Source organism: Nelumbo nucifera, chromosome 1 (assembly GCF_055504915.1).
Source record: "Nelumbo nucifera cultivar China Antique chromosome 1, China Antique-T2T, whole genome shotgun sequence".
NCBI classification, from domain to species: domain Eukaryota; kingdom Viridiplantae; phylum Streptophyta; class Magnoliopsida; order Proteales; family Nelumbonaceae; genus Nelumbo; species Nelumbo nucifera.
The window spans coordinates 87,238,023-87,310,111 of record NC_142649.1 but is presented as its reverse complement, the minus strand read 5'-3'; the positions used below and the strand labels follow the sequence as shown (position 1 = coordinate 87,310,111).

Sequence of the window (72,089 nt, the reverse complement as noted above, 5' to 3'; positions counted from 1 at the left end):
TTGGGACCAAAGGGGTCAAAGGGGGCTTGGAGGTTCCTCTCTGCTTATTCATTGAACAAATTTCAGCCCAAAACTTTTGCCACTTGTTTGAAAAGAATGGGCTTGAATTGGACTTGGGCCAACATAACCCATTAATCCTTGGACCTAATTATGAGTGTCAAATAGACTAGATTTGGTCCAATCCGATCCAATCTAAGGTGAGATCCATTACAAATGGACTAGGTTCAATCCAATCCAATGAATATTTTGGACCATTTTGAATCGGTCCAATTCATTGTTTGGACCATTCAATCTGTTCAAATTCATTTTAATTTAGATTGATTCCAATTTAAACCTAGTCCATTGACACCTATATTCTTATCTTATATCTGATAATTACTTTAGACCATTAAATTAGATTGATTCAATTCAATATGTCTTGTTGGTCGGTCTAATCCGTTCAAATTGACTTTGGTTTCAAAGTCCAATCCAAAATCAATCCACTGACACCGCACCTCTAGACCTAATTTCAGACAGCCCAATGGCCTCAATTCCGTACCCGTACCATCTAAAATTATGTCACAATGTCGTTACACTCACACCCAGTTCAAAGTCCTCACTCTCCACGTGATACGTGTCAGAGTTTTACAAACCCTAGAAAATAAAGGGTTTTTCTTCCTGGTTCTTGGAACCGAAAAGCAAGTTGTGTCCTAACTAACAACAAGAAAACATGAAAGCAAATGCCAAAAAAGAAAAAGAAACTTTGGAGAATAAACGTCATGCGCCACTAAGTGGCCTTGGACCAGTTTTCAACTGACCAGATGCGATTTCTACCTTATTTTATTCCCTTTTCTGCTTTGAAGTGGGAAGAATGGAGAAAAGCAGGCGTTAGGAAGCAAAACCCTATCAGTTTCAGAGCCAACTTGGGGTTTTGGGTGCTTAGCTATGCATTAATGTTCAAACACCTACTTAATTGCCTCCTTTTAATAATCCGCATGGATTTGGAAAAGATAAAAGCAGGATTAGAGACACTCACACCATCTGTTTGATAATTTTCCACAAAGATAGTCGAGAGTCCAAGATATGATAGAGATGGAAGGTCAAGAAAGTCAAGGTGAATGGAGCAACGCATACCATATGGATTATGGTGAACACAGACTAGAAAGTTCACATTCTTGGAATTTGGTGCTTCCGGTCATAAGAGACTGGTTGTTGCACCTGTCTTAACTGATTAAAAATCCATCAGTGCGACTGTGAGCGTTGTACATTTAGGTGATTTTTGACATTTTTGTTGCCTTGGAAGGTTTCACCCATCTGGTTGATAAGGTTTGTCCTGTTTTGTATCACGGGCACTGGATCCAATCCCACCTTGAAACACCCCCCTAAAAAGGCAGTGCCTTGGTGTGTAGGGCAGGTTATTCTTCAATCTTCAGGATAAGATAATCACTCTATCTGCAAATCAGTAGGTAGTATAGCTTATACTGAATTTAAAATTCCACTTAAACACTTTACGTTGAAAGGATATCAGGTTCAAAGATACTGAACAGTTTCCTTTGTTGAAGGTATTTTTTATAGTTTTTCTTTGAAATTGATTCAGAGGGATTGGTTTAAGGTCCGTCTACCTCATGAACCAGATCAAACCCTGAAACACCCCTTGTAAGAATGTATGGGAAAGCCACCGACCTATGCGGCCTGATATACATAAAAATTTTGAACCTTGAGATTATCCAAAACATTGAGTGTGGTAAAAATGAGAATCCTCCGATAAATGAGTGGTTAAATCAGAAAGGACAGAGATAGAAATGAAAGATTCAAAAGAATCAAATTTATTCTAATAGATGATAAAATGAGAAAAATAGAATACCTAATATAGCACCTATTTGGGAAAAGTACTAGTTGAATGGACTAAAAATAGTTAGAGACAGTCTGAAAGGACATGAATGAAATAATAAATGATACAAGTGCCATAAATGATACAAGTGCCCATAAATTAACGATAGATATGATTGAAGGGACCGGAATAGTGAAATAGGATTCATATACACTGTGTTTGGTTTAAAGGAAAAGGTAGGAAAAGGAAGGAAAAGGCAGGAAACCTATACAAGGTTTTTATATGTTTCCCTTCCTTTCCTTTCCTTTCCCTACATTTTCCTTCAAACCAAACATAGCCATAGGGGAACCCATTTAATTGGGACAACCAACAAGACCCACTTAAATGATGATGATTAAATTAAAATCTTCTCAACATTATTTGAGCATTGATATCCTAATCACTAATCAGGTATACCAATCATTACTAGAACAATGCTTCGCTTTCAAAAAAAAAAAAAAAAAAAAAGAAAAACATTACTAGGAGGATGTTTGGAACTGTGGCCGTTTTTCAAAAAACAGTGCCACGTCAGATCCACATAGGCGTTTCAACAAATGCCCATGTATCTCATTGTTTGGCTCAGCCGATTATTAAAAAATTGCGCATGCCTCGAAAATCGGGACCCCACCTATGTGTATCCTATGTGGTGCTTACCTGTCAGTACATACATGAAAAACAGTAATGAAAATCACCTTACCAAACAGCATAGTGTTGCTCACTGCCTACGTGACAGAAATATTTTTTTGTGAAAAACGAGTCTTGAAAGCATGAACAATTTTTCTTAAAACCCAGTCCCAAAAAACACCCATACTTCCAAACACCATATAGAACAACATTTTGCTTTCAAAATAAATAAATAAATAAATAAATATTACTAGAACAACCTTGAATAAATTTGGTGCCCCAAAATTTGCAGTAGGTTCTGATCCTTGAAAGCAGGAGGCGTGAAAAGTTTTAGGGGTCCAGTCCAAAACCCTTTAGTGGCATATATGCCCAAACCTAAGACGCTCCTCCCAATTCTTTTCAGAGGAATAGAGGATCATGATTAAGAGGAAATGGGCTTCCGCATGCATATGTAAAAACAATAATGTTGTGAATGTCAGCATAGTTTCCAATTTGGCCTACATAAAAACGTCATCCATATCACTATTACTAGCAGCTGAAACATGCCCTTATGAAATTCAGGGTCTTTCCCCAACTTTTCCAATTTCAATCTCTCTCTTAGAAACTATACAAAGTTTTAACAAAAAATAGGTAATTTACCAAAACTCCCTTAGTAATAAAACATTAGTTAGAGAGAGAGAGAGACTCATTAATAAGCACTAAACTTCAAGAAGTATCAATTATGGATTTTTTGTTCATATAAATAATATACAAGGAGTTGCCAAATAAGGGTAATATGGAGTTTTTGGGGTACTGATATTTAGATCCCCCAAATTTTCATTTTTAACAAAGACCAACCCTAAACTTTGAGATTTCAGTACTTTGCCGGTTTGCCCCCACTATTAACATCTGTAGTTAACTTCAGAAAAGATTCTCATATGGTTGTCACGTGTGTGTATAATTATAAATCCCCAAGCTGCCTTTATATCATTTTATGAGACCATTTAGCATAAAACTGATAAAATACACAAAAAAAAGAAAAATAAATAAATATAGAAAAAAAAATTTGAAAAAAAAATACAACAAAAGGAAAATTAAGAATATATAATATAAGTGGAAATTTAAAGACATATAGAAAGAGAAAAATACAAAAAACATTAAAATACAAAGGGATACAAAACTTTGAATGGGCATTTTAATAATTTTAACCTTACCAGTCATCAAGCCCATTAACAAAGTAAGGGCAAAGTGCTGAAGTTTGAAGGTTCAGGGTGGGTCTTTGTTGCAAATGAAAAGTCGATAGACGAAATGCCACTACCCCAAAAGTAAAGGGTGTCACTGTGATATCTTGTTATTATAGGGCTGAAATAGGTAACATAATTATCCCAAACTACAAGAGATGGGATATGTAAACCCTAATGGGGTCTTAATAGTTGACCAAAGGCCTAGGAAGAATATTAAGGAAATTAATATTTATTTTTTATGTCCCAACAATTGCTGAACTTTCTTTCAAAGTGGTATATATTGGGATGTGACCCATTGAGTGAACTAGTTTTGTCTAGGTTGTATCCCCCCCACCTTGTGAAAGAACAGTCGACAATAATACCATCTTGTATATTTCAACACTTGGTTTTAGACCTGGTCAAGTAATAATACAAGGATTGGATGTGGGAAATAAATGTGCACATAATCTGTCTTTATTACATTTATTCATAGGAGGTGCATTCAATGTACCACTTTAAAGTTTCTGGTACCCAACTGATCAACTCTAAGTATGTGGGGTTACTTGGTGAAGATACCAAGGGAGGATTTTGTCAAAAGAGAGTGATTAGGCACATCCAATTTTTGATAAATTAGGTACTTATCCCTAATGAAAAGACAAAGAAACCAAAGCTAGCTTGTTATCATGAAAATTTAAAAATTAATAAAGATGGTTATGCTTTTTTTTTTAACATGGCAAAATGTATGATGTAAAACCTACACTATGAAGCAAAAAAGTGAAATACTGATAAAATGAACGTTGTTACAGTCTTCAACGTGCTTGGTAAGTTCATATTGTGAAATATAAATCAATGAAAAGTAAGAATTGATGAAGAGAATGTAATGCCTTTAACGTTATTGGTTATTTTTCTGATTTATTATTGTGCAACATCTACATCGCAGCTAATTAGACTCTTAAAAAGATTATTTAGAAGAATGATTTTGTTTGTCAATAAATAAAACACAACAAGGTTACAAAGAGCTCACAAAACTAGACAACTATAAAAGTTGATCTCCTCTCCAAGCAGATAGTGAAAATAGCCTTTCACCTTCTTGGCTACAAAAATGAGCAGCCCCATTAAATTTTCTATTTTCATAGACAAACTTGACAGAACTAAACATAGCACCAATAATATTATTCTTGTCCAAAATATTCCAATAATCTCAAGATATAGCTGAACATATGGATTTATCTTGTGATAGATCTACGAAAAAGGGAATGAAAATCTTCTAAAAATTAGGCATTGGGATGGCAATTTTTCATTCAACCCATTGAATTCACCCAATCTAATCAGTATCTAACCCACCCAATCCGCCTATTTACTTGGCGGGTTGCGTGATCAACCCATCACCCAATTCATCCATTTAAATGGGTTGGGTTGAGTTGGGTTGTGGATAACCATTGGGTTAATCATTACAAACATAAGCATTAATTCCTTAGCCTTTTTTTTTTTAATTTTCTTCATTTGAATTAAATAATTTATAATTAATGCATTAATTTTCTATTAATTATTGACTAAATTTAGTTTTTTCTTGAATCAACACATTTCACCCAACATAAATTCAAATCAATTTGACTCGAGTCTGGACCAATTCAATGCGATCTGACCCAATCCAACATATATTGATCCAAAATAGACCCTGGTGGGACGGTTCGATACCACTTGCTTTGCCCGGTCTGGATGTAGCCTGACCCAACCCGATACAAGCCGATCGGGGTCAACCCAAATCAGAAACGATTCCAAACGAGATGGTTCGGTGTCCGTGTGCTTTGCTCGGTCTGGACCATCCGCTCCGACATATATCCACACAACCCAACCCGAATCCAGGACCGACCCGATATGGGCCAGCCGCTTCAGGTCAGTCATTCGGTCCCAAACCCGTGCACAAACCTGATATGGGCCAGTCCAAGTCAATCCACCATTAATTGAACCAGTCCGGTCCGATGCAACTAGACTGATCTAAATCTAAACGACTCAACCACCTTTGATGTGATTAGCTCAAAGATAATCCAATTAGATAGTTCAAGTTGCTCTGACCGGTTCGAACCTAAGTGGTTCGGTCAAACCCAAAATTTGAACATAATCAAATGGCTTCACCGCTTGTGTGAAAATAAAAATGTAACTTCAACCACCAAGCTATGACCAACTTATTTGTTAAGAGAGAATTAGTTTGTTTTTCAAGTCCATAAATATAAAATTAATGGGTTTGAGTGGGTTGGATTGGGTTAAAGTGGATTTGAGTTAAACCCAATCCATTTAATTTTATATAACTGGGTCATTAATGGGGTGGCGGGTTAGATGGATTGGATTGAAACTCAACCCAAACCAAATCCAACCCAACCTGCGCAATTGCCACCGCTAACTAGGCACCCCCCATGGTGATAAAAAAATAAACAAATGACCTATAGTTGATTAGAATCCAATAAAAGTCTAACAATACAAAAGGAAAATATGGGGAAGTGTGGGTAAAATAAACCACACCAAACAGACCATCAAGTTAAATTTTGTTGTCTCTAGAAAAAATACATTAGAAAATGTCCTATGGATCCATTGGAAGTGTGAAGCTCTAGCGCAGGACTGCAGTAGTAGATGATGGAGGATAATGGTCTAGAAGTCCAATAGTCACAAATAATAGAGAAGAAAATCAAGCTGCAGATTGGCTAAACAATATGACTCAGTTGGGAAGAGTATAAATGCAAAATTGTAGAGCGTAAAACCTTGTATTTTTGTATGTATTTATACTGTATACATTTGTATTTGTACTCCTTTCAATCAAAAAGGTGTTAATTTAAAGGAAAAAACTGAAAAAACTCGACCCAATATTGGCACTTTTTCGAATAGAATACTCTTTTAAATAATGATTAGAGCTGTGCCCCCTTGTGAAATGTATGAATGAAATCATAAAATCTGAAGCAACTCCATTAAGAGATTTCTGTGAAAAGAAATAAATTGGTTTAGAAAAAAACTTGAGGGCTGATGTTGTAAGACACAAGTTCAGATAAAACAAGGTTGTTTAGACATTCTCAACATAATGAACTAATTCCGTATTAATATATTTATTTAATTCAGGTGATTTTGAGTCGAGTAATGAACTCATGTGTGAATGCTATTGAAACCAAAATGAAATTGTTTTACATTTACAGGACTTCTGAAATCTATTAAAGGAGTGTGATAAAATGAATGGTTTTGTTCTTCAAAACAAAAACAATTTTATTCCTTTTTTTTTTAATGTGATAGTTGCTTTTGTGCTTTGAAAAACAAAAACCTTTAATATTGCTGAACACAGCCTAAGTCTGCCAATTTTGTGGCAAATATCTGTTATATAGGTAACGTTGGTAAAGTTAAGAATTTCCATTTGCAAACAACTTATATATGGTATTTATTCTATTTTTACAATTGAAAGATAAAACATTACTATAAAGTTGTCTTTGGCTGTCATTGAAATTGAAGCTTTCTTAAGATACTAGTTGATTTTCAGAAAAAAAAATTGAGTCTTTTCTACGGCTTTGATTGGTAGAAATCAACCATTCATTAATAATTGTTTTGGGTACAAGTTTGACAAATGGTTTTCATGTCCATTGAAATTTTGGTCTCATTTTGAGGTGGGAAACAGGATCACAATACTTTATGCTGAAGTGAAATTATCTTGGAAATTTTTAAAATTTACTGCAATGTAGATCAATTTGAGGTTAAACCTTATCTAAAATTAATTAAAATTAAGAATATAAAGTGTAAAATGTATTCACTTTTAAAATAGGAATTTTACAAGATGAGTACTAAAATTAGAAATTTGAAAAGGTGCACAAAGAAGTTAGTCATTAAGGGTATGTTTGGTTTGAAGGAAAAAGTAGGGAAAGAAAGAAAAAAATAAGGAAATCAATACAAAGTTTGTAGAGATTTTCCTACCTTTCCCTTCATTTTCCTACATTTTTAGGAACTCTCATCTCATTATTGAATTGATAGCTGCAATTTCATGCAATTAAATGTCTTGGTTGAGAATTTATTCATTATGGACCCATCTAACCTAATTCATCATTTTACTAAATGATCGGTCAATACCGAACTCTTTTTTTGTTTCTCAGTTGGGGTTGGAAGGTCCTACCAAATTAATTTTAGGCCTGGGCATATGGCAGTTTCAACTCAATCGAATTAGCTGATGGGAATAACCTGCCATACTAGAACATTAGCTGTGTGCGTTGGCTGTTCAGTGGGCTGTGGGACCAATGGTAAAGTTCCACGCTGATGGGAATAACCTGCCACTGAACAGCCATTATTGGTTTCAACTAAACTTTGGTCCTTTTGTGCGGGGCTAGGATAAAATTGGGTATAATAAACTTTTTAATAAAGTATTATTGAATTGTGTGTGTAAAGTAGGAAATGGGAAACCGTCAAATCATCGTTTTTAGTAATTTTACCCATCATACTAATGAGGGTATCTTATCATAAGATTAAGAAGTGATCTCTTGAAAATTGGAGGGTTTAGAAGGGATAGGGGTAACCAAAGAGGACATAGATGAAAGTAGTGAAAAATGATTTAAGCTCTAATAATTTAATTATGGTTTTTAAAACTGGATTGAACTGGATGGTCGGATTAGAAAAACTGGAAATTGGTCAGGTGATCGGTTTTGTTTTATTCTAGAGCCGTTATTTCCCTAAAAATCAAATAAACTGTTGACCCGGGCAGTCAAACTATTTGAATCGTTCAATGGTTTGGCCGGTTTTTATTTTTATTTTTTTATCAGAATGTGCCATCCATTCAGTTCGAATGGTTGGACCATTTGACCCGGGAACCAGACCCTTGACTGGTTCGTTGTGTGATTCAGTTTTAATTTAACAATGGATAGAATCAAGTTTTTAAAAGTCAGACACGGAACTGTTTTGGGGACCTGTTCCCAGGTCGAATAGTCCAATTGTCCAGTTTGAACGGACGGCTTGTTCTGGTTTAAAAAAAAAATAAAACAAATAAAAATAATAATTAAAATAAAAAAAGTCAAAAAATGTTATCCAAGTTGACAGGTCGATGATTTGATTGCTCAGGTCAGCAGATTGTTGACCGAATCAATGATTTTTTGCCTAAGAGCAATTTTAGGGTGAAATGAAAATAGTTGCGGTTCCTGAATCAACTGGTCCGATCATCTGGTCCAGTCCGATTTTCAAAACCGTGGATAGAATGATAAAACAGGATTCATGTAGCCAAGGCGAATTGCTATAAGGCTTGGATGATGATGATCTCAACTCAATAAAGCCTTGTTCTACATTAAATCTTCTTCTGCCATTTCACCCTCTTCAGTGCTACATATCCATATCTATTTCAAGACAGAACCTCCAAGGGCTTGGAGGGTAAGCCTGGCCTGACCGGGCCTAGTGTGTATACCCAATGGGCCAATGCATATTAATTGTGGTATTGGGTAGAGGACTTTTGAAGTACTCCCAGACTTACCGTGGCAGCTCCATTAAAAGGTTGAGTTTGCTGAAATCCTGCCAGACTCGTAGACCGAACAAGCCTGAAAGTCCAACTTTATGGCCACGGCCACCATTGTGGGTTGTTAGCCTATTTTAATGGCTTTTTACCCCTTCCAGATCTAGACCCTCATAGTCTTCTTTATTGTGAATTTGGCCTGACTCTTTTATTTTCAACCAATGGGACCCGCCACCCGTTCATGCTCGTTCTATAAAAAGCCAAACCTTCTTCCTTGCCTGAATCATCCCTCAGACTCAGAGCTTTCCTCTTCCCATCTTCTTGTGTTTGTTCTTGTTGTTTGTTTACTACCTCTGCGAGTAAAAGATGGCTCAGGGAAGAGACAGTGCAGCTCCTTCCGTGATCCTTGGGCTCACACTTCTCTGCCTACTGGTTCACTGTGAGATGGCCCGAGCTGCAACCTTCACAGTTGGGGATGCTGGTGGGTGGACCTTCAACACTGCTGCCTGGCCTAGAGGCAAGCGTTTCCTGGCCGGTGATTTACTCGGTAAGCATCGATCTCTGGTTCAGTAGACAATCAAAACTTAACAACCTATCTTTTTATATGCAACCACATTGACCCAAATGAAACCTGTGTCTGTGTGCCTGCCTGCTGTGTTGATTTGCAGTTTTCAAGTACAACCCAGCGATCCACAACGTGGTTGCAGTAGACAGAAATGGCTACAACAGTTGCACGGCTCCAAGAGGGGCTAGAACACTCCGATCAGGGAACGATCAGATCAAACTGGCGAGGGGTCAGAACTACTTCATCTGCACTGTTGCTGGGCACTGTCAGGCAGGAATGAAGATAGCTGTGACCGCTGCTTGATCCAACCTCTGAGGAGCCTCAAGTATAGCAGAAGACGAGAGAAAGAGAGAGGAGACAAACCATGGAAGTAATAGAAATAAATATAATATCAAATATATATTACTGCAATAGATGAGTTAGGAGTCTGTGGAGAGGTTCCAGAGTAATGGGCTTTGTCTGTGAGTCTTCAGTAGATAGTTGCTTCTAAATAAAAGAAATGTTTGTTTTGGTAAATGGGCCTAATTGTGAACTGAACTTGCTAAGTTGCTATTTGCTGAATTGCTGTTTTCTTTTATGTGGGGCTCCTTTCAGTAGCAGATGAGTAGGTGAGTAGTAAATGAGAGTGAGCACTACTGATCAGATGCTTCCATTTTGATCATTCAACATAACTTGGTGAAGAAGCCCGGAACAATAATAATAAAAGTTAAACCAGCAACCCCATATTAATCAAGTTATTCACCTAGAAAAGTCCTTATGCTTTTAATGAATCCCTGTCCTGAATCTGGATCCGATCTCTGCAAACTATCTTGGAATTGGCAAACTTACCTAGTTTTCCCAAGTTGAAGCTGAAATAGTCATCTTGATTTTGAGTCTTGAGTTTTAAACTTCCCATCCCACCCAGCTCAGAGCTCTCCTATAACTGTAAATAGGGCAACATAGAACTTTATTTTGATCTCGAACAAGGCTAAAATCTGGGTACTGCTGCTAAACCCCAACACAGAACCATAATTACATCTCTTGTTTTGTGGAGAATGACATTCCAGTAGGGCTGCAAACGGATCGGGTTTGGATTTCCGATCGTATATAGCCGGATCAAAATATGGTCCTTAATCCTTTCACATTTGAATTTGAATCGAATCTTATACGTTGGGAGTTGTGGGGTGATTTATAATTTTAAATTGGATTCAATTATAAAGATATGAAATTCGGATGCCTTGATTTCAGAAAAACCAAAGAATAGTTGTCCTAATTCACTTCAGCCTCTGTCTCTCTGGGTAGAGGGAACCTAATATTCTTCTGGATCTGCTCAGGTGCGGAAGGAATGGGATCTGCTCCTCACATGCACATCCACCTCATACGGGAGATGTTCCCAATGCATGGTATGATGTGCATGTGAGACGCGTTTGAGGTGCCTTATGTGAGGAGTAGATCCAGTCTCCACACGGAACTCACAGCCTGGGAACATTTCCTATTTATTCATGAGAAGATGTTCTCAATACATGTTGAGATGGGGCTGTAAGGTGCGAGCAAATCCTGATTCTATTTTTTAGTAAGCGGACAGGGAACCTATATCATGAGCTGAGTCTAGTAATTCACCATGTGTCCCATGTTCAGATTCCCTATATCGTGATGTTATTGTATTCTGATGAATTTGATAGAGATCTGTCAAAACTTATTAACTACAAAGATAGAGCTGAATCAGGTAAACAATAAAATAAACATAGAAAAATTCAACACGATACAGAACTAATGACCTAATAACTCTACTCACATAACGATGCATTGCAAACTTAAATTGGGAAAAAAATTAACATGCATTTCAGACCTTCTACTAAAGGTCTATATAATAAATACTTGGCTAGAAAATTGGGGAGGAATGAAAAAATAAGGTGAGAGAGAGAAGGAGAGGAAGAAGAATACGAAAGAGCAGAGAAAAAAATTGATGGTGATTTACCTCATCGTCACCATTGCCAGAGTTTCAGTTCGGATCAATACTTCCAACTTCAGCTGCCTATGGCAAAATATAAACAACATAAATTCCGAATTATATATGAAACAAGAAACAATACAGAGCAAGCATTTATTAGGGAGGCAAAGATATTTATAGCAAACTATATTGAATATAGTGATCTTTGTAGCAACACCATGCCATGCCAACAAAAGCAGTTAAGAAGCAGATTGAATGCATGTTTTAAAAGCGGAAATAAAGAGGTGAAAATCTAGTACTCCTCTTAACAGCAAGTAGGTTGTTTTTTGTAATGTGGATGAGAAATTGGTATGTGTGGACTACTCCACACCATACCCTGTGGCAGGGATCAATTCACACCACACCACAGTCCATAACTGTTCTAAAACTACGGACAAACTGTGTGGACTGGACCAATCCATACCCATAGTGGTATTCTGTAGGCGTGGCGTGGACCAGTACACACCACACTTTTTGATTCTATGTATCTCATATACATTTTATGAATGATCTACATAGTTAATCATAAATATCTAATTTTTGCATTTTATATGATAAATATATTGAAAAGTGCATCAATGAATTAATATTAACCAATAAATATTAATTTTTATAAAACAATAATAAAATAATTAAAAAATATATTTAAATATTTAAAAATATTATTTTATTGATAAAAACATTAAAAAATTAAGTAAAATAATTAATATTTTATTGACAAAAATATTAAAAACTAATATTTAAACAATTGATAAAACAATTTTTTGCAAGATAAGCATAGCATCAAACGATTTATGCTAACTAATAATCCATTGATTACCGTACTAGTTGTAAGACAAGCATAACATCAAAATATTGTTCAACTAGTTTCCTAAAATGGTGCATGAATAAACCACCATGCTTATGATTAGTACCTAAACAAAAATAAAAGAACCACCATTATAAAAGAGATAAGAAGAAGAGTGCAAAGTATGTTGCACCCACAACATGCAAGCAAATATCAACCTTGTGGAATCTTTCAAGAGCATGCAAATTGAAGAGGACGAATCACAACTTGAAAATGGAGATTCTAGTCATACGATGTGATTTGGACATTGACAAAAATGAAGGATGTGATTTATTTCACTGATACAAGCACAAGGTTTCAAAGAAGGCAATTTCACAAGCACAAATTGTACTTATATATAGTAGATCCATTCCCCAGGCTAGTTTCTCTTCTCCAATACCCATTTCTATAATAGAGTTTATGGATTAATGATGAGCCTAATAAATTAATCTTAATTTGCAGGCAGTTTGCGGTGGTGTTCATTAGCTAAACTTAGGCTTGGCTTACCTCAACCAACAAAGATGCTAAGCAACCCATCCGTTACTGAATCATAGTGAAGGAGAAAAACAAATATAACAAACCAGATGGATGGTGAAAAACCTTGGATGCACCAAGAAGACAAATATAACAGTACTATTCACACAATAGAGAAGATAGTATTGTTCGGCTATTCAGGATTTAGCATCAAGAGGGAAACATAGTACAAGGATTTTTGGGATGTAGATCTAACATTTGTCAAGAACAAGATGTGAACAGAATTGAACAAAGAGATAAAGAGAGACTTACATCAACAGGTGGCCTAGTGGAGGAGAATTGTAATGGTGGAGAGATTCAGCGGGTGGTGGAGACCTCCAATGATAAAATGTGAAGTAGACACAATATAGTTTCAGCCTTTCAGGGAGAGTGTGAAGCAAGGGATCAAAGAATAAATTATTGACGGGCTCTAACCACGGTTTTTCCACGAGATGAACACCAAACCGAACACCGCCTAGATTAGAAAAAACCAAGAACCACTAAAGGCCAAGAAATGCAATTCTATGAGGCAAATGGAACACAAGATATATGGGATGTACATATAACATTAAGCAAACCTATGTAGAATTTTCAATCCTTTTCAATTGAAATACAATTACTAACTCTAAGATTCATGTTTCCGATTTATACCATTGGTTTTTACATGTGTTTATAGATTCAAGATTGGGTTTTATATGTTGGACTAAAACCAATAGACCGAGAGAAGATAGATGACATGTTAATATCCGGGAAAAGGATGGATTCAAGATTGGGTTTTACACATTGGACTAAAACCAAAAGGTAGCAGCTAGTCATAGGCTACAATAGCCTGCATTATAACCAATAGGCAGAGAATGATGTGTTAACATATGGGAAAAGGGTGGTTAAAAAGGCAACAAATCTAGTCATAGCACCAAACCATTAGCTGGTTTTTAATGTATTTTTAGCGTCTGAATGTTTTTGCTAGTTCCTTAGCATTTAAATGTGTCATCCACATGTCATTTAAATGGTCAAAAGACTAAAATAGCCTTTTATCCACATGCAAGAAGAGTGAATCAAGTCACTATGCTCGCACGCAGTGGAATTGTGAAGGCGAAGGGAGAGGACTCATAAGATTCCATTTCGTGAATTCTCAGGGCTGCCTTCGTACACTATCACATGAATTAGTCATACCCTGTCACATTTAGCAATGCAATCAACACCAACCAAACCATCACTTCAAAGGTATTCCTGGTGTGTGGTTGTCATGCTCTCAACATGTTCGTAGGTTTCTTGCATTTAGGAAACCCTATCTTGTAATAGGGTGCATGTGAGGTCCATTAACCTCATCACAGAAAAGAATTTGATCCTACACCTCCATATTTGGAGGGATGCAAAGGGACCATCTTAGCCTAAGTCATTTGCTAAATTTGGAACATCATGGCTACCATATTGGTTAGATTTGTTGAACCTATAGTGGAACACCTGTTACAGACTAAACTAAACTAAATGCAAATGCAACACAACTGGACTCTCCCTTTTCAACATCATGTACAAACATTGTGTTCATGGAGCAATTTGTACTTACATGCTCCAAGGTGCATTCTTCTTAGTGATCTAGTAATGAATCTTGCCCATAACCATCCGGTAGATTTAGAGTGACACTATTGGCACAACTTGGTCTCATTTTCACACTTACATGTGTTGTCATTGATTTATGAAATTGAAATCATTGAAAGCAAAAACACATTTTCCTAGTGTGATTTCTATAAAGGAATTGACATCATCCCAATTCATGAAATGGAATATTCTTTCCATTCACAAATAAAATATTCATTACTTTTAGGGAAAATTCCATTTTGTAAAAATACCATTGATTTTGTATGATATGAAATGAACTATGAACCACATAACCCCTTATATTAGCATATTTGCCACTTCATCTCAACTCCAATAAAATGATGAGAGGATGGAATGTTCGCATCCTTTGAATCTGTGGGTTTATGGGAAGAGTGAACCCACCAATAAGAAGCATGCACATCGGCAACTTCAAATTGTTATTAACATTAACAGGCTTTCAATCATTAGCTGAAAGGAACCAGACACAAAAGGAAAAAAAAAAAAATCACTTAAATTGACTTCTTTCAATTATTTGGGATTTGGGATTTTATTTGAAATCCCTCCCATTTTCTCCACTCCTCCAAGCCCTGACCCAGAAGCATCCCATTGGCAATTTCACTACATAGTTGGTGCCTGTGAATGTGGAATCTATTAGTGGCAAGAAACAACTGACGATAAGCATGCTTATCCTCTTCCACCTCTTCTTCTTCTTCTTCTTCTTCTTCTTCTTCGAATCCTCATATTATTAGTGTTCTCTTCTCAACAGACCAAATGCCATTGTTCCAAAACTGGCAGTCATCAGTCATCAGTCATCAGAATGTGTATCATCTGAGCCCTACCCTATTACCATATCATTTTAAATTACTTGATTTGGTATACAAATAGGATTTCAATGAGAGGGCTTCAGCTAATACCTTGCATATCATACATTATCTTTAGTTGATGGAGAAGTAGATAGCTAGATTTGTTATTCGGTTGGAATGAACTATCTTAGCACTGATGTGGCCATTAAACCTAAACTACTGTTGTTAATAACACCCTATTGATTCGGCTTGCTTCCCTCCTTTCCCCCAACAATTTATCCGAGGAAAAAATATGCATAGTGCAATAACTACTTGGTAAAAGAAAGAATGAAAGAATCACCCATATTTTGGTTAAGTAGAGATCAACCACTAAGAGAGGTTATCCTCAAGGATAAAAGGACCTTATTTTTATTATGCCAGAAATCTAATATCAAAGTCAATGAGTAGACATATTAGTTTGAAGGATTAGGAATAAGAATGACTAAAACTATGGAACAATTGCCTTTTGGGCATGTGGTGTGATTATTTTCCAAGTATAAAGGACATATTTTGTTGCCAACACAAACTTGCATTGTCCTAGATGCACATCCCCTTGTAGTCCAACGCAAGAACCTAATATTAATAAATGGATTAAATACAGTTGATTACTAAAAGATGATACCTATTCCTTTATAGTTTTGGTGTTTAAGTTACTAATCAATGGAAACTTATTTGCCTTTTTTTTTCTTTATCTAAAAATACATGCTTAAAATTAGACAAGGGAAATGGAACGATAACAAAAAAGTATCTAAAAAGTCATACCATCCAATAATACTAAATATTCAATATATAGGCCAAATTATCATCCCATAAATACACAAAGACCCTTCAATTCAATGTTTTCAACATGCCACTCAAAACAAGAAAGGTTGTATTCTTTTTGTGACTCAATTGTCTTGTATCTTCCTTCAACAAGGACAGGAAGAGTGACTTGAAAGTGAATTGAAGGCACCTAAAACATTTTAACATAGAACTACTTGTTAACTATCAATATTTTTGTTCTTCTTTATCAACATACATATGAATGAATGAAGGGTGGCTTTCTTAATTGATCCAAATTATCCTAATATCATTTCTCATTGATGCTATAACCTTTTTAGCATTGCCCTTTGTACTGAAATGAAATTCCTTGATCTTTTAGGTTTTATAGAATTTCACACTATTGTTCTTAAATCACCCATAATGTTGAGTCACTTCTTATTGAGTCACAACTTCTTTCACATTATTTCCATAATTTTTATGATGCATTAAATGCTTGTCCCAGATTTGCTTTTGTTATTGTATGCTTATAATAATATGAAGTGAATTGCAACAGGAGGGTTATTATTATAGCAAAAAATTTTAAATGGATACTTAAGATGAAGGTTGTAGTAGGCTCCATAGTGAAGATGAAATTAAATCTTGCAAATATTGATTGCCATATTGCATGCAAATTAGTATTTGATGATGGAATTGATGATGAGATAGAGAGCACAATAGAAGAACCAGAGTTGGGAATGGTGTTTGAAAAATTGGATGATGCATGTTTTTTTACAATGAATATGTTAGAAGATTGGGGTTTATTACTTAAAAGAATAAGGAACATAAAACAAAAGTGGGGTAATAAAATATAACACATTATGCTATTTTTCCCAAGGTTTTTGTGAAGACAGACCATGGGATATTGTGAATTATCATCATAACAATACAAAAACTGGATGTCAAACACGCATGGTTATTACTTTGAAAGAAAATTGTCAATATTGCATTATTTAATTTGAAAAGAAATACAATCATGAGGTTGTAACTCAAGCAATACATACATGTTAAGGTCACATAAGAGAATGGCGACGACCCAAAATTCTTAAGTTAATCTTGTAGACAAGTCAGGGATAACATCAAAATCCATCCCATAGAATATATGGCCAATCAAGTTGGAGGGGATAAGAATCCGGGATTCACTCATGTTGATTAATGCAATTATTTACATATAAAGAGCCAAAAAATATGGAAATGTGAGCTGCAAGAGTTATTTTAAAATTTTTTGAGAAGTTGCAAATGGAGAAGTCATCCTTCCACTCCATAAAACTTAATTTTGAAGATCAAGTTATAAATGTCTTTTGGGCTGATGCAAGAGTATTAATTTTTTAGAGATGTAATATACTTTGAAACCACCTTCACAACCAATCGAGATCAATGACTATTTGCACCGTTTATTGCTACTAATCACCATAGAAAAACAATAATATTTGGGGATGCATTAATGTATGATGAGACTGTTGAATCATTTAGGTGGGTTTTTAAAGCATTATCGAATGTAATGGGTGGGAAAAAGCCAATAGCGATCTAAACAAATCAATGTCAACAATGACAAATGCCACATAATGTCTTTTCAGATGTTAATATTGTCTTTGTATTTGGAAGATTTATCAGAATGCAATTAAACACCTGTCTCATCTTTTTTGTGTTTTCAAGACATTTGATAAAGATTTTAGCAAATTGATATATGATGAATTTCTTACAGTACAAGAAGAAATGCTTTGTCATTATGAACTAAAAGGACAAACATGATTAAAATGGTTGTTTGAAATAAGAGAAGTGAGCATTGGTTTATGGGAGGAATCACTTTTCTACTAACATGAAAACCACTTAAAGGAGTGAAAGCATAAATAATTTGTTAAGGGGCTATTTGAAGTCATCGTTGAATATACCTCGATTCTTGGACCATTTTGAAAGAATTGTGAAAGATAAACACCAAAAAGAATTGGAGATAGATTTCAAGATGATCCAAAGAAAACCCCATTTGAGAATACAAGTGTTGATTCTTAAACAAGCTATAGAGATTATATTTCTACAATTTTCAAAAAATTTGAGGTGTATCATAATTTCATATTCTATATCATAGGCAGTAAATTTGAGGTTGATGAAGGGATTAAGACCAAAATAAGCATGTATGACAAAAAACATGTGTATGTTGTATTATTTTCACCAATGGATTTTTTGCTTTTTTAAAGTCTTTAATATTTTGTTTTTTATTATAAGGTAATATTATGGATACACTTCAATGGTATTTTGACACAAATTTGGATCACGAATACCAACCAACAACCTAAGATAAACAATAAGACCATGTTGGTAAGTGTAATTCTTCAATGTTTTGTTATTTGTCTAATTATAGTATCATTATATAACATCATTAATTAGTACTATTACCATTAGTGTTCAAGAATCCTTTGTTTCCTAACTAGTGTTCACAAAATTTAGGTTAAACATTTAGCATAACCACTAGAAAGAAATTTGAAATCTAAAAATATACCTAAATTTACTATGGAAATGCTGATAGCATTATGTAGTATGTATGTTTTGACTTACAATTAGACTTGCCAAGATTCATATAAAATTTCATCCTTATGTTGGAAAAACATCGCAAAAGGCATAAATTATCTATATAATAATGTGAGCTCCGAAAAGCTCATAGCCGGTTCAAAAGGAGTTGGAGTCGCCACTCATTTTCTTAGAGGAAATGAGCCCTCATTTTCGGGTTTGAAAAATGGTTTACTGGCCTTGATAGTGACTTCGTTCTCAGCCAAGGAAAGGCACTGAACCGAAAGACTCTGGGTTCAAAGGATTGAGATAGGGAAGATGTTAGACACCCCTCTCTCCATGCTGCTATAGCAACTCATTATAGGAGTAATTTAGGCTCAAATTCCAGCAAAAACACGCACTAACGAGATTGTTCAAAGCTCTTAAAATCTGGCAAAAATATTCTCAACTTCGCCCAGAATTGATTTGATGTGATGTTATCGAGTCTTAGGTACTAGTTTCCCTAAGACCCTCGCCTCTCTACCTCTTTTTCTCAATTCGGAGGAAGTTGGGAATGCAAATTTCACAAGATTTCAGAGCTTTAAGCAACCTAAAACTAAACTAAAAGCAAAGAGACAGTGGAATGAGAGGCTTACCTCTCGTGTACGAATTTGAAACAAGCTTTTTCACAACCGAAAGAACTTCAAATGAAACTTGAACAAGGCAGGAGATAGGCTAGGTGTTTCTGGTGATGAGACTGGAAAACAGAGGATGAAGCTTGATCTTAGCTACAAGGATTCTAGGATTTTAAGCAAGTTGGGTGTGTTATAGAAGTTGGAAAGCTTTCTCTCCTTCAAGCTCGAGCTGAGCCTCTATTTATAGTGAAAATGAAGGGAGATGGGTCTGAAACTCATCCAGGTACAGTGCTTGTAGCTCAGTAGAGTTTTTTCATCAAAATGGGCAAGGATTTTAAGAGAAAGGGGCTTGTAGTTGACCCTTCATTCTTTATGCAACAAGTCTTCTCGATTTTGGGTGGTTTCTCACGGGTTTCATACGTCCAATGAGGGATTGGGGCGTGCTAGACGTTGTCGTCCCGTATTTGGGGCTGATAGTGGCAAAAAATGTAAATTTGAATAACTTTTAAATGTTATTTTGTCTTTTCTTGATTTTAAATAGGGGCCTATTTGGTATTTTAGGTTTTTTAAGTTTATTAGCCTCAAAATCATTGGTCCAGGTGTTTTAATGGGATAAAGTAAGGATCTGACGTCAGTCCCCACCCACTTAAGATCCTAGGTTGGACAACTGATGTGGCAGTTCAATCGGGTGCATCAAAACGATATCTCTCTAGTTTAATGGTCAAATGGATGAATCTGGTAATGAAATTTGGTGTGTTGGGATTTTTTGGGTCTTTGAACATAGTGGTGAGGTTTGATTGGACAAATGATGTTAGGAAGATTGAGATCTGTGGTCGGATCAATAATATTTACTAAAATAGGATCTTTGTTTGATGAAGTGTCAAATGGGAGAATTTTGGAATGAAATTTAGTGGGTAGGCATTTTTAAAATCCCAAATCTGATGGAAGTGACAGTCAGAGATGTGGATTGACTGATTTAGTTCAGATCATGGTCTTAGTTTATGGTTTTTTAATCAACGAGAGGGTCCGAAATGAAATATTACTTTTTCAATGGTCAAATGGAGGTGTTTAGTCGTGAAATTTGACGTGCTGGGATTCTTTGGGTCAATGAACACGGTGGTGGGGTTTGATTGGTCAGAATAAGCTTAGACAATGGAGGTTTGTGATAGGTGATCTTTTGATCAATAAGATTCGCCAAAACAGAATCCAGACTTGATGTTAGGTCAAACGAGAAAACTTTGGGATAAAATTTGGTGGGTAGGTATGGATTGAGATCATGAGGCTGTTGGAAGGGTTTGATCGTGTTAGGTGTGTACAGATCATGAGTTTGAGGTTCAAGGAGCATCGTAATGTTATGTGCGTCAAAATAGGATTTTTGATGGAAGATTGGCTAAATCCAAGAATTTGGGGTTGAAATTTTGCATGATTGGTTGTTTGAGGATTTTGTTTCACGTGATGGATTTTGATCGGAGATCAGGTATGGTGATGTGGCATAATCAAGACCATCAAAAGTGAATTACGTAGATTTAACGGTGGATTTATGGGCATTTGGGCTAAAATTGGTTTCTTAGGGTTTAGGCATGTTTTAAAGTGATTGGTGTGGTCCGATCAGGCATCCGGAATGTAGGAGATGGGTTAAAGAAGGGAGCAAGCAAAAATTGGGTGCTAATAGCTGCCCCTCTTGGTTGAAAGTAACAGGCTGTTGAACAACAAAGAAAAAAGAAGCACCTAGAGGTTTTTGTGATGAACAAGAGGTTAGGGGGGCAGATTTTGCTGCTGGAATTTTGATCAAGGTCGAAGTTGATATAATACCCTTGCCTCGAAAGCATAGTACCATCCCAGGCCTTAGCGGGTAAATGTAACCATTAAACAAACATTAGAGTGGTGTCATCCTAGAAGAAGCCATTGATAATTTTTATCCTTGTTAACTAGATTTGAATTTGACGATTTGAATATTTGTGACTTTGGGAAACTTGGTTTTGAAATTTATCATCTAATGGATTTTTGTATTTGATGTGTCTTATTCTTGATTTTTTTTTTATATTTGATGATTTCTATTGATCATTTTAATTTGATAATTTTGAGGTTTGTTATTTAATGAATTTAATTTGATAATTTCAATCTTAATAGCTTAGGTATTTGATGAATTTATTATATGTTTGATTATTTGATTTTGATTTTTGGTATTTGGTATTTCGGTGTTTGATAATTTAATGAACTGGATAGTTTTGATATTTTTTGATTTTGATGTTTAATATTTGATATTTAATGATTTGATGACTTTAATATTTGATGATTTGATATTTTATAATTTTGATGAATTTGATATATGATTTTGATTCGATGTTTGTTGAATTTGTTACTAGATATTTGATCATTTGATATTTGATGAATTTGATAATTTGATATTTGATGTTTGATGGCTTTGATATTTGATGATTTGATTTGTTAATTTGATGATTTGATTTTTGATTTGATATTTGATATTTGACGACCTTACGATTTGATAATTTTGATATTTGAAGATTCGATTTTGATTTGATATTTGATGAATTTGATATTTGATTATTTGATGATTTGATAATTTTGATAATTGATGATTTGATTTTGATTTAATATTTGATGAATTTGATATCTGATTATTCGATGATTTGATATTTTATGAATTTGATGATTTGACTTTGATATTTGACATTCGATATTTGATGTTTGATATTTGATATTTAAGGATTTGATTATTTGATTTTGATTTGGTATTTTATGAATTTGACATTTGATATTTGATGATTTGATATTTGATATTTGATACTTGATATTTGATGATTTGATAAATTTGATATTTGATGAATTTGACAATTTGATTTTGATTTAATGTTTGATGAATTTGATATTTGATTATTTGATGATTCGATGAAATTGATTATGATATTTGATATTTGATAATTTTGATTTTTCATCATTCTGATATTTGATGAATTTGATTTTGATGATTTGATATTTTTTTTATTTGATGAATTTGATGATTTGATTTTGATATTTGATATTTGACATTTGATTTGGATTTGATGAATTTGATAATTCGATTTTGATATTTGATATTTGATCAATTTGATTATTTGATTATTTGATGGTTTAATAATTTTGATATTTGATGAATTTGATAACTTGATTTTGATGAATTTGATGACTTTGATATTTGATGAATTGATTTTGATATTTGATGAATTCGATGATTTGATGAATTTGATAATTTGATTTTGATGACTTTGATATTTGAGAAATTGATTTTGATATTTGATGAATTTGATAATTTGATGTTGATATTTGATATTTGATAAATTGATTTTGATGAATTTGATAAATTGATTTTGATATTTGATGAATTTGGTAATTTGATTTTGATGAATTTGATGATTTTGACATTTGATGAATTTGATAATTTGATTTTGATGACTTTGATATTTGATGAATTTGATACTTTGATAATTTGATGATTTGATGATTTGAAGAATTTGATAATTTGATTTTGATGAATTTGATGACTTTGATATTTGATGAATTGATTTTGATATTTGAGGAATTTGATAACTTTTAATGAATTTGATCTTTTTTATCTTTGATCATGGTATTTGATTTTTTTTTTTTTTGGATTTTATTATCATTGCTCTCTTCTTTTTCTTTTTCTTTTTTTCGGGGGGGGGGGGCAAGGTCATGGTTAACTCTGTCCAATCGTAAGCCCTTACATAATCTTGGTCTAACTTTAGTCCCGTTGTAATTCTCGGAATTAGGAGGTGTATCAAACACTAAAGTAAGGTGCTTAGAGAACTAAAGAAGGAGAAGACTTTGCACTCATACGAATAGAAGAGAGGACCTACTAGCGATAGGATTCCCCGACCTACTGATAAGTTGGACTCCTCTCTTTCTCTTTTTTCTTCTTCTTTTTACCCTTTTTTGCCCTCAGTGCCCTGATCTAGGTTTTTACTGAGCTTGGGTGTCGCCTAATTGTTGTGCACCAGAGCCATTACTGGTTTTCATCCGGGCCGATGAAATTGGGTCTTGCCACAACTTGATACTTTTACTCAGAGCACCCTTTCGAGTTTTCACTCTGCCCTTTCAAGCCGCGCAACTACTTGTTATTTCTCTCCACTCACTCCTCCCATCATTGCCACAGGGGAATGGGGATTTGCTTTCTTTGTCATCTGATTCCATGTTCCTATTTTTATCTTTGATTAGGGAAGTCTTAGTACTAGGATGAAATATGGCTAAGGCTAAAGGGTATGTAAAGCACTAACACAACTTGGCTCATGGGTTATCAGGAAACTAAAATTCTTAAAACCTTCTTGATTTTTCCCTTTTCTTCCTTCTCTTTGTTTTTTCTTTCTTTTTCCTTCAACATCTTTTCTTTTCTTCTTCCTTTTTTTTCTGCCTTTACTTCCTCCTTCCCTTTTCACTTATTTTGCGTTATTTTCAAGGAGTCCTAGTATCTGCATATTGGGACGTTTAAGGAAAAGGTCACAAAGCTCAACTATCTAACTAGTGAATTATTACAATTGTGCTAGTCAAAAGGAAAGGTAATAAACAAAAAATGGCCAAAGATGGCCTCCCTTCAATTCATTGATAAAAATTGATACATAGAATGAATTACAATTTAAGCATAGTACTTTTTTACTTGATATAAGTTTACTGGCTCTGGGAGGTCTTCATCATCCATTCTGCTGAGTATTAGTGCTCCTCCAGATAACCTCTTTTTAACAATGTAAGGGCCTTCATAGGTAGGAGTGAACCTGCCCCTTGTCTCCGACTGATTCAGAATGGTTCTTCTAAGCACTAATTCACCCGGCTGCACATCTCAAGGTCGTAACCTCTTGTTGAATGCATGTGTTATTCGCCTTTGATAGGCTTAACTATGGGCCATTAGCTCTCAGCCGTGTTTCATCTAAGAATGTCAATTGCTTATAACGTGCTTTGACCCAATTTGTCTCTAGGATCTCTGACTCTAGTATCACACGCAAAGATGGCACTAACACTTCTACTAGTAGGATTGCCTCCATGTCATACACTAAAGAATATGGTGTTGCCCCAGTTGATGTCCTAATTGACATGTAATAAGACAAGAGATCATATGGTAAGATGTCCTACTAAGACTTGTAGGTAAGAAACATCTTCTTCAATTTTTTTTTAATATTCTTGTTTGTAGCCTCTACTGCTCCATTCACTTGAGGTCGATAAGGGGATAAACGAAACCGCTTAATCTTGAAATGATCACAATGGGCAGTGACTTCCTTGCCAATGAAATTCTTTCCATTATCTAAGATGATCTCGCAAGGTGCTCCGTATCTGACAATGATGTTTCCCTTGATGAATTGAATTGTCTTGGTCATTGTTGGGTGGGCTATGGACATTGCTTCTACCCACTTTGTGAAATAATCAATGGCAACAAAGATGTTATGCCCATTCGTTGTAGGTTGCAGCAGACCAACCATGTCAATTCCCCATACTGAGAAAAGCCAAGGTGTAGTGAAGTAATATAGCTCTGAGGGAGGTGCATTTATCTTTCGATCAAAGACTTGGCAAGCATGACATCTCTACACATGTTGACAACAATCCTCATCCATTGTCATCCAATAAAATCCCATTCAGAGCAGCATTTTGGCCAACATATGCCCATTCATGTGAGGGCCACATATGCCACCATGTACCTCTTCCATCTTTCTTTGCACTTCTTCTTCATCTAAACATCTCAATCAAGGCAATCCTAGGGACTCTCGATATAAGACCCCTCTTGTTAAGATGAAATGCCCTGTTAGCCTGGCTATAGTTTTTCTCATCTTGGGATCTGCCCATTCTATAAATGCTTGGTGCTCTAAGAAATTTTTGATGTCATTGAACCACGGTTTACCATCTAATTCCTTGTCTTCTATTGTGATTTCTATTATGGTACTCACATAAGCAAGCTCACTATCCCAACTTAAATCAATTGGTTCTACTACCATGTTGGGGGGTAAACGCATGGCTGATCCCAGGGATGCCAAAGTATCCGCAAAGCGATTGTCTTCTCTAGGTAGGTAATTGAAGGAAATGCACTTAAACTTTTTGATCAACTCCTTAAGACAATTGATGCAATGCTAGTCGTTCATCCCATACTTCCCAATCACCCTTGGCTTGACTAATGACCAAGAAAGAGTCCCCATAAATTTCCATTTCATCGATGCCCCAATCTAGTGCCATTCTGACTGCTCTTAGGCATGCTTCTCATTCACATGTATTATTGGTGTTGGGAAAGTCTAGACATATATATAAAGGAAACTGAGTGCCTTGGGGGTCCACAAGGATCATTCCTACTCCCCGTCCACTTTGGTTTGACGCTCCATCAAAGTATGCCTTCCACCTATTCCCCACTTGTATTTCCAAAATGGTTTCATCTGGGAAACTTGTTGGGATTGCCTCATACTCCGAGGTGGGGTTATCAGCTAAATGGTCTGCAATGGCCTGTCCTTTGATTGCCTTTTGTGTCACACACTTGATGTCATATTCAAAAATGAGCATGATCCAACGGGAGACTCAACTAGTAACTACTAGTCTCTCGAACAAATACTTAATGGGGTTCATTCTAGAAATAAGCAACACCGAATGAGCTAATGGGTAATGGTGTAGCTTCTGACAAGCCCAAATGAGAGCTAGACATGTTTTTTCTAGCATAATGTACCTTATCTCATAGTCACAGAATTTCTGACTTAGGTAGTAAATGGCTCTATCATTTTTACATGTCTCATCATGTTGCCCCAGTATGCATTCAACAGAATCTTCTTGTACTGACAAATACATAAGTAAGGGTTTCCCAGGCCTAGAGGGAGCTAATATTGGTGGGTTGGTCAAATACTCCTTAATTTTGTCAAATGCTTCTTGACAATCTTCATTCCATTTTACTGGGGTATTCTTCCTTAGCAACCTGAAAATCGGCTCGCATATTGGTGTAAGTTGCACTATGAATCTATGGATATATTGCAATCTTCCCAAAAAACTTCTAACCTCCTTTTCTGTTTGGGGAGGAGACATATCAACAATGGCATTAATCTTAGTAGGGTCAATCTCAATCCCTTTTTTACTAACGATAAAGCCCAATAGATTTCTTGAGGATGCCCCAAATATGCATTTCTGGGGGTTTAACCTAAGGCAAAATTTCTTGAGTCTTTCAAAGAGATTCAGAAGGTCCTTTAAATGATTCTCTGCCTTCTTGGTCTTGGCAATTATGTCATCCATGTATACTTACAATTCTCTATGAATCATGTCATGAAAGAGTGCTGTCATTGCTCTCTGATAAGTTGCCCCAGCATTCTTAAGCCCAAACAACATGACCGTGTAGCAAAAGGTTCCCCATGGTATTATGAAAATCATCTTTTCTTTGCCTTCTTCTGCCATTTTGATATGGTTATACCCTAAAAATCCATCCATGAAAGAGAACATTTCATGTCCTACCGTGTCATCAACAAGAATGTCAATGTTTGGCAATGGGAAATCATCCTTGGGACTAGTGATATTTAAATCCTAGAAATCGACACACATCCTAACCTTTCCATCCTTTTTAGGAACTGGCACAAGGTTGGCTAACCATTCAAGCTAAGTTGCCACTTCTAGAAATCCTACATCGAACTGATTCTTAACCTCTTCTTGAATCTTTAGAGACCACTTGGGATGGAGCTTCATGATCTTTTGCTTTATTGGCTTTGCATTATGATATATGGGAATCTTATGTACCACCAAGTCGGTGTCCAATCCTGGCATGTCATTGTAGGACCATGTAAACACATCCCTAAATTCTTTCAACAAATCTATTATGTCAAGTTTCTACTTTGGGATTAAATGGCTCCCAATTTTTACCAATTTTGGGTCATCATCAGTTCTAAGATTAACTTCCTCTGAGTCAGTTTCTGTTCTTCTTTCCTCTTTCCATTCAATTTGATCTAGGATACTTTGAGGGATCTCCTCCTCAGGAGGTTCCTCCTCTATTCCAATGAGAGCGTAGTCTAACTCAAGGTTGAAGTCATAGGCTAGTGAGATGGGTTCGGGTTCCTGTAAGATGAAAATGAGGCATAAACATGGGAATTGGAGTTGGACCAAAAGGAGATTTTTCAAAAAAAGAAGGCCGGGCCCAAGCTGTGAACCAAGGCTGCCTACGTACCCTTTTGAGGGGGATTAGGCCATTCGTAGTTCAACAAAAGGATTTTCATTTCATTTGGATCAATGGAGTATAAAAACTACTTTCGGGATTGAGACACAGGGTAGAAAGCATTGACCCCTTGGTCTGAGAATTACAGCTTAACAAACCTCAAGAGAAAGGGCCTTTGGGTCCAAGGTAGGTGGAGAAGACATCCAGTTACGAACAGGCTCTTGCAAAGGGACAATTGACTAGGCAGGGTCTTCCATGAATTCGCCTCCTATCGTACATACATCCCCATCTAAGGATTTCCAAATGGCACGATCCTCGAACTTGTCAATTACCTCTGGTCCGATAGGGATTTCCACCTTGCCCCAATCGATGGGACAACAAGGCATGTAGATCACCTCAGTATCCTTTTCCTCCCATGCCTTTGATGATGAGTCGTTGTCCTTCCAATCTTCTTGGTCTCCAAGAAAAGTAGTGAAATGTCTAAGATGTCAAGGGAGGTTTTAGGGCTGATTTGAGGGGTTGGTGCTGGCTTAGGCATGGTTTCTGGGTTACTGGACGTGAAAAAATGGAGGGGTGTTGAAAGATGTACACCTTTCTTCTTCCCGCCTCATGGGCCTAACAGGTTATGTTCATCAGGTTTATAGCCTACTCCAAATCGAGGGAGAGATCCCTTAGCCTTAACAGGGTTCAATCTCCCTTGTTGCTTGATACCTAACCCTTTGCTAGGATCGAACTTCATATGAGCCATCATTCAGAGGGGTGGTACTATCTTTCCTTGAACTTTCTTTGCCTATTGGACCTTCTCGATGGCATTCACTTATTCAAATTGGTAAGAGAAGAAACCTAGACCTTCCTTTAGGTGTTGAACTGTGATTCTATAGCTGGTGCAATCTGACTGTCCCTAAGGATTGTAATGAGTTCATTATCATGGACCAACTTTAGTCTCTGGTAGAGGGAAGATGGCACAACTCCAGTAGAATGAAGCCAAGGTCTCCCTAGTAACAGGGTAAAAGATGCTTGAATGTCTAGAACTTGGAACTGAATCTGATAAGTAACATTTCCAATAGTCACATTAAGTGTTACATCTCCCAAATTTGGCCTAACTGAATTGTCAAAGGCCCTTACCACAATGGGTCTCTTCTTTACATTGTGTATACCCATTCTGAGTGCTTGTAGTGTTCCAAGAGTGCAAACATTTAAACCGGACCCATTATCCACCAAGACAGTAGGGACCCTCATTCCTCTGCAAGTTATTGTGATATACAATAGAAGATTGTGAGTAACACCATCTATAGGGATCTCATCATCTGAAAAGGTTATGATTCGAGGAGTCAAAATCATGCCGACCATCTATACTAGCCTTTCTGGTTCTATACTTGGGAGGATGAGGGCCCTCTTGAAAACTTCCATAACTTGGTTCCTGTGATGTTCTAAAGACAATAACAATCCAAGTACTGAAATCTATGCTGGTATTTTCGCTAGTTGATCCACTACGTTGTATCGAGACTTTTCGATGGCCTTTAGGAAATCATCTTTCTCCTTGACTTTGTTGTCTTCATCTAGCTCCTCCCTTGTTTTGGCCTTTCCTTTATCCACTGCCCCAGTCACTTGCCTTGGGGGCAGGAATCTTCCACATCTTAATAGGGCTCCACGTTCTGAGTTAGTTCGATCTACTTGTGCCACCACAAGCTCAGTGTAATAATTCCATGGGACCTTGGATGAATTTTCTCCATAGAGCTCCAAGTAGGGAATGACAAAGGGTTTTTGCAGGAGGTTGTCATTGGATACAGTGGAAGGGGTGAAAGGGTTATTGGTAGACTGTGTAGAAGGGACTAGGATGCAAAAAGGAGGTCTGATAGTGCAAATGGTGTCGAAAGGTGGTTGAATGCATGGCACTGATACTGTAGGTAGGGTCCTTGTAGGAACAATCAACACTGTGGAGTCCATGAACTGCCTATCTTCTTCAATGCAATGAATGCTATTGCTTGGTCCTACTCTGTGTGGTGGCATGGGATTTCTGGTGATCCCCATTGGTTGCTGCTTTGGTTGCTCTGCTTGAAAGGTGATGTGTCCATCATCAATCAACCTCTAAACTGCATACTTGAGTTGCCAACACTTATCGGTCACGTGCCTTAGGCCTTGGTGGTAGGCATAGTGGGTATTCTCATCGTACCCTCTTGGCTTAGGTTCTAGCGGTGCCTTCCATGTCAACAAACTCAAGCACCCTTCTTTTACCAATGCAGGCAATAACTGAGAGTGAGGGTATGGTAGGGGGTAAACTTTATCCTCTTCTCTTGCTGGATTCGAGGGTTTTGGTTAGCTACCATCGGTGGTTGCTGGGGAGTGGGTGGCTGGTATGGTCATGGACCTAGCATTGGATGAAATGGTTGGGGTGTGACAAGTGCTAGTGTTGATGGTGTAGGTAAGTAAAATGGTGGTTGGGGATTGCTAGAATAAGTGGCTACAACAAAATTAGGCCGAACTTGTTGGTGAGGGGATGGCGAAATAGCATGCACTTCATTTTCTAACTTCTTCTTGATGGGGGGTTTTCTGGCAAAGGTTTGGGACGAGCCAACTCTCCCAATTAAGGGATTAATTCTTCCTTGTGTTACGGCCTCCTCGATCTTGGTGGCCTCTTGACAACCTCATTAAAATCCTTAAGAGGATGGGCAATCAACATTGAATAATATGGCTCACCTAACGTTTTTACAAACATCCTTACCATTTCTTCCTTAGGCATCAGATACCTCAGTTTTGATGCCATTTCCCTCCACCAGTATGCATACTTAAGAAAATTTTCTCCTTCCTTCTGTGACAAGGCTTCTAAGTCGGCTCGATCGGGAACTAGTTCCATGTTAAAGGAGTAATGATCCAAAAAAGCTTCAGAAACTTGCTTCCAGGACTTCTTCACAAGGTCTAACATGGTGAACCAGGTTTGTGCATCTCCTGTCAAACTCTTTTGGAACACCTGGATAAGGAGCCTCTCATCTGATCCGTATTGAAACATATCTCCACAGAAGATCTTAAGGTGGGTTTGTAGGCATCCTTTTCCATCATACTTTTCTAGTTTAGGCAATTCAAACTTCTCTAGGAGTACTGCATCAGGGTATAAGCACAATTCTTTAAAGTCCATAGTTCCTAGGTTATGAACCCCTTTTAGCTTCTGGATTTCTTCCTTCATTTTCTCCATTTCCTCCTTTATAGGAACCCTCTTAACTGAGACTAGCTTGTTTGGGAGAATAGACTGGGAGACATGAGGGTCTTCTTCTTTAAAGTCATCAACTTGGTTGACTATTGGAGCTGTGGGTTGCTTGGTGAAGACGGTAGGTTGTGGCCTTGGGGTCGGCGATGTGGTACCTATGGTGAATACAAAAGGGGTAGGGATCCCAATAGTCGTGGGATGGCAAAGGTTTGAGTTTGGGCGATAGCTTGAGGATTGGTAGAATTTCTTTCTGAGAGTAAATCTACCCAAGCAAACAATTCTAACAACCTTTCTTGAAGACAGAGAAAAATGTTGTATGAAACAGTAGCGGTCTCCACATTAGTTGTGTCCTGCTACCCTAAGCCCTCCGAGGTCGTGCCTTTAGTTGCCATGGTGCGGGTGAAGGAATGGGTCATGATTCTATTGGTCCTCATGTTCGCTAGGAGAAGGTCAAAAATTATTCACTAGTTGCAAGAGAAAAGGTAAAGAAACTGATTCTCAACATTTGATGAGATTGATTTGATTCTTTTTTTATTCTGTATTTTTTATTTTATTTCTTTTTTGATTTTGATGATTTTTTTATTTTCATTTTGATTTTATTTTATTAACTTTATAAACTTAATTTTGGTTTTTTACGCTTTGATTTTTGATATTCGATGAATTGGCTTAAAGAATTAGTAAATTTGGTTTTGATTTTTGATGATTTGATTGGATGAGTTGATTTGACAACTTAGCTTTGGTTTTTGCTATTTGATGAGTTGATTTGCTGCTTTGATTCTGATCTTTGTTATTTGATGAGTTAATTTGCCAAATTTGATATTTGATGAGTTGATTCGATGAATTTGACGATTTTGTTAGTATTTGAGTGAGACAATAATGGCCCAAAACAAAAGATAGCTCCTTCATTAATGTTCATTACATCCACTTTTTTTTTTGTTTTTTAGAAAGAAAAGGAAAAACAACAATCCTAATCAGTTGGGAGGAATTTCAATGCCATAGTAAGTCAAGGTGCCTTTGAGTATCACCATTCAACTTGCCATCTGCATCGTGTTTGCTTCCATGCGGTTGACTAACTCTTCATATTTGATGTGGGCACTAGTAGCCTCATTCCTACCTTGATGGAGCTAGCGGCGAGTTTCCTTGGTTTCGACTTCCACCCTTTGCTTTTGTTGAAGTGCCTCTCTGATAATTTCTCCATTGTTTCAAAATGACTTGCTTGGGCTTCACTCAATTTTTTCCTTTTACATTCCAATCTCTCTTTTAATTCCATAATTTCCTTCCTTAAATCCGACTCTTCTATTTCCATTTTTCGCTTTTGCTTGATGTGCTCTCTTATTTGCTTCCTTATAGAATCATTGTGCCTTCCTATCCTTACTTCCTGCACCTCATTTATCTTGTTTTGCTCATGAAGTTCTAGTGTTGCTTTTAAGTATGGATCATCCAAAGAGCGCTTGAGAGATTCCTTTGATATGGTACCTTTGGATGGAGGCCTTGCTGGGGTGGGAAGCTCGGGCGGTGGCGCTAGGGGTGATGGGAAACATTGACTACACTCCCAATCCCTATATGTATGGTCACACATCAGCTTGGAGGTTGGCAACAGGGTAGAGAATTCCTTTTCACTGGAAGCCCAATGTTCCTTGAACTTTCTTTCCAGGTTCCCACAATACTTGATAAATTCAACCATGTCCCCTTTGATGTCATCGGCGGTTGGAATGAACTAACCATTCTCTATCTTCCTTCTACGGCTAAGCGAGGTTGATTGCACCCTTCTTGGATAGACAACCCAATGTTCCAATTAACCTTTCCTTCCACGGCTCTTTGCAATAACGCCAAGCTTTGTTTCTCTGTTAAGGTTGCTGCTTGTGGATTAGTGCTCAATATTTCTTTTACCTTGTATGTAGGCTGAGATAAAAACTTTCCGATGTGGATGACCAAATGTGGTAGATGTTGTATCAACCATAGCTGCAAGATCTGGAGGGACCCACGGAACAGCCACACTCTATGTGTCTACAACATGGTTAGACCCCTTAGAATTTCTGTTAAGATCATGGGAACCAAGGTGACTGATGATGCTTCTTTGATTTGATGCAGTACTGTGATTAGTTTTGCAAGAACCCTTTTGCAATTAAGTGGGAAGAGGAGATGTCCTACGATAGCCATGAACAAGGCATTTTTTTGTCCTTCCCCATTTTTCTCAAGCTTATTTGATTTGAAGACTTGGGTGTTGTGGTTTAGAAGAAACTGGATTGTAATGGATTCTTCATCTGCCATCTATAGTTGGGGCTTTTTGCATGCTAAGAACTGGCACAGGTTGGCTTTGTACCCCTACTTGGCAACTGAGAAGGAAATCTCATTTTCGATGGGCATTCACAGGACATAAGCTACCTCTTCTAATGTTAGACACATCTCAATTTTTCCAAAAGAGAAAACCATTATTTCTGGATCCCAACATTCAAAAGTCGCCTTAAGCATTGGCCATTCCAACTGCACCAATGATAAATTCATAACATTTTCCCAATGGGGTGCATCTCCAATGGCTCTAATATCATCTGCTTTTGCAAGAAACCAGTTTTTAAGGAATGACCAACATCCCAGATATTCGAAAAAGGCTTGATCCATTTTTTGTCAAAAACAAGAAGAGGGTTAGTAGGCCATTATTGTAACACCTTTAGTTTTTAAATAAAAGATCATGAATACCAATGAAGTATCGTTTAATACTGACTAAAGGATGACTAGTCCTTTAATCATATTTGTACTTACTAGATACCTCTAGACAAAGGTTATGCAAAATATCTTTTGGTATTGGTCAAAGGGAGGTTAGGCCCTTTACCATACACACACCTACTAGACATCATAGAATTCAAAAGTCACATGGCAAAGCCAAATTGCACCGATTGAGAGATGAAGTATCTTTTGATATTGGTCAAGAGAGGGTTAGACTCTTGCCATATGCATATCTACTAAATACTCTTTCCATATGCATACCTACTAAATACTCCAGGAAATAAGGAAGGTCAAAATGATCTTTTGATGCTACTTCTCAAGAGTTGAACTCTGAGAGTTATGCATTTACTTAGCCTTGAAATGGGCATAGGATGAATAATAGTAGAAGTTAAAATGGCCTTTTGATGCTACTCCTCAAGAGTTGAGCTCATAGAGTCATACATCTACTTAGCTTTGAGATGGGCACATGATGAAGTACATGAGAGGTCAAAATTGGCCTTTTGATGTTTCTTCCCAAGAGCTAATTTCATCAGGGAATGCATCTACTTAGCCTTGAGAACAATAACCTTGAGTGGCAAGACAGACTTTTTTTAGGTATTTCAAATGGAATCTTTAGATTTGGAGAACTTAATGGATTTTGATCTTGATTTCATATTTGATTAAGTTTTTAAACTTTGATCTTGGGTGTAACATTAACAGCTTAAGGGGTACTTTGATGCTTTTTTTTTTTTAGATTAAGCTTTTCCTTTTAAGGGATTTAAAGTTTATTTTGATCATACTTCTAAGGATGGAAACCACATAGTGCAACACTCTTAGTGTCCTAGCCCTAATTATGCTAAGGTCCTTCTATCCTAGTTCCATCTAAGGCTCCTACGTATGGGCATCGTAGGTGCAATGCATGAAGTTATTAGGGGAGTTTTAGACTTTAAGGTTCCAACAAGGTTGCTAGCCTTCAAACCTCCAACCATGGACAAATGGGCTTCTTTGGTTGGTGGCTAGTTTGAAGGTTTTGGTGGAGCCTTTAAGGACCAAAATCTAGGGGCACACACCTACTACCTTTCCTCTAACAGGTGAAATGAGATTCTAATTTTATTTACATGAGAGTGTGTGTGATCATGAGTATTCAAGCATGCAAGAAAATTGAATAGGAAAGCAACAAAAAAAAAATAATAAGAGAATGCAGCCACATGTTTAAGTTTTCAAGCAATCCGACAAGTCTCCAGGTGGCCACATTTGGGGACCTAATAGAAGCTAAGTTCTCTTGGTGCATTTTAACTAAACAAAGAGGAGAAAAGAATAGAACAAGGAACAAATACAACTTACTACTATTCACAACTAAGCTAAACACAATCAGTTATAGAGAAACAAAAACTACAAATTTTGAGAGATTGCCAAAGGGAAAGAAAAGGAAAGAAAAATCCAAGAAAAACAAAAAAAAACAAAAAAAGGAAAAAAGCATCCGGAAACTGTATGATTTTTTTGCTACGCTGAAAGCTAATTGTGGTAGACATTTAACGCGCTATGGCAAAGGGTGCAATGCGATAAACGGGCACAGGAAGGGTAGATGGGTGCAATTTAGGTGCGATGAGTGGGAAGGAGGTGCAATGAGATTGAACTGAGTTGTGATGAGGTTGATCTGAGTTGCAATGAAATCAGGTTGAGTTGCAATTTCGGGCTTTTGGGTTACAATGAGGGTGATCTGAGTTGCGATGAAGTTAGGCTGAGTTGCAACTTTGGGCTTTTGGGTTGCGATGAAGTTAGGACGGGTTGCGATTTCAGGCTTCTGGGTTGCGATGAGGGTGATCTAAGTTGCGATTTTGGGCTTCTAGGTTGCGATGAGGGTGATTTGAGTTGCAATGAAGTCAGGCTGAGTTGCGATTTCGGGCTTCTGGGTTGCGACAAGGATGATCTGAGTTGCGATGAAGTCAGGCTGAGTTACGATTTGGGCTTCTAGGTTGCGATGAGGGTGATCTGAGTTGCAATGAAGTTAAGCTAAGTTGCAATTTCAAGCTTCTGGATTGCGATGAGGGTGATCTGAGATGCGATGAAGTTAGGTTGAGTTGCGATTTTGAAGAAGTGTTTCAGGTAAGACCTTGGTTACGATTTTAGCAAAGGCATGGGAATAGCTTTAGGTGTGATTTTGGAATGGGAATGACTTTAGATGATTGCGCTAGGAAGGTCTGTCACGCCCAGCCTTACTGAGGTGTGATTTTAAATCGCCAACTAACAAAAAACAAACTAGACTTTACAATGCACAACCACTAAGCACGAATTTGAGCCAAAACATCTCCCACAAAAGGTCCTTGAAAATCTCCCCAGTGGAGTCACCAGTTGTGAGCTCTAAAAAGCTCATGGCTAGCTCAAAAGGAGTTGGAGTCGCCACCCATTTTTTTAGAGGAAATGGGCCCTCATTTTTGGGTTTGAAAAACAGTTTACTGGCCTTGATAGTGACTCCATTCCCCGCCAAGGAAAGGCACTAAACCGAAAGGCTTTGGGTTCAAAGGATTGGGAGAGGGAAGGTGTTAGACACCCTTCTTTCCAAGCTGCTATAGCAGCCCACTACGGGAGTAATTTAGGATCAATTTCCAGCAAAAACATGCACTAACAAGATTGTTTAAAGCTCCTGAAATCTAGCAAAAATATTCTCAACTTTGCCCAAAATTGATTTGAGGTGATGTTATCGGGTCTTAGGTACTAGTTTCCCTAAGACCCTCGCCTCTCTACTTCTTTTTCTGAATCCAGAGGAAGTTGGGAATGCAAATTGTCCAAGATTTTAAAGCTTTAAGCAACCTAAAACTAAACTAAAGGCAAAGAGACAATAGAATGAGAGGTTTATCTCTCGTGTACGACCTTGAAACAAGCTTTCCAACAACCAAAAGGACTTCAAATGAAACTTGAACAAGGCAAGAGCTAGGCTGGTCATTTCTGGTGTTAAGATTGAAAAACAGAGGATGAGGCTTGAGCTTGGCTACAAGGATTCCGGGATTTCGAGAAAATTGGGTGTGCTATAGAAGTTGGAAAGCTCTCTCTCCTTCAAGTTTGAGCTGAGCCTCTGTTTATAGAGAAAATGGAGGGAGATGGGTCTGAAACTCATCCAATTATAGTGTTTGTAACTCAACAGAGTTTTTTCACCGAAATGGGCAAAGATTTTGAGAGAAAGGGGCTTGTAGTTGATCATTCCTTCTTTGTGCAACAAGTCTTCTCGATTTTTGGTGGTTTCTCATGGGTTACATGCGTCTAATGAGGGATTGGGGCGTGCCAAACATTGTAGCCCCGTATTTGGGGCTGATAGTGGCAAAAAACATAAATTTAAAGAATTTTTAAATATTATTTTGTCTTTTATTGATTTTAAGTAGGGGCTTGTTTGTTATTTTGGATTTTTTAAGCCTATTAGGCTCAAAATCATTGGTCTAGGTGTTTTAATGTAGTTAAGTAAGGATCTGACATCAGTCCCCACCCACTTAAGATCCTAAGTTGGACACTTGATGTGGCGGTTCAATCGGGTGGATAAAAAATGTATATCTTTAGTTTAATGGTCAAATGGATAAATCTGGTAATGAAATTTGGTGTGTTGGGGTTTTTTGGGTTTCTGAACACAGTGGTGAGGTCTAATTGGACAAATGGGATTGGGAAGATTGAGATCTATGGCTGAAAAGTTTGGATCAATAAGATTTGCTAAAATACGATCTTTATTTGATGAAGGGTCAAATGGGGGAATTTTGGAACGAAATTTGGTGGATAGGCATTTTCAAACATCCCAAATTTGATGGAAGTGGAGGATCTTTTATTAGAGATGTGGATTGACTTATTTAATTCAGATCATGGTCTTAGCTTATGGTTTTTCATTCAACGAGAGGGTTTGAAACGAAATCTTGTTTTTTCAATGGTCAAATGGAGGTGTTTAGTCATGAAATTTGATGTGATGGGATTCTTTGGGTCAATGAACATGGTGGTGGGGTTTGATTGGTCAGAATAGGCTTGAGTGATGGAGGTTTGTGACCGGTGAGATTTTGATCAATAAGGTTCGTTAAAACAGAATTCAGACTTGATGTTAGGTCAAACGAGGGAATTTTGGGATAAAATTTGGTGGGTATGTATGGATTGAGATCATGAGGTTGTTGGAAGGGTTTGATCATGTCTGGTGTGTACAGATCATGAGTTTTAGGTTTGAGGAGTGTCACAGTGTTAAATGCGTCGAAATGGGATCTCTGATGGATGATTGGCTAAATCCAGGATTTGGGATTGAAATTTTGCATGATTGATAGTTTGAGGATTTTGTTTCACGTGATGGATTTTGATCAGGGATCAAGTATGGTGATGTGGAATAATCAAGACCATCAAAAGGGAATCAAGTAGATTTAACGGTGAATTTATGGGCATTTGGGCTAAAATTTGGTTTCTTAGGGTTTAGGCATGTTTTAAAGTGGTTGGTATGGTCCGATCGGGCATCCGGATTGTAGGAGATGGGTTAAAGAAGGGACCGAGAAAAAATTGGATGCTAACAAATAATAAAAAAGGTTTTATTTAGTTAATTAAGTATTCACCCATTTCAATCAAGGCTACGATTCTTATTGGATTAGGTTTGGATACATGATTTCCATCTTATTTGTTTGCCAACCTATTTATAGCTCTACTAATAATGCTAGGCCAACAAAAAAAAATCCTTTTTTATGAATAAAAACAAGCTGGTATGAATTCGGGTATAAATGGGGGTCTGGGAGGGGGATACTATAAACCATTAATTGTTCTAAAGATGTATTGTTTGCCCTACTCAACTATAGGGTATTAGTTCCAATATGATTGCTAATGAGTTTCCAATCCACTCATGAATATCCACCTTCTAGAAATTGCAAATATGAATCCATATACTGTTATCGTAAAGAAGTGTACAATTCAAGCATTTGAGATTTTTATGAATCCAAACAAGTTGTTTTATGTTTGCCTCGACAAAGTATTTGCATGTATAAATAAACTCATAGACTATATACTTTCTATAATACTGAAGATTATTAGATGTATTGATTTTTAGTACCTTGTAAGTAGGAATACTTGCCCAATGATGACAAAGTTTGAAGGTTTTTGAATGGGTGGAATCTAGAATTAATTCAGATGAAGCTATTGAAAAGGTGAATGATGGAGAAAATCTTGACAAATGTGTTGAAGAGTTGGAGAAATTAGTAGCTATGTAAGGTATACATATGGACTATTATAAGTCTTCCCAGTGCATTAATGGTTGCACTTTTTGTATTATGTCTTTTGTAAAATTTTTAATTAGTATTTATGTGTTTTGTTATTATGGATGATGAATATTAGGATTTATGGATGTTGATTTAATAACATAACTTTAAGTTTTTCAACCATCAATTTTTATTTTCTAAACTCAACACAAGACTTTCTGGGTGTAGCTTACTTTCTTCTATCTTCTTCTTTAAGACGATACCATCAAATGAATGCACAACTAGCTCACATGAGTATAGTGCAATACACTTGAGAAGTATAATAGTTGTTGTAAAGGTATTAGTTCTCAATGGCCTCCAAGTATATAAAAGTTATGCCACAACCATTTAATTTCGCCTAGGTATTTGGGACAAAAGGTTCAAATTCTCTTACTTTACAATAAAAAATATTGAATAATGAGAGAAGCAATTATCTTTTCAAGTTTCCATAGAAAAAGAATGCTATACTTAATTTAGAATAGCATCTAGTCATAAACATGACATTGGTAAGAGAATGAACCCAGTCTAGATTGTTAGACCATTAACCAATAACACTTCCATGTGAACCTCCTATCAAAATGGTCCAATGAGATGTTATAATTGATTAAGATTCTTAATTGGATAAAACAAATGCAAGTGCCTAAACACTAAATTTTGAAGTGATATGGATCAAATACATTTTACCCTTCTAATTAAGAAGATAGTGGTTTTAGAAAAATCCATGATTCTTTTGATTTTGCTAATGTATGAGCATAAAATTAGCTTCATTGCAATAATCTAACTAAATCACCCTTGGAAAATCCTTGCAATATTAGTTTGTTATAATTACTTGAAATAGTATATGAATGTGGTTCTTGTATACTTCTTTGATACTATAGAAAGTTGAACTTCACATTGTGCAATAGAAAGTTGAACATCGATCAACACTTCATCCCACATTTAGCAGTACCTAACCCCCATAGCTTTTCATCATCCAATGGATTCACATGCATCAGCAAACAATGGTATCAAGTTGACTATGAAAGTGCACAAAGTGCAACATTTAACAACCAAGCAATGTTAAGAAATTTAAACGTGACCTTCATCCTCTATATAGTGCTGATTCAAAGTTCAAAACTTGATTTCTTTGGTTTGAATTAGTTGGACCCATACTTGTCTTAGACGATATAAGAAATATCATGGTAGAATATAGAAGTAAGAAATATCATGTGATGCTGCGCGATCCGGTCACTCCTAGCTGACAGGGGGCTTCGCTCCTAACTGGCAGCAAACAACACATGAGAATGAGAAGAATGCGAAGGATTCCCGAGGAACTTGCCCGGTGGGAATGCGTCGATACTTAAGTTAGAACGCTTGAGAGAGAAGTAAGGAGTGCAAAGAAGGCTAAGAGTGCAGGTAGCGCTAGCTCAATGAAAGTTCAAGATTAACTCAAGATACCTCTTCCCCTTTGACCCTGTGACTCTTAAATATGGATGTTCTTGTAAAATCTGGCATAACCGCCTCTGGCCCTCTGTCGCAGCTGTTTATTGCCAGGGCTGCGCAGGTAACCGTTGCAGTGTACTACCCAATCAGATGAGAGACACGACCCGAAGAGGACAGACACGCCGCCACCTGTCGAGAGAGACGTGAGTACAGTCTGTTAGGTTGGCAGCGACTGTGTCGTCGGTCAGGAGACGTGGTGCAGCCTGATGGGTACAATTCTGTCAGATGTGAAGCTTCCTGAAACGCTTTGTCGCTTGAACGGCAAGCTGCTTCATGGCGAGCTATCCCGTAGCGAGTTGCCTTGTAGCGAGCTACCCTGTTACGAGCTGCCTCGTAGCGAACTCCTAGTGGTACTCCGAGGTGATTCTGCTTGAGGTTGCCTTTGGGACAACTCTCTAGCCTAAGTATTGGAGTGAGCTGGTTATCCTAGCTCGCGAGCTAGGATAGACTTGCCTTGGAGTATTCCCTTTCGGTACATCGGGGGTCCTTGAGCTCGCACTGTAGCGAGTTCATCCTGTGGTGAACTGTAAATTTGGTTTATTGCTTTTATGGATAGAAGGGAGGTTGCCATGATGTAATTGGGTATAGCTTGAATGACTGATTTTATTAATGTAGTTCTTCCAGCCTGTGACAGTTTCTTTGCTTGCTTGTATCTCTCCCTTGAAACCAGATTTTTTCTCCCAAGTATTTTTCTTGAACTTTCATGTGTGACATTTAGAGTAATTGTAGTAAAAAATTTCTTTTTCTTCTGTGAACTCCATTGTTGAACTGATCTCCAGATTTTTGCAGATTTATTCTCTCCCGACATTTCCTCAAAAATTTTCAAGATCTCTTTTATTTTTCTTACTTGATTAGGTCCAGCCTTTACATGATTAAACAATCATCTGCAAACAAAAGGTGGGTGATTGGGTCCCACCTTTGATTATTTTGAAACCACCCTGTGTTTCTTTTCTCTGCTCAGCTATGTTCAACAGATTGGATAGGGTCTGCATTGCAATTATGAATGGGTCACCCTGTCTAAGGCCATTTGGAAAGTCAAAGAAAAGCATAGGAAGTGTACACCTCATGTTGAGTCTCCATGCAAGTTTTAGTAAAATGCGAATCAAGATTCTCTAATAATGTCCTAAAGCATAGGAAAAGTGCTCATATACTTGAGATAGGAGAAGTGCTCATATACTTGAGGTGTATTCCTCTTGTATGGTGGCATATAAAAAGCACTGTTATATGGATAAGGGCACAAGGTTGGGAATTTGACACATGTATCGGAATATGAGTTACAGATGGTTTTGGAGATTCTCCACAGAACTAAATTCTTTGGAGAAAGATTATAGTGGAGAAATATGGCTTAAGTAGAAATGGTTGGGATGTTGCAAATTCTCACATGTAAGTTGTGGTGTTTTGAAGGGTATCTACAAGGCTTTTAATAAATTTTTTCGAAGGATGCGGCTTCAAAGTAGCAGATGGAGAAGATTATATTCCTGATTGGATTCATGTTGTGGGGACAGACTTCTTCCAGGCTCTATTTGGTGTAACAGAGATCAAATTGGTGAGGGTTGCTGAATCTTATGCTCCAAAGTCAACGCATAAACCTGCAAGCCTATGATCCTAGATACTGGAAGCGGACACAGTTGAAGTGTTTTCAGTGAAATCCTTCTACAATGGCATTATTGGTGAGGCAGGTGAAAACTTTCCAAGCAAGGGCCTTATGAGGGACTGCTGCTCCAGCAGAAGTTAATTTTTTATTTTTTTTTTTCTGTGGGTGGCAACTTGTGCGAAGTGAGGATGAATCATCAAATCACTTGCACTGTGGTTTTAGTTCCTACGTTTGGTACCATTTTTTTAAAAATTGCAGTGCTGATTTCTGAGCTTAGTGAAGCAGCTTTTAGAAGAGTGGAGTTGCAGGTATGACTGCGAAAGGAAAATAGTCTGCTGATCGGTTGTTCCAGATGCGGTTATGTGGGCTATCTGGTATGAAAGGAACAACAAAATTTGAGTAGAAATCTACAACAGAATCAGGGCTGATTAATCTGGCAATAGAACTTTTAAAGAGTTGGCTATGTGTAAACATTGTATTTAAGGATAGTATATTCTCTGCTTCCTTTCTGGAGTTGGATTTTTTTGGGGATCTTAGGCATGCATTGTACAGCATCTCATTGTACAGAGAACCATACTTTTGAAATTAATACATTACGCTTTACCTTCTTTCAAAAAATAAAAGCATTTATTAGGAAAGATTACATTCATATATTTTATTAGGAAAGGTTACATTCATTGTGTACATTAGCTGTTCATTAATGGTGAATAATCAAGGAGACAGAGAAAAGTCTTATATAGAAGTGTTCTTCAAGAATCCATAGAGTGTCGGAGTCTGATGCATGTCCTAAATGGACACTTCATCCATTTAGGACAGTCCATGCAACAATGGTAGAAAGGCATATGCTAATATTGTGTTTTATATTGGAGGCGTATGACTGATACAGACTCAACTTATTCCCCCTTCATTGTTATTATGTATTACCATATAAAAGAACTTACCTCACTTCTGCAAGAAACTTGAATGCACACATAACAAGAAAAAAGTTAAACAGAGTCTCCTCTCTTCTCACTCTCAAAAAACCACTGAAGGGTTTGCCAAAGAGAAGAGATGGTCAGTGAAGGGGAGGGGGCTGTAGTGCATTGCAAGATAGAAAGAGGACTGGTTGGCTGGTTGCTGAGAGGATCCTTCACAGCTTCCTGAAGACAGGTAAACATTTATTTTTTAGGAAGCTACACGGATCCTTGGCTGCTTCTTCAATTATTCTCTCTGTGAAACAGAGGGCTCTTCTCCTTCTTCTGCTATTGCTGCTACAGCTGCTGCTGTTTTTATTTCCAGAAAACAGGGGCTCTGTTCTTAACAGGGGGCTGCACCTGTTTTTCTCTTCATCTCCTTTGTTTCGCCTTCTCTCCTTTACCTACAAATATTAGAAGAATAGGAAAGTAGTTAGCATTTCATATGAAATGAAAAGAATGATTTGCTGTGAAGTATTAAACTTTAATAGCTTAGAGTGCTTATTGATAGTGCCCATGGTGGGGCACCTGCCCTAAATGCCATGACATATAAGGTGGTGCCCATCTAAGTGGTGTGCCTAGATGACAAAAATCACAAGGTGGGCACCTTATTGTAATATTGTTACTATGGTTGCATTCTACATCCTATTTGGATGTGTATTGATACATCCTATCATATTATCATGACTTATGCTTTATTTTAAGGTTTTATTACTTAAATATAAAAGATCCAAGGATGTAAGAGAAGAAAAAGAAAGAACAAAGGTTCTTTCCCTTCTTCTTTTCTCCTTTTCCTCATTATCTCTCTTGAATCTTTTATAAGGTTAGAGCCTTCTTTAGTTGCCAATAATTTTTGGCATGTAATTTCTCTATCAAGTACTTGTTAATTGGTATATTTTTACTGTTGTGTTTTAGATATTGGAATTAATGGATTTAAAATGCTATTGTCTTTTAGATATAATGATTTGTCATGTTTTGACAGGAAAATTTATATTATTATCAAAGAGCTAACCTTTTTTTTAATTTATATACATGCTAATTGGTATACAAAACTAGGGAACTAACCTATAACTTAGCGTTTTGACATTTTGACATTAGGCTTTATGGATGATATCATGATGCTTAATTATCAGTTTTGCATTTGAATTTGATTGTTTTATTATTAGATATTGCAATTATAATTTTTCTAGTTATTTTCCTATTTTTGGGAAAGTTAACTATTTTTCTATTTATTATATTTTAAAGCATATATTTCTTAGGTTTATGCCTATTGCATTATTGTTTACACCTCACGCCTCAAGATAATGGGAAACCTCATATCACATCTCTGCATTTTAAAACATTTCTCATTGTGTAGGATAGTTTCAATACTTCTCTGGTTGTCTTGGGACTATTAAAATAGACACTCACAAAGTGCAAAAAGTTTAGTTATATGACCTCATTATCCATCTTGGAATGACCTCTCGTTTTGTCTTTCTTTTTATTTCAATTTCATTTTTTTTGCAGTAGTTCGCCTTTTATTTTGAACTTTTTTTTATTTCAAAGCCTTCTTATAATCATCTCCGATGCGTTCTCTGTTTGTGAACTCATTTATTTCTTTTTTATGCTAGAGGACTTATATATCTATTCTTTTATTTAGTTCCTGATCTTAAAGAATGTACAATCTGCAACATATATGTCTGACTAGTCTTTATTAGTCTTGCTTGGTTGTTTCAATCCTCTTGGTAGGTTAAACCATTGTCCCATGGACTCTTCTTATGGATGGTATGTGCTGGGAATGTATAGGGTTTTGACACTTCAAAGATTCTTTGCTTTACTATTTCAGTTTCTTTCCAATTTATTTTTCCCATTTCTTGTTTGATAAAAACTAATACATACCCTACATTTTGACTTCAGTTTTTTCTAATGCCTTAGGTCATTATGTTGATTTTTTGCATTTATGCATATGAATTTAGTGTGATACACACTGCACTTGGTTCTTACTTCCCCAATTAGTTCCTTTTCATTTCTAGTTCAGCTCCAGAGCCAGTTTCCCAGTAGATATCTGACCAAACTTTTTTTGTTTGTCACCATGTAATTGCATCTTAAACCAGAGTGTGAATTCATTTTTCACATTGCCAATATATATCAACACAAGCAACTATTTTTGTGGTCATTGAATATCTTGATAGTTTTGAAATTTGATTAAGGCCTTCAGACTTCAGTATTCCATAATTTTTTGGCTCCATGCAATCAAGGGCACTTTCTTTTGGTTTCCAAACCTTTTTCTTCAATGGAATTTATTTTTGTGCAATCAGATTAGAGACTTCCTTTACTGTTTTCTTTCTTTCCTTCTTTTTTTTTTTCTTCTTTGGATTTTTCACTCCACAAGATTATCAATCTGTGATATTTATTGGATAGCATATGAAAGTGCTTGGAGATTCTGCAAAGCATTACAAGTTGATATTTCTTTCTAAATTCCTGAATCTGATACTGAAACTTTAACATTGAGTTGGATCACATAACTTCTCCATGCACATTATTCTTTTTATTATCGATAACATATAGGTTGCTTCCTCAGGAATCCAGATGCATTTAGGACTAGCTTTGATACAATTGATGGACATAATAGAATTGATCTTCAATATTCTGGTTGCAGATCCACCAGAGGAAGACTTCCCTTCTGCTGATTTGAACTGGATAAAGTTTGAAATCGCTGAACATCGTGATGATGTGACCCTTATTCCTTATGACCAGGTTGATGCATTTGTAATTGGAGAATGTTCTAACGTGGAATGCCCGACTAGGTTCACATTGAGAGAGGAAGAAAGAGGCCAAAAGGCATCCTAAAGACCTACAAGAGTGATGAGTATCTGGAGCATAGGCTGTAAGTCTTTTACCTTATGTTTCTAGCTTTGAATTCCTTTTTTGTTAGGTCTCTGCAAATTGCAGGCATCATGTTGTTTCATTGATGCTAATATTGCATCTTCAAAGGTCTATTCATTGACAAATGTGGTGCAATTGGTCTTATCTATCTTGGCATTCATCTTGATTGAAAATTTAAATCTTGAAAACTCTTATACATGGGAAAGATGAGTAAAACTTAGATGTTTGAAAAAGTGGTTGAGCTGTATGACTTATGGAGCCACCAAATTGACTTCAACTTGAGCATGGAAAATTAGGGCACGATGCTTTATAATCAAGACATGAGGATGACTTAGAGTGGCATAGTTGCAAACAAGTGATTGACACATTGGTTTTACGTTTAGGGATATCATAAGAAAGTTAAATGGTTCACAAGGCACATGAATATTAGAATCCAGTGGGTGGGCAGTTCAGCAAATGTAATGGTTGATTTTCTTGCTAAACAAGGGACTTCTCGGGAACTATTATATTGGGCTGCATTGTAATCTTTAGTTTTTGAGAACCTGTAGTTACTGTTATAGGAGACTTTCCACTTCGTGCCTCTCCATGGGATGCTTGTAAAAGTTTATTTTCCTTATTAATGAAATTATCATTCAATTATAAAAAATATATAAGTATCTCGGATGGATAAGCCAGGACAGGGAATTACAACCTATGTTTTCCAAAGAAAAAGTGCAATCTTGACTATTTGATCTGTCCTTTATTTGTGGCAGCTCTATTACCAACATACCATTGACTAGAAGAGAACTTAAAATCTCCTCCACGGCCTTCTTTTTTTTTATTCCTTTTTCTATTTTATATAGCTCATCCAACATTGTTGCATCACAATTAAAGAATAAGTTTTAATGTTGAGTCTAATCAAGACTCAAAAAGTGTACAAAGCCCTGCTCAATAACTGTGGTCATTCCTGAACCTGGAGATCTAACTTTCACTAACCTTTATATTAAATAATGGATAGGGCACACCTGAAGTAATAGTAAGTATGTGAGAACAACTATTTGATAATCTTTTATACAAGTGATTGTCATCTTATTTTTATGCAAGACATACAAATTAAGCTCGAATTTTTTATTTATTTTTGATTGGAAACAATCAAAACATCATTAATAAATAAATATACAGAAGATGGATATTTGCAACATAAGGGATGTATACCATCCACTTTGATTGCTACTCTTTTGGGAATCAAGGAGTTTTAGTATTTTTCAGGGATGTAGACTGTCAACTTCAGGAACCTTGGAGTTTCAAAAATCATAACGGGTAGACTGTTTTAGTGTTTTACAGGGATACTAGGCTGTTAATACTTGATTAGAGCTGAGTTGACTCCTTTACAAGGGCCAGGTTGAAATATGCCAATAGTTGTGACCAAGGTCAGCTAGTTATTTAGTTGATTATGTAGCTGGAGGTGGGGTAGGGAGGAAGACTTTGTATAGTTTCCTGTAGTTTTTGTTGAATGCATGGGTAGAGACTGGACATTTGGTAATCTTACAGTATGCTTAATTTTCTGTTTTGAAGTTCTTTGGTCCTTCCCCTTGGGAGTTGGGGTATGAAGAATTGTACAAAATTTCTTATTACCTCCTTAAAAGAATGTTCTGTTATAGCTTCCTCCTAATTCCATCCTTAAAAGAATATCGATATATAATATATATAAGGATAATTATTGTTACTTTGGAAAAACCATTGATCTTGATAGATGGTGAATCTGCAAATGGCATTTGATGGGGATAGCAGGTTCTAGGTATAGTAGGGATTATCCTTATGCTCAATGAGGTGAAATTTGTTTTGACATAATTGTGCTTTGAGAGGGTTCTCTAGGTATCAGACATCAGAGTGAACTTTTGATGGGCTAACTAGGTTAGGGGTTAATTGTGATAGCATGTAGCTGGTTGACATTGCCACAGAATCTATATCTATATCTATACTACATATAAAAGAGCAAATGCCCCTTCTTTCTGGATTTTTCACTGGACGTTTTCTACCCCTCTTGTCTAAGCATACAGAAGGCATAAAGAGGGCATATATGTCCTTTACTCTCACTTCAGAAACTGCCCACTTATAACTATTCAGATACTGCCTACTTATAACCATATAAGAAAAGGTCTACTAAAGAGTCTTTACGACTAGAGTGTCATGGGAATCAAAAAAAGAAATAACACATACATCCCCCACACTTTATCATCAATAGATAGATAAGGGTTAAATAAACACAGAAAATGCATGAAAGTATGAAACAAAACAAATCTACCTTCATTGAAGGCACTGCCACATGCAAATGCACATAGACGTTTACTATGTCTTATATAGCTTAGTGTTTGTGCATCTTTGGATTGATTCATATTCTTTTGTCTGATCATCTGATGTCCATTCCATAGGCTTTTAAGATGTCAACCCAACCTAGTTAGGAAGAATAGGGTCAGCCAACTGGCCGCTATGTCTAGCTGGTATGCAACCCCCGAATAGCAGGCAGCTCCACTTTGTACATTTACTGAGTAGACCTTCCATTGGAAAGGAAACTTCTCACTGAAGGAGGCAGTAGGAATGGAGACAGGTGCCTTCACTTGCTCTCAATCCTTTCTATAAGCAGTCTTATTTTAATTGTTTTTAATGCATCTTTTTTTAATGACATGTTTAACTCTTTTGTCCTACATGGACCAGCAGAATAAATATCTATGTTGAAAAAGAAATTTATTTTACAGTTTTTGTTTGTTTTTTCTTTGTGAAGCTATTGATGCTCTTTTGGACCTGAGAATTATGGGGAAGGTGGGGGTATATTACCAAGCAGGAGATATACCCGAAATCGTTCTGCTAGACCACAATCCATGAGGGGCGCTGCACAGCTTATACTTGCCACTTCATAGAGTTAAGTGCTTGTATGCTTGTCCATCACTTGCACTCATAATATAAACAAGTCTGGTTTTGTTTGCCATGGTCCACTAGATAGAGATGCTATTGACCCTGGTGCTAAGAAAATCCCATATGTCTGTTAACGAGATCCAACAGCAATCAATGTCAATGATTTATCTTGGCCTTCCTGAGCAGAATGTATTTTGGAAGCACATTAAAGGGGTTCAACACTACTGTGGTTCAAATGCAGAAGTTACTACCCTTGCATTCCTGTATGTTCGCAAACTTGGGATGATTATAAAAAGGTCAACATCTAAATTGGATCTGGAGGTTCAAGCTAGTATTCAGTTATGTGTTGAACACAAGAAGAAACCTGTATTCTTCTATCAGGATTCTACTGAAACAGATCCTTTCATTTTGATTCAAACAGAATAGTAGTTGCAATTTGCAACAATTTATCTGTTTTTTATATCATGGTCTTATGGCATGTAATCCAACGTTGGCATAAAAAGAACTCAAAATAAGTAGTACTAGTACATAGTTACAGCCACAACAGGAAGTTAATGGACAGAACTTTTATGATATGTGGTGTTTTTGTGTGGCAGTATCCACTGTGTACACCTGGAGGCGTGCAAGAGGTGTAAACCTCATGCACCTCACTCATACCTCATATAAAAAGACAAAAAAAGAAAAAAAAAGGAAAGAAAAGGAAAGAAAAGGACAGGAAAGGAAAAGAAAGTGAAGGGAAAGAAAAAGAAACAAAGAGAAGGTAAAAAAAGAGGAAAGAAAGAAAAGGAAAGGGAAGGGAAAGGAAGATAAGGGGAAATCCGCCCCAGGACTCCCTTGGCTGGGGGACTGCGCTGCCCAGACCAACCCCCCCAGCCCTTTTTCAAAGATAAAGAACCCCTTTCAGCTAGTGCTATACATCTTGATTCTTCTTAATAGAAAAGAACTTTATTAAAATAAAGAAAAATAAGATCCTCCTTCCCTTCTCCTTCCTCCTCCCTCCTCCCCATTCCCCTCCTCTTAAGGAGAGTTACACCTCCTTGTGTTTGGGAGGCTTACACCTCTTACATTCCTAACTACACCTCATAACTCTGCATTTTAAAACATTGTTGTGTACACTACTAGTATTTGATTCAAGACAACATGCCCTTCCAGTTGCCTGGGTCACAACATGTACTACTTCCAAGCAGGACATGTTGAAGTGGATGAAATCTCTTCTGGATCGAGCACGTACTGTTGATTCAGCTTGGAAGATCAATGGGTTTTGATGATGCATCTGCATAGGTTGATCCAATCAGGCAAGATGCTTTGAATAAATGTGAATATTTGTTTATTCTTCTGTTTCAATACAAAACCATCCATGCCTTTACCATTTGGATGTTGCAAGGATATATTTTGCTGTCCTGTTCTCTTTTTGCCTCTGGCGTGTTCATAGATCATGGCTGAGGAACATTATCAAGAAGTGCAATAAAATTGAAGTTCAGCAAGAGTTTCTTAAACGTCTAGGATAAATAGTGTATGCCATCTGGGGTGGCATGGATTCGGAGGATGCAATGGGGGAGTTAATCCAATATTTTGTTGATCAGACTGCCTTCATGCAGTATTTGAAGGCCTACTGGGTGCCAAAGATTGGTAATTAATCTGTTGCATTGTTATTCGATGTACTTTTTTCGTGGTTAGATTCTCTCTTCTTGTTATACTATTACCTTTTTTGGACATTTTCATTGAACTTGTGCATAAAAAAATAAACTTTTGCCTTCTTGTCTGATAGAAATGTGGCTTGCTACCACGAAAGGTTTTTCACTTGCAAGTCAGGAGGCATCTGGGGCCATAGAAACTTATCATGTTAAGCTGAAGCTGAAATTATATGATGATTCACATCTTGGTGTACTCCAACGAGTTGGTAAGTTGGTGCACAAGCTGACAAACGAATTGCATTCAAGCTATTGGCTTCATAGATATGCAGATGAAAGTGATTCCTTTCAAAATGTTAAGTAAGAATATATTGCTTCTACATCTTGGCACCGAGAACAGAAAATTCTAGATGCTGCTGTTACCTTGGGTGATAAAGAGCACCTTTTCGCAAAAGTTGTAAGCCAGAAAGACAGTAGCTAGTCACATCTAGTGTGGTATTCTGGATCAGAGTTCTCTTTTTGTGATTGTGAATGGTCAATGCAGGGAAACCTTTGTGATTGTGAATGGTCAATTCAGAGAGATCTTGCTCAATTTGTGGAAAAAAACACAATTGATGATTCAATTGCGCTTGATCAGTCAATTGCCGGACAAGCCAGATGCTTGACCAAATACAAAGGCTAGTTGAATTAAGCAATTCTAAAGACATTGTTAATTTAGTAAACAATCTACCATTGAAGTGGGTGTCCAAGAAAGGTAGAACTGTAGCTCGCAAACCAGCATCATCTTTTGGCTATTTGTGCTAGAAATAGTTCCAAGAATGCTGCTACCCTTAAAAAGAACCGTGAAAGGAAGAGATTGTCTCAGTTCAGGTGATATCTTGAATATATGGAGAAAGCATCAGCAACAGGTATTTTTCTGCCTTTTTTAATTCACCTTCATAACTTTCAGCTTTCTTGTGTGGGCGAATTCCTGAAGTTATATTACATTTCTCTGTCACTTGTTCAATTGTTATCATTCCGTAGCTTTTGTAATCTTTCTTTTGTTTACTTGATGTGTATGCATCACTTAGAAGTGTTGGTTAACCCTTGCAGATATTTTAGATTTATCTAACATGTCCCATTCAATTTTCAGCATTCCTTGGCTTTTGTCATACCTCTCTCTCTCTCTCTCTCTCTCTCTCTCTCCTTGCCGCCCTTTTTTTAACTTGTGCTGTTGATCCTTGTGTATTGATATGGTACTTTCATTTGCAAAGGCTCCTTTTCACCAATTTTGACATGTCATTTTCCTGAATAACATTACTTTACTCTTTGTTCATGGAACTTGATGTATATGCATTACTTGGTGATGTTGGTGAACTTGTGCCAGATATTTTATATTTCCCTATCATGTCCCATTCATTTTTCATCAATCCATAGTTTTTTCATCCTTTCCTTCTATTTAGGCCTTGTTTGGGAGTGCTTATTCAAAATAAGTGCTTATTTGGGCCATTAAACACTTATTGGTATTTGGTAAATAAGCCCAAAATGAGTGCTTATTTTAAAAATAAGTTTTTTAAGCCCAAATTTCCAACTTTTTTTAAGTACTTATACAATAAGCACTTATTCAAATTTTTTTCTTCCAAAATTATCCATAGTTGAATTTTAAAATACCACTTATAAAATTATCCCTAGTTGAACTTTATGAAAGTACTTTTATAAAAGCACTTTTACAAAAGCACTTTTAAGAAAGTACTTTTATGAAAGCACTTTTAAGAAAGCACTTTTATGAAAGTACTTTTATGAAAGCACTTTTTTGAAAGTACTTTTATGAAAGTACTTTTATGAAAGCACTTTGCAAAAGTACTTTTATGAGAGCACATTATAAAGGTACTTTTACAAAGGTGCTTTTATAAAAGTGATTTTGTAAGTGTACTTTCTTAAAATTGCTTTTGTAAAATTACTTTTATAAAAGTGCTTTCATAAAAGTAAAGGATATATTTTGAATATTTGAAAGAAAATGAATAACAAAATAGTCACAAATGCTTATTACAGAAAAAGGCTGCCAACACCCAATAAAAAAAGTTGGGAGCCCAATCCAAATAAGTGCTTATTCAAATAAGCACTTGTTTTTAAGCACATTTTTAACTTAAGCACTCCTAAACATGGCCTTATTTGCATAATTGATATGCATCTATTTATATGGTACTTTCATTTGCACAGGATCTTTTTTCGACAGTCGATGTCAACATGTCATTTCCCTGAATAACATGACTTGCATTTGTTCATGGAACTTGGAAAGCATTAATGATGTGCCTAATAGCTTGGCCCCCTTTTTTTTACTGAGACGAGGTGCATGCTTTAATGCTGTCCTGAGCCACAATCTTTGGATACTTGGAGGAAGGGCTTAACTCCATATCTAGGCGTAATAGTTTTGAAGAACTCTTTGCTTGAAGAACATTGATGATAACTCGGATGCCCAATAAATTTGTGGTTGTATCCTCTGAGGGGGTTTCTTCAATTTTGATCAAAAGCCCTTGGGAAACTTGAGGTCTGAATATGCTGAAGTTGCACCATTTATCAGTAAAACTTCAAATTCTTTTGCAGATTATTCATGTTTTTCTTTTTTGTTCTACTGGAGGCTAAAGTTGTTTGTCCAAAACATGAACTGGAGATGTGATCGCCCAGATAATCAAAATAAATAGCAGCAGTTGGAAGAATCTATTACTTCTCTTGTTGTTTTTGTCCCAACAATTCATTAGGACCTTGCTCAGGGGGTCGTATCCTGTCCCCTATAACATTCTTCCTATGTCCTATCCATACTCATTTCTTTTAATTTTCTGAGATGGGTACTGCCCATCAATATTATATCTCTTGATCCTTTTCTGCACAATGCATTCTTCCATCAAAATAAAACGATAAAGAAAAAGAAATGAAAAGTTAACTCTTATGTATCATATTGTGATTTCTGTTCATATAAATAATTAGTTACACTCTTACAAAAACAAATCTAACACGGTTGGATTAATTCTAGAAAAAGACAGCCATTAAGTCGCATCTGCATACAACTTATCTTGTGTCATATAGAACTGTTTGAAACCTTGAGCAGGCCAGATTGAATTTGATTTGTTGCCCATGTTTTCAGAGCTTTTTGTGAAAACGTTTTCATATGCCGGTATTTTGTTCTTTATTATTAGGGTTGTAATCAGACGACTGGACTTAGAAAAATTCGAATTCAATCTGTTATGTACCTTAGGAGAACTCATCTCCAAAAGCTAGCTGTTAGAGAGAGGGAACCCAAACACATATATACCTCACAACAGCATCCCATACTACCGATGTGGGATACTTCACATTAGCATCCCATACTATCAACATGGGGCAAATGGATCGTAACATCCTACCACGCTTCTACAGTCCCAGCACCCACGCAGACTGACTTTGCACTAGTCCACCTAGTTCCAGCCGAACACTGCAATACCGATGTCACCTAAAAACTAGCTGTTAGAGGGAGGGAATTCAAGCACATATATACCCCACAACAGCATCCCATACTACCAACATGAGACAAATGGATTGTAACACAATCCAATATAATTATTGAAAATTTGCACCCAAATTTAATCAGAAATTCGATCAGATTTAAAGAGTTTATATATAAATTCAAATCCTAACATACTCGGATCAAATTTAGATTTAATCTGGCTCCATTTTAAATTCTTAAAATACAAAAAAAAAAATAGTAGTTAACCACTTTTCAACTTCTATAAATAATAAATTAATGTAAATATTATAATATAATCAGATTGGATATTAGGGGCACAGATTTTCACTTTATCATTTAGACTAGTGTCAGCGTCATAGCTAGTGGACAAGAAATTTTGAACACAGCGAGTTCTAAGGCCCGTTTGGGGGCTGAAGTTTTGGCTGAACTGCTTGGAGAAGGCTATCACCCACCATCCCTATCTAGTTGCAATTTGATAGACTGATCCTTATAAGGAAAATGCTTGATGACAAGAATTGTAAATAGATAAAAATTAAACGAACTAGATTGTAATGGGATTGGGTATTGTCCTCCTTAGTAAATCTGCTTTTGATTTTTGGCAAAAACGAAATGTCCTTTTTGCTTTTTTAGTTAAAAATCAGTAGAAAAGTTTATAACTAACCAAACGGAGTTCGGTGAACCCACCAATAAGAAGCTACCATGTCAGTAATTTGAATTTTAGCTTAAGTTAGGGCTTTCTACGGTTAGCAACTGGAATCCGGTTAAACCGGACACAAAAGGACAAAAAAATACAATAAAACAATTTCAAGGATTTACTTCGAACTCCCTCTTCCTCCTCTCCTCAGCTGACCCTAACCCAAAAACATCCCACGACCCATAGGCAATCTCACTATACACTGGCATTCGTGGACGCGAAATACACCAAGGTCAATCCAGTGATGAGTGGAGAATCTTCTTCTTCTTCCTTCCATTATTCTTCCTTCTCTTCTTCCAATCATCTTCGAACTCCCTCTTCCTCCTCTCCTCTGCTGAGCCCTAACCCAGAAAATCCTGCATCCGGCGAGTGATATACTAAATAATGATTACTTACAAAATTTTTTAGAACAGTCCATTTCTTTTGTAAATTTGAGATAATATACTAACCATGCAGAGGGTACAACAAGCTTTTATGTTTCCGGCATCTGCACATTGTGACAAAAGTGGAGACGTGCGATGAAGAAAATCACATAACAGCACAGATATGTGATGACGAAAACTAGTGCGATGAGATAAAACTCTTGTATTTTTATTATATAGGAAGCAGGTTTACATATTTATAGAGGATGGAGAAGCCAGTTGGTTGGGATCTTGGATCGATCTTCGATCTTGTACAACTATCTTGCTAGGTCAGCACGTTTGGTTCTAACCACCTAACTGTCGTGTATCCATACTAATACCCCCCCTAAGTTGGAGTCTGTGATATGTCCAACTTGGATAAGAGAAAATGGAATTGGTCAGTCCCGAGAGCTTTGGTCAACAGGTCAATAGGCTGGGATTTAGTAGAAAGATGTCTGTAGTTGAATGGTCTTCTTTTGTACATGTTCTCAAACAAAATGACAGTCTATATTGATGTGTGTTTCATTCGTTCATGAAACACAAGATTTGTGGCTATGTGTATAACTACTTGATTGTCACAAAAGAGTTGGATAGGTTGTTCCAATGAGAGTGTGAAGTCGCAAAGAACATGTAGTAGCCAGATCAATTCAATTGTAGCCATTGCCATAGCCCAATATTCGGCTTCAGCTGACAAACGAGAGACTATTGCTTGTTTCTTAGTCTTCCATGAGAGAACAGATGGTCCCAACATAGTAACATATCAACAATGCGTTAAAGGACATGTAGCCCAATCTGAATCACAATAAGCATGGAGTGACAAAGCTGAGGAAGAAGAAAAGAAGATGCCTTGTGTTGGATCAGCTTTGATGTATTGAATATCCTTTTTGTAGCTAGCATGTGTTCCTTTCGTGGGGCATGTAGGAATTGTGAGAGCACATGAATTGGAAAGCTGAGTTCATGTCGTGTATTGGTCAAGTACACGAGCCGGCCCACCAATCTTTTATACTGAGGAGGATTTACTAGTAATGGGTTATCCATATCCACAAACTGTCGTTGTTGTCCCATGGGATGAGATATTGTGTTTGCCTTAAATATTCCAGTCTCAGTAATGATATCCAAGGCATATTTATGCTAGAAAATAGAAATGTCTGAGTCTATCCTAGTGATTTTCAGGCCTAAAAAATACCGAAGTGGGCCTAAATCCTTGAGATGAAAGCATTCATTGAGGTGGGCTTTGAGGGCAATAACATAGACAAGAACAGCCACGAAGGAGCAAAATTATGTAGATGTAAAAAAAGAGTAATATGCCACAGACTGAGTGAATCCAAATTTATGAAGAACATCAACAAACTTCTGAAACCAGCTTTGGGAGGCTTGTTTAAGGCCATACAAAGATTTTTGAAGTTTACATACTTTGTTCTTTGCATGTTTAGGAAACCCTAGGGGGATGGATATGTATACTTCTTCTCAAGTCACCATGTAAGAAGGCATTATTGACATCTAATTGATGTAATGCCCATCCTTTAATAGCAGCAAGAGCCAACAAGCAACGAAGTGTTGTCAATTTTGCAACAGGTATGCATGTGTCATGATAATCTTGACCTTCAATTTGGGTATAACCCTTGGCTATGAGACTGGCTTTACATCGCTCAATTGTGCCATCTGCCCGATGTTTTAATTTGTAAACCCATTTGGACCCGATGGGTTTCTTGCCAGGTAGTAGATCGACATTTGTCCATGTATGGTTATGTTCTAGAGCAGCAATTTCATCAGCCATTGCTTTATACCAATTGGGATCCTTGACAGCTTGGGAATAAGAAGTTGGTTTCGGAGGCAAGGAAGATGTAGCATTTAGAGTAATCAAGGAAGTTGGAATGTTGCAAATATAATCCTTTAGGTGCACAAGCTGTTGTCTGTCACATTGTGGACATGAAGACTCAACATGAGTGTTAGGACTGGTTTCAGATGATATGTATTCTGAACTTTTAATTAAGGGTTTAATGGGTTGCTCCCCTAAATGTCCAATTGGATCATTGATGTCAGTGAGGGAGGTGCTAGCAGGATCCATGATGGGGCCAGCATTAGCAACATGATGGTGGGTTATTAGGTCAATGAATGGAACATCATTTTGTGGTAGAGGAATGACAATGTTTGGGTTGTTGTCCAATGGTGTTGTGTGTTGCTATTCAAAAGGGAATGTCTCTTCATAGATCACGAGATGTAAAGAACTGGCTAGTTTCAAGGTTGTACACCCTGTACCCCTTTTTACCATAAGGGTAACCCACAAATATGCAACAAGAAGCTCGTGGGAAAAATTTGTCTTTGTTGGGAGGTCATTCTTGGGCATAGCATAAACACCTAAATGTGTAGAAATGTTCATGACTTGGAAGTTTGTCAAATAACATCTTGTAGGGTGTTTTTTCTTGCAAGGGAACTACAAGTAAGTAGTTGAAGATGTAGGCTGCAGTTAGAATGAACTCTACCCAAAATGATAATGGTAGGGAAGCTTGAAATCTCAATGATCTAGCCCCCTCGAGGAGATGTCTATGTTTCTTCTCAACAATGCCATTTTGTTGAAGGGAATCAACACATGAATGTTGATGCATGATACCATTATTCATGAAATAGGACTGCATGGGCCCAGATAGAAATTCTTTACCATTGTCAGATCTTACTACACGAACATTTGTATTAAATTGTCTACGTACCATATTACAAAACGAGACAAAGAAAGAATACATGTCTGATTTGTGTTTCATGAGAAAGACCCAAGTTGCGTTGCTGTAATCATCAACAACGGATAGGAAGAAACGAGCACCATCATGTATTGGAGTATGTAGGAACCCAAAATATCGCAATGAATTAGATCAAATGGAGTAGAGGCTCAAGGCGCACTTATTGGAAATGGAGTGCGAGTGTGCTTGGCCCATTCACAAATGTCATGAGCATGTTTTGGTAGAGTGATGTTGCAAACAAAGTAAAGAGATCACTACCTCGATGACGCATGCCCAAGTCTTTTATGCCAGGTATTATAGCCGTCTACGTTGGTGATTAAGAGATCTACAGAAGGATGTGCAAACTAAAGGTAGTAGATTCCACTGGTCAACATTCCTTTGTTAATCATAGTCATGGATGTTGGGTCCTGAATTACACATGAAGTAGGAGAAAAATAGCAATGCAATGTAACTGTGTGGTGAGTTTACTTATGGACAACAAATTGAATCAGAAACCAGGAACATATGAGTGGTAGACAAAACTGAACCATCTGGCAAGTTTATTGATAAAGGAGAAGCCAAGTGGTTCATGATGCAGAAATGAAGATTTTATTGGAGTCAAATGATCAGATGCCCCACTATTAAGAATCCAATAAGAATAACCAACTGTAGTTGAAAAAGCCTTACCAGACATATTCGAAGCATAGTTGGTCAGGTGTAAGAGATATTGGTGAGGCTTAAGGGCCACTAGTTGTAGTAGTAGCAACCTGTGAGCCACTAGCAGAGTCAGCATTTTTCTTGGTTCCACGACCTGACTTCCGTTTTTCCCAGCCTTCAGAATATCTGATCAATTCATAGTACCTATCCTTAGAGTGACCTTGGCGCTTATAGTGTTCACACCGTATTTTGGGCCAAGAGTTGGAAGTTTGATCCCCATATCTAGAGGCGACCAGGGCAACAACATCTAGAGGATAGGTGGTCTTTTGAGACATTAGAGTTTGATGTTTCTCATCTTGAATTATGAGTGCATAGGCTCGATTAATGGTGGGAAGTGGATCTGTGGCCAGAATGGTGGATCTTGATTGCTAAAAGTTGTGGTTGCTATTGTGACAGAACGATGGCTACTTGCTGACGCGAAAACAACTCAACTGATGGGAAAAGAACTCATGCAATGGGAAGGGACGAAGTGAGTCTTGATCGTTGTCAAGGATCTGATACCATGACAAAAGTGGAGACACGTAATGAGATATGAACTGCGATGAAGAAAATCACACAACAACGTAGATATGCGATGACGAAAACTAGTGCAATGAGGTAAAACTCTTGTATTTTTCTATATTAAATATGAACCGGGTTTACATGTTTATAGAGGATGGAGAAGTTGGTTTGTTGGGATCTTGTACAACTGTCTTGCCAGGTCAGTAGGTTTGGTTCTAACCACCTAATTGTCGTGTGTCCACACTAATACATTGTTTTAAGAATTGATGAGACGATTCAGACCAATTTTTGGCTTTCATGGAAAGGGCTTTTAGAGAGACTTTGGACAATACAAGAGGATGAAACATAAACTATTCAATCTCTTGCCCCTGTTGTGAAAATAAAAGATTAGAAGGAACTGAGAGAGAGAGAGAGGACAAATTGATATTTTCAATACAAAGCTAAAAGCTCTTTTTTTTCAGTTTGAAATTACACTTAGCAAAGAAGAAGTTGTTTTAAAGTACTAGAAATGTCGATCTGCAAGGAAAAAAGGAGCTTTGTCAAAGGAAATGGAAGAAATTCAGTTTATAGGCCGTGGGAGAAATTTCCAAGTTCCAACCAATGTAATACATTGGAGTTGCCTCTTCTGCGATAATTAGATGATTTTATTCTATTTTCATTAAAGCAATAGAATCAAAAGGGAAAAATCCTCTTCCTTTTTTTTCATCCCAATAAAGTTACTAATGTTATGTTTGGTTTGAGAAGGAAAATGTAGGAAAAGGAAGGGAAAGGTAGGGAAACCATTACAAACCTTGTATTGGTTTCTTTGTCTTTCCCTACCTTTTCCTTCAAACCAAACAGAACCTAAAAGGAGATTCTGCCATAAATCAGGTTGTTAGAGAGAGAGAGAGAGAGAGAGAGACTTACAGAATAAGAACATTGATAAAATCGGAAGGACATGCAGAAATGGAATTGAGCTTGGTTCACAGGAAGTGTGAACTCATAAAAGAGGAAGAAGATTGGAAGAAGAAGAAGAAGGAGAAGAGGAAGAGTAATGAGGAAAAAGAAGAAGATTTTTTGCTTATGGACAGACCATCGTCGGTGGTTTTTGTGTCCAAGAACATCAGTATACAGTGAGATCACTGGTGGGATGTGAGGAATTGCATGAAGTCCCTTACTGAAAGTGGGTTTAATGTGTTTTTTATCTTGTCTTTGATTCAACTAGGTTCTAATTGTTAAACGTAAAAACATCCATTAACTAAAACTGAAATTCAAAATGCCAACATGGTAGCTTCTTATTGATGGATTCACGCTGGGTTCACAGATGCGAACTCGTCCCCCCAAAATTTAGACCATTGAATTGGGGACTAACATTTTATGTGTCTGGTTCAGTTTACGTTTTATTTTTTTTTTCATTCAACATTTGTACTTTATTTTCTTGTAACACCGAGAATGGTAATAATTACAACCGTTTATGACAACTAGGCACCACATCAGTGTAACAGTGAAAAAAATGCCTAACCCTTTATAGAAGCTTTAAAAAATAACTTCCCCAAATGGTAGATGTGCACAAAAACCAAAGTTCACTTTTTCCATTCTCGATGCATACGGAATAACAAGAAAAGAGAACTGCTGAAGTGGCACCTATTTGGCAGTGTTTATTGAATAAACACCTATAGAACCAAACACCTTAATGTGGTGAATGGTTTGGCTGACCTGATGCCATAATCGTCATTGAATATGCAAAAGGTTGGTTTTTGAACGGACAATTGGCATTGAGATGGTGAATGGTTTTCTAAGAGCACTATTTTGTATGGGATTGGGGTTTGTATCTGACTCAATTGGGAAATTGAGTTTATCTCCTAGTTTAATGCAATAACTAAGGGGGGCATTATATAACATAAATTCATTTGTTTTATTTTTACATGGAAAAAGATAAAAACATTTTCTTTAACTCTATTTTTAATTTTAAAAGAAAAAAAAAACAAATTGGTTTTGGAATCAATAAAATATTGGTTTTTAAAATAAAATCAAAATTTTTAGTATATTAGAAATTATATGATTTATGGAAAATAATGTTAAATAATCAGATAAAAACATAATTTTGAAACTAGATTCAAGAACATGTATTTAGTTTTGAAAACAAAAAATATATACACAATCAAGAATAAGCTACTTGTGTTTTTTTTAAGACAATTTGTTTTCAAACAAGGTGGTTTCGATTTGTTTTTTGAAACCTACAACAAGAAAAACAATTCACATTAATTGTAGAATGCCCCCTTAGTTTTTGGATTTGTTTTCGTTATGTTGTTCCTTGAATTTTTGTTGCGACTCGATTAATGAACCAACTCTGGATTAAGTTGAGAAAAATCCAATGGCAAAATTTCATAGTGGTTTGTGGTGGAAGCATAGGGCTTGGGCTGCCAGGGCTTTTTGTGTATTTTGGGTTTTTCTTTTCTTGTATACATAGCCTTTTGTCTTGTGAGAGAAATGTGAGAGTTTAGGTGTATTTGGGATTTAGTGTTTTCTGTGTATGAGGTTGTGAGTGCATAACTCTGTAATACTCTCCATTATAAATTACATAATGGATTTTTGCTCTTCCTTTGCCCGTGGACATAAGCTATAAGCCGAACCACATAAATTCCGTGTGTCCTCTTTGCTTTCTTTTCTTTATCTTTGTTTATCTTTCATTTTTGTCCTCTTTGCTTGCTTTGGTTGCTATTTCTGAGTGCCATTAGAATATGTATTTCTAGGTTTTGGGCAATAGTTTTGGTTTGGGTGCTATGATTTTGTTCTGATTAATAATTGGGTTCTTCTTAGTTCTTGCTTGTATTGAACCGATTAACACTCAAACTGATTATTAGATATCTTCATTATATTTAATATTTTATGTCTACATTTGTTAGATAATATATAAGAAAATTTTGGTTAAATAACTTGATTTATTAACATATAAACATTTAATGTTTTACTATTACTTTTATTAAGGTTATTTTATCAAATATAATGTTTTGAGTTGTTACTAATATAGATAATAATAAATGTTAGTATAATCAGATATAATTATTAGACCCGATTATCCTGATTATTAATTGGAACTAGGGGTGAGAAAATGGGTAGGTTCTACTTGGAACCAAATAGGAACTGACTTCAAATTGGCCTTGAACCGACCCTAATCAATTTATTATAGGGTAGGGAGACTGGTTCCAAATTCTTGGAACCAACCCTCACCCATGCTGGTTCTAGGGCCTAGGGGTTTATCCTACCCAAACTGATCTGATGAACCGACCTTGGTCGAACTTGCCTTGGAATCAAACTTGGCTTGATATAAACCCCAAAATACTTTTGGAATGTGAAGATTTGAACCCAAACAATCATGGTTACAAAGGCCATGGTCTCACTTGACCATTGATTTACTTAAGTTATTTGATCGTTTGTTTTCATTTTAATATTTGAATGTGTACAATAAGTAATGTAAAACGTAATATTTACAAAATTTAAATTTAAATTATAAGTTTTGAACCCTATAATGATAATCTAAATATTAAGTTACTTAATTTAATCGATCAATAAAGATAATATAAGCTTTAAACTATATTGTCGTTATTGAAAATCACATTTTCAAAGAACATGGTATTTTTTTCAAGGGGGGAGTAAGGAAAGAACAGGTTCCATGGGTAGACCCCCTGGAATCGACCCCAAAACCACCAAGGCCAGAACTGATCAGAATCAAAATCGTTCTGTCCATCGGTTTCTGGGTTAATGGTTCGACCATTCAGTTCGAATAGATAGCTTGTTTCAATGAAAAAATAAAAAATGAAATAAAATAAATAGGAAAAATAGGAAAAATGGCCAAAAAATGTTGAATGGACCGATGGTTTGACTTCTTGGGTCAGCGGGTTACTGACCAATTCAATGGTTTTTGGCTAGGGATCGAATTTGGGGTAAAATAAAACCGATTGCCTAAACGGTTCCCGGCCGAATGGTCCAACCATCCAGTCAACAATAGTTCAAAAAATTGCTATTATGGGACCCAAGATGCCTTTATTCACACACAAAAATTAAAGGCTTCCTGGCAAGAAAACGAGGATATAACAAATTCTGTCAACCAAGTTTGCGGATAAATTCTACAAATTAGGCAATTAGTAAGGAGTTGTTTGATAAAGGCTGAAGATGCTGAAATGAAAAGCTTATCATTTTGTCTTTTAGTGAATAAGATTTTAAGGAGAATGTGGGCACCTTAATGACGAAAGCTAGAATTGGATAAACCACTATATCCTTGAAAATTTTATTGTTTAATTATTTTAACAACTAAAATCTTTCAGTTCTGCAACTAAAATTTTAACAACTAAAATTGGATAAAGCAACTAAATCTTTCAGTTCTGCAACTTCAACCATTATCAAATGACCCCTAAATTATCACAAGTAATAAGGTTTATACAGATTTACCCACTTTTCCCTTCTTTCAAACCAAACGCAGCCTAAATCATGGATGGATAATGGATTTACCTACACATCTTAAATTCTTCTTTGGCTTCCTGTTTTTCCTTTACTAGCTTATCCTTTCTCCATGTGTGGAAAAAAGTGAATCACAAGTGTGGATTTTCTAATTCTAAGACATTGACTTCTAGCATAGTTGGCCATCTAGAAGATGCTGAGGTTATTTTAGTAATTTAAAACATAAATGTTAACCAATATTGGCGTGTTGACTCAACGTCGGATTTTAAATTCAAAACCAGACGTCAGACTAGAATATCAGAACGTTCTCAGCACCTTCGCGGGGGGATTACCTGGTCAAAATGGACGAGTCTTTCTCTTGCCGCCTTCTAACGTATTTCTGAAAAAAAGGCCCCCACTTTCCTCCAATTACAAGCATGCCATTGCTAATAAAATCCAAATGGTTATAAATGTTCTATCCTATCTTACTATGGACGGTCTACATGGCTATACGACCAGTCAACAGGCAAAGTTAGGTCAATCAAATCTCGACCGTCCATCGTTCTGGGTCCCTCTAGACTAGCCACATGTGGGCTCAATGTCCCACATCAGCTTCATGAGAATTTGGGTATTGCCTATTAGTTGAATATGATTCTAATCATTAAATTCTAGGATGTTTTGAAAAGAAATAATAGAAACCTATCTTCCTTCTGCAGCTTTGCCACATCATAGTAAGGCTTGCCAAACTAAAACTTGGAGATGTTAATTGTTCAAACAGAACTTTGGCTTTACTAATCTCCAATTATTCATTGTGGGATGGAATGATGGATCCATTTAATATCATTTAAGCCTCATTCGTTCCTTGTCTCCTTCGTAAATCATTTATATGTATTTTATTCATGTTCGTTTTATCATCAATTTTATCTACGGTTTTTAAAATTGGACCAGATAAAGAATCATTTTTGGTTCGGTTCCTAGGTTGAATGGTCCAACCAATCAGTTTGAATGAATGCCCATTCTGACTTAAAAGAAATAAAAATAATAAAAAATGGCCAAAGACCTTTGTTCGGGTCAATGGTTCAACGGTTTAACCACCCGGCCAATGGGTCATTGATCAAACCAATGGTTTTTGGCGAAAATGATTTTAGGGTGAAACAGAACCTATTATATGACTGGTTCCTGAGTTTTCTGGTCCAACCATCCAGTCTGATCCGATTTTGAAATTTAGGATTTTATCTAGATAAGTTAAAACAATTGGCCATTTTTATCCATAAATTTTATTATTAGAAGAGAATTTTATAAAATAAAGTTTTGATAACTTTTGCCCACCACTTACGATACTTGTAGAGAAATCGATTTACCATAGAACCCATAACTACCAATGTATGAACCGCAAAAGCCCCTCTATTTATCGAGAAAGGAACGGGGCCTTAGAGGAAAGGCAAATGGCAAGTTTCAGGTCTCTAACCAAGCTTTTGACTCCCTTTGCTTAACTGATACAGTACTGGACCACCCCTCCAGATGGCCAGATCCCTACATACCCTCTTCATTCAAAAAATCTGTCCTACTTCTTTGCTTATCAAAAAGAAAAAAAAGAATTCTTGCCCCCAAGAATACGTTTCAATTAATTTGGTAATTCAAGGGAAGACCAGGGGCTGTTTGACAATTCAAAGTCCAAGCACCCTATGGCCCTTATCCAATTTAAGAGTAAAATAATCACCCCCAACATCTCCATTCTCTTCACATCTCCGATTAATCCCGTCTTCTTGCAATTCCCAGTAATAGATATCCTCTCAAGGAGGGAGTGATTCCTCAACCAACCATGGATACAGAACCAGAGGAGCTCCAGTTCCTGGGGTTTTTTGGCATCTACAGAGAAGCCTACAAGATTATCTGCTCATGGTCGAAGATCTTCACCAAGATCACCTTATCTCTCATCCTCCCTCTCTCATTCATCTTCTTAGCTCATATCCAGATATCCGAATTCCTCTTCGCAAAGATCCTTCGCAACGAGGACTCCTTAGACACCACCCCAGTTGACAGCCCCAGATACAACCTCATCCTCGACCGCCTCTCCTCCGAATGGACCGCCTTCTGGTTATTCAAGGCCGCCTACCTCCTCATCGTCCTCATCTTCTCCCTCCTCTCGACGTCGGCCGTCGTCTACATGGTTGCCTGCGTTTACACCGCCAAGGAAATCACCTTCAGGAAGATCATGAGCGTTGTCCCCAAGGTCTGGAAAAGGCTCATGGTCACCTTCTTGTGGAACTTCATCATCGTTTTTGCTTACAACATGGTCGCGCTGCTAATCGTCATCCTGATTGCCTTCGCTGTCGGACCGGCCGGTGCTGCCGGAGCGGCGGTTCTACTGATTCTTCTGGTTGTCTACTTGGTTGGGTTGGTTTACATCACCGTCGTGTGGCACCTGGCGAGCGTGGTATCTGTGCTGGAAGACAGTTATGGGATTCAAGCCATGATCAAGAGCAAAGCCTTGATCAAGGGCAAGATGTGGGTGGCTGGTGCAATCGTCCTGTTGTTTAATCTGGCATTTTTGTTAATTCAGATTGCATTTGAGAAGCTGGTTGTACATGGGTGGTCACTGGGTGTGGCGAGCAGAGTTGGGTATGGAATCGTCTGTGTCATGTTGCTCTTCTTCTTGATTCTCCTGGGTCTGGTCGTCCAAACTGTGATCTACTTCGTCTGCAAGTCGTATCACCATGAGAACATAGATAAGTCCTGCTTGGCGGATCATCTTGAAGTTTACCTTGGAGAGTATGTACCTCTCAAGGGGAAGGATGTCCAGTTGGAGCAATATTACGTTTGATCTGAAACTCAGTACATATGAATTGTACTCTTCAACCTTATATATGTCATACCCGCAGTCATGGATGATGAATGTGTAATAATGTACTAGTTGGAAAGTAATTTCGGAGTTCATTGACTTTTTTTGTCTTTTCATCATCCTTTTCTACACTTTTGAGTGATTATTTTGGTAGTTATTGTATATCAAATTGATGAATAAATTAAATTTGGTTTGCCGTCAGAATCGGAATTGAAATTAAAATCGAAATTCTCCAAAATCAAAATTAGAATGGTCATTCACATAATCTATTTGGTTCAGACAAGAATGAGAATGTAAATTAAAATCAGCAGAAATAGGATTTCATTTCCAATGAAAGGGCAGGGAATGGCATTCTCTCAAATAGTAACGGGATTCTGAAACTAATTAATTGAAATTGGAATAGGCCATTCTAATTCCAATTCTAAATCCCTATTCCCACGAACCAAATGAGGCTTTCAATTTATTAGACCCTATAATGACTACAAAAGAGGATTGATACATGGATACGAAAGGACTGGGCTTATCTTGAGGCTACCTTTCTGAAGGTTAGTTTGTCTTATCTTGAACCTAAAATGAGGTATACATAATAAATAGGCTTGGCCAAACTAAGATTGGCTTCGGTTAGTATAGCCTTACCTTTGCTATGCTTAACCCGGCGGGTCCTTGTGGGTCTTGAGTTGTGAACAAAAGAATGGTATTGAATTTACAATAGGGTTGAGATAAATTTTGTAGTGGTATATCTATATTTGATCACTTGGTGTTTCACAACTGTCTGAAATCAACCCACACTTTCTAGATAGTGTCCTATCCCTGCCCTGAAACAAGTAATATTCCTTAACAACTTCAGCTTTCTTTTTCTCACTTATTTTCTGATAAATCAAACAGAGCCTAAAAGAAAATGAAAGAAATTGTTTATTGGGTTATTATTTGAAACTCCCCTCCACTTTTTCAACATTATTTTAGGGTCTGTTTGGTTTAGAGATGGAATTGAAATTGAAATTCTTCATGATCGGAATCAGAATGGTCAATTTTCATAGTTTGTTTGATTCAAGCAGGAATTGGAATCAGCTGAAATGGGATTTCATTCCCAAAGGAGGGGGAGGGAATGGCCATTCCTTCAAATGGGGAAATGCCAATCCACCAGGAATGGAAATGGGGTTCTATTCTGCCCAATCAAACATTGGTATCGGAATGGCCCATTTCGATTATGATTACAGATCCCTTATTCCCATGAATCAAACAGTACCTTAAATTTACCTGACTTTTTGATGCATTTCAAGACACTTTTTTTATAAGGGTAAATTACAAAGACTCCCCCTATACTATGGGATCTGTGACAAAGACCCCCTTGTACTTTGTTTTGCGACAAAGACCCCCCTGTACTATGATCATGAGACAAAAACCCCCCTTGACCATTAAGTCAGATGACGGAATGCATTAAATTATCAAAATATCCCACTAAACTTTTTTTATTTTCTTTTTTTACCCTTTTTCTCTTAAAACCTATTTAACCCACTTGAGTTGGGTCCAATGCCAACCCTGCCTGAATCAGTGCCCAACCCAAAAAACCCAGTTCCAAAATTACAGTTCAACCTCTAATCAGCAGCCCCAGAAGCAGAAGCAGGAAAGAGGTGCCGATCTTTGCTACTGGCAGCCTCCTCCTTGACATAAGTGGGAATCGGGGTTTGGCCCGACTCAATTGCACCTACATCCTCGACCAAAACCTCGTAGTGTTTCTTCAGTTCAGCTATAGTCTGAATTGGAACCATGGAAGCAATCTTCTCCCATCGATCTTTTGAGTCGTTAGCAGCCCAGTGCATCACAATTGCAGTCTAGAACGCCTTCTCCTGCTCTCTGCTCCATCCTCCTACACTAGCCATGTTCGTTTGCCTAGTATTGTTCCAATCAAGCTCAGTCTATACCAAACAACGACGATGACAGACTAATTACAAGAATCCCGTTTCTTTCGCTAGCATGGTTATTTGGCTATGTTGGGACTCAAGGAGGGAAGAATAAAGCAAGGTGCGGAGGATAGCTGGATAGGGAGATGGGTATCAATGGAGGTAAAGTTTTTAAGGGCCACTTGGAAATTGAATGGATGGATCATTAGTCATGTTCAGACAATACATATATATTCTCTCTCTCTTGTGACTCTTTTTTCACTTACATAAACATAGTAATAATGGAGTGTGTAAAGGGGTGACTGGTGAGGAGAAGACGAGAGCCAGAGAATCTTTCCAACAATCCAACTACCAACTGTCGCTTGGATTCACAGCCATGAGCCTATCAGCCAAAACCTTTTATAAATTTGTGAATGTTTGGCTCCTCCTCTCACAGTCACAAATCAGAGGTGTGTTTTTATAAATTTGTGAATGTTTGGCTCCTCCTCTCACAGTCACAAATCAGAGGTGTGTTTTATAAATTTGTGAATGTTTGGCTCCTCCTCTCATAGTCACAAATCAGAGATGGCTTAGTATCATAATGAACTCAGATCATGGTTGTTGTTGTTGTAACTCTATATAATCATCAGATGAATTATAATTTTGGAGCAGTTAGTACAGGGTTGGCATCGAACCCAACTCAAGCTACTTCCAATGTTGATGTTCACAAAGAAATTTTGTTTTGGTGTGCCCAGTCCGATTTTTCTCCATCTGCAAGGAAGGAAAACAGAGGAAATCTCAAAGAAGAAAGGGGGGGGGGGGGGGGGGGAGAGAAAGGGGAAGGGGAAGAAGAGAGATAGGGGGAGAGAGAGGGAGAGAGGGAGGACTTCAACGGAAGTCTGTTGCTACTGCTGTTTGTGTATCGTGAGGTCGAGGAAGATGAACAGTGTTTTTCTTCCAATTGTTCAAATAATTATTACAAGGATAATATGGGGATTAAAAATTATTATAACGGCGGCCTTAAATGGAAGGCTAATAGAAGGGGTCTTTGTCTCACGGTCATAGTACAGGGGGGTTTTTGTCATACACCTCATAGTATAGGAGGGTCTTTATAATTTACCCTTTATAATGGGAAAATCTATGCTGTAGAAAAGGCATCGAAGAGATTTGACCAATCAATGGCTTCTTTCTTGCCCGTGGAATGTTAATTTTTATAAATGCCGCCTGATTGATTTCCACTTTTATGATACTGGTTGGTTGGTTTCAAATTTTTAATATCATGTCTTTCTGGTATCATAGTCCAACCCTATTTATAACTACAGACTTTTGGTCAAACCATAACAAAACTGGTCCACATGTGCCATTTTATTTTTTAATGATAAAATTAGAATTTGATCCCAGGTCTCTGCTACAACTAGTAAGTCTTTGGAACGGATGATCGTTTCTCCAGGTGCATTTTCTCAAAAAAAAAAAGTGTTGTATTAGGTGAAGGGTTGTGTGTTGTTTTTTGAGAAAATGACAATTATTTTAGTTTGTTTCTAAACTGTTTTCTTAGAAAATGACAATGGATGGTCGTTTGGTTTGCTCTTCTACATTGCAATTCATTATACGGTGTATCCCAATATATTTGCACTCTCATACATCCATCGTTGCAAAAAACGTTGTAAGAGGGTGGTCTTACATAAGTACACAATCCAACCGACCCGGGACCGAACCTGGGTCAATTCAGTCCATTTTACTAATAACTGCTGAATATTGTAGCAAAATAATAAAATTAATTTATACATAACTAAAGGATGAATGTTCTACAAACCAAAAGTGCAGTCTTGAATAAAAATAAACATGTGCATAATAAGTGAACATTATAGAAATAAATCCAACTAATCACATACAAGAATGGAAATGATAATTAACGAAATAATTTAAAAAAAAAGATTTAATGACATACTTTAAATGTTTAGAGAGAACATTCTAAAATAAGAGGGTAATATAGGAAAATCACAACTTAAGAAACCTCTAGAATGTGCCTCCAAAACCTATAAATAGGTGCTTTCCATCAATTTCAAGGGGACTTGGAACTATTCTTGCTCTATCACCTTGATGTTAGCTCATTTTCTATCTTTCTCCCTTGTCCATATCAATCTTTTCCTATCTTCATATGTAGCCATCCACCATTTTCTCCCTCTTATCACCAGAATTCCAACTCCGGTGAACTACATTGGCCTGATCCCTCCCTAGAGTGTATGTAAGCAACCCCTTCGGTGTTCGACCACTTCCTTTTCTTTCCTCTTTTCCCCTACCCAGTTTAGCCAACCAATCCAAGTTCCACAAATTTCAGAGTATAGACCACCACCACATGCCCACTGGCCTTACAAATGTTAAGAAATTATAGAAATTAATATTCTATAAATTACAAGAAATTAATATTCTATAAGTTACAAAAAATGGCAAACAAACTACAAAAAAAAACTCCAAAATATTGTAGGAAATTTCAAGAAAACTACACAAAATTGTTTGAATGTTGTAGAAAATTGCTAAAAAGTTATAGAACATTGTATGGATGCTACTACACTAGTTAATTGTTCAATAAATCAAGTATAGAAAAAGCCATCTTGATAAATACAATGGTTCTATGTTTTTTTTTTTTTTTTTGCTGTAATTAAAATTTCAATTGCTAAAAAAGTCAAAGAGTACATTAGGAGGAGAAATCCAAATTAACTCATTGTGAATTACCCAAAACCTTGTAGCCAAAGTATGAGATATCAATTTTAAAGATCTATGCACATGAAAGAAACATAAATCATCAAAACTAGCACCAACATTCTTAATGTCAGATATAACTGGTTTAGCAGCCCATGAAAAAGAGAGCAATGTCCCTCGCAATGCAGTAATCACGTTGAGATTGTCATTTACCACAAATTTTCTGATGATGAAACACCAAGCAATGCTTTAAAGCAGAGAGAGAATAGCCTAGTGGAGTGCAAAGGGGAGATGGAGTGATGCCCGGCTGCCATGATAAACCTATTATTCACCCCAATAATCACCCATTCAGCAGAATTGGATTCATCTTTGACAGCAACATCAGAGTAAATAATTACATCCGCCTCAGAAGGGACACAATTTGATTCCATACTCCCACTCATGTGTTGAACCCCCCTCAACCTCATGTATTGCTGTTTGTTGAATATTACGCCATTCCCCATAGAAACGATACAAACTCTGAAGTACATCCAAGGGTTGAGCCGAATACCTTTGGAAAATGCATTTGTTTATGGTTTTCCTAAATCTTCCCCAACAAAGTGGTCATGAAAATCAGGTCAGACATCATCTTCTCATCATGATCAATCAAAAAATTCCGAATACATTCAGCAACAATTAGATTTGAAGGTTGACCCGGTCTCTATGATAAAGAAGACCCAAACCAAATAGCTCTAGAAAATGAACAAAACCAAAATAAATGCTCCAATGATTCAATGCCGTTACACCCAAAAAGACATAACGCTTCAGGCCTTACACCAAAGAGTTTATCCCGTGTACACAATTCTCCATGTAAGATTTTTAATAAAAATAGTAAAATACTCGGGTAAAGCTTCAATTTCCAGAACCTCCTCCAAAATGCACCGTCTTGATTAGAGTCAATTGAAATAGAGGATAGATTTTTGTAGGTAGGTTTTACAGAAAAAATACCCCTACACTCCAATGTCCACAACCAGCCCTCATCACCACTTGATCTTGTAGACATAGGGACTTTAAGAATATTTCGAATTGAAATCAAATCAAAAAAATCTATGAAAACAATGCAATATCCACTATTTGTTAGAGTCAAGAAAATACTAACTCTACAAATACTACCATCCGGAACAAGGATGGGTGGGATCTGTAATTTGAAATTTGGTTCTGAAGGGACCCATGGATCACCCTGTATACATACAGATTGCCCATTGCCCATCCAACGCACATAGCTCCCACAACATCTACAATCTTGTTCCTCATTGCCCCATCACAAAAACCCAAAGTAAACACGATGACAAAATTGCTTATCAGTATGTTCCCACTTACTGATAAGTAGGGGGCTAATGAAGGTACATAGTGGTCACTAAGACCATTAGAGTACAGAGGGTGTCAAACCAATAGTACATGGATGCCTATGATGAATCCATAACCCATTGCACGTTTGCGATGAGTTCATAACTCATCACACATCTGCGATGAAGTCATACCCGAAACAAGTTGCGATGAGTTTTGGCCTACGTGGATCTATGATGAATTTCAAACACGTGTGAACCTGCGATGAGCTTTAGACACGCGCAGACCCATGATGAACTTCGAATAGGTGCGAAATTACTACAGATA

General features: G+C 36.9%; 3 protein-coding genes and 1 pseudogene across 4 annotated transcripts; 3 read left to right on the top strand and 1 right to left on the bottom strand.

The window, feature by feature from the left end:
- The first annotated feature begins 9,410 nt into the window (after positions 1-9,410).
- On the top strand, positions 9,411-10,214 carry LOC104599570 (basic blue protein-like). The gene is made up of 2 exons (XM_010262168.2): positions 9,411-9,680; positions 9,802-10,214. The coding sequence occupies exons 1-2, from the start codon at positions 9,500-9,502 to the stop codon at positions 9,999-10,001; spliced, it is 381 nt and encodes a 126-aa protein (XP_010260470.1). The 5' UTR covers positions 9,411-9,499; the 3' UTR covers positions 10,002-10,214.
- Positions 10,215-28,386: 18,172 nt separating this feature from the next.
- LOC148803522 (uncharacterized) lies at positions 28,387-28,881 on the bottom strand. The gene has a single exon (XM_088896552.1). The coding sequence runs from the start codon at positions 28,879-28,881 to the stop codon at positions 28,387-28,389; it is 495 nt and encodes a 164-aa protein (XP_088752678.1).
- A 12,385-nt stretch (positions 28,882-41,266) lies between these two features.
- LOC104599569 (uncharacterized) lies at positions 41,267-50,964 on the top strand (annotated as a pseudogene). Its single transcript, XR_016076223.1, has 5 exons — positions 41,267-45,568; positions 48,329-48,976; positions 49,566-49,762; positions 49,830-50,088; positions 50,228-50,964. The product of XR_016076223.1 is annotated as an uncharacterized LOC104599569 (transcript).
- A 13,872-nt stretch (positions 50,965-64,836) lies between these two features.
- Positions 64,837-65,838, top strand: LOC104599567 (uncharacterized). The gene has a single exon (XM_010262167.2). The coding sequence runs from the start codon at positions 64,837-64,839 to the stop codon at positions 65,836-65,838; it is 1,002 nt and encodes a 333-aa protein (XP_010260469.1).
- The last annotated feature ends 6,251 nt before the right edge of the window (positions 65,839-72,089 follow it).

Coding starts and splice junctions, on each gene's coding strand:
- LOC104599570 (XM_010262168.2), top strand. CDS start 9,500: ATGGCTCAGGGAAGAGACAGTGCAGCTCCTTCCGTGATCCTTGGGCTC. Junction 9,681..9,801: donor CCTGGCCGGTGATTTACTCG/GTAAGCATCGAT, acceptor GTTGATTTGCAG/TTTTCAAGTACAACCCAGCG.
- LOC148803522 (XM_088896552.1), bottom strand. CDS start 28,881: ATGGTCGGCATGATTTTGACTCCTCGAATCATAACCTTTTCAGATGAT.
- LOC104599567 (XM_010262167.2), top strand. CDS start 64,837: ATGGATACAGAACCAGAGGAGCTCCAGTTCCTGGGGTTTTTTGGCATC.